Genomic DNA, 66,229 nt, shown 5'->3' with positions numbered 1-66,229 from the left:
CTTTCTCCTCCCACAACCTTAAATGCGGGTTGTCTCCAAAGCCCAGCAGCCTATGGCCTTCCTCTTTTCTAGTTTCAGATATGAGTTATCTGCAGACAATCGGATAATCTCTTCCCCTAAACACCAGCATATATTTCCAATTTCTTGATAGCAGTTTCAGTTGTGGGATATACCACTAGCATCTCAAATGTGATTTGTTTAAAACAGAACGTATCACATTTACCCATATTAACTCCTCTTCTCATCCTCGGTGTTTCTGTAAATGCCTACATCCTTCTAAGCTGAAGATTCTTGGCTATCCTTGGCTTCTCTCCTTGAAACCTCCTCTCACTGACCTTAAATCCTGTTTGTTTGGTTTGGTTTGTTTTGTTTTGTTGCTGTCTTTGATCTTTCACTCCTTCTTTCCAAATCAAGCGAAACCCCAATAGTTATTGACCTATGAAATTTACATTCAATCTGCTGACTGCCCTACTCTGGACACAACAGTTTGTCTATTTTCATTTAAAAATCACCCAGAGATAAACACAAAATTCCTTTGGCCTCCAGACGTGCCACTGCATCAATTCTAAACCCTCCATAATCTAATCCATCTATACTATTCACACTTATCCTCAATTTCTCATCTGTATGGCCAGGACACTCAAGATGGCTGTTGCTCTCTGCACAGACCCTGCCACAAGTCCCTGCTTCACTCACATGACTATCCAATCCTCTTAAGTATAGGGTTAATTAGCCCCTGGTAACTGATGAGCCCCACCTGACGTCAACTCCCCCTCATCAATGGTAGCCTCCTTCTCCCCCCAAGTATCAAAGATTGCTGCTAAGTTCTGTCTGCTGCCCTCGGTGGGGTGTCACTCCAGGACCTTTTGCTTCAGACCTATCCAATAATCCCTTGATGTCTCTGTCGCTGTTTCCAGGCTCGCTCTTCTCTTTGGAGCTGGACCTGTGGGGTGCAGCCCAACATCATCCCAGGTGTTACCTGCCTAAACCACACTCATTCCTCCTCATAATGGAGTTAATGTTTTCTCTGCTCAGTATTCCTCTTTTCCGCATCCCACACGTTTGATCTCAAGTGTCTACATGACTTCCCCATCCCCACGCCCTGACTTCAGCTGACTGGTCCAGTGGTAGAAACCTGGTCAGTACTGGGCCAATCGGTTATTCCCAGGGACTTTCTGAACTAAAACTGGAAAAGAGAGCTTTTAACCCCTGGTGGTTCCGGTGGAGCTCCTGAGCAGCCTGCTGATATTGTGAAGAAAATTGGTTTATGGAAAGAGAAAATAAAATCAAGGTGCTAAGAGAGACAGAAATGGAAGGATAAAAGAAGATGCAGTCAGCACTTATATTGCTAGTTCTAGTTCCTGAGGCCCAGCTGCATGGTTGTTTAGTCTTTTCCTTGATTTCTAAGCACCAATACATTTTTTTACCTAAATTTATCTGAGTTGGGTTTCTATCACTTGCAACCAATAGGTCTTAATTGATACATAGAATCCACCTATTAAGAACACACCTTAAATTCCATGTTCTCCTTAAAAACTTGCCCTAATGCCTCCATCTCAAAATGATTGCTCTCCTTCTAACATCCTATAATATTTATTCTTTATGCTGTAACACTGGCAATTACTTGTGTTCAAGTGAAAACTAGATTACAAACATGACTAAACTGCTTTTTCATTGTTTTATGTATACAAGACTTTTCAACAGAGAGTAAAACCCTTGAAGGTAGTGATTTTTGTCATATACTTTAAAATATATATGACAGTAACCTGCACAAATTTAGACAGAATGGGCACTGCCTCAAGAGGCCAAACAAAAGACAAATTTCATGAAAACCTTTTAGAAGGGCTGTAGTGACACAGTCAAGCAAAGAATATTGTAATAGGGCAAGAGGCAAATATGATTCAGCAATTTCACCTCTTGATGGAGTCCTTTCAGAGTTTAAGGAGGCAAAGGAAATAAATGATTTCAGAAAAGGAGATTACCTGGTGGGAGTTTAATGTCATCTGTAACCCTACAGATCCAGGGTTAGTTCCCTGCTTTGCTAATCCAGGAACTCTGTTTACTCAGAGGATTACTTCATGACAAGCAACTTCATAGGAGGAGAAATGACAAACCAGAATGTCCATTTATTAATTGACAACAGAAAATGGGTCTGATTTGAGACCCAAGACCACCTACCCAGGACAGTCCCTCCTGGTGGGGAAACCCACCCTCCAGGCCAGACACAGACCAGTGGGTGAGGAGGGTCACATAATTAGAAAGAGCTGGCAGTGCTCAAGCAAACTGTCCTTTAAACAACAGGTATTGTCTATTCTTCCTTTGGGGATATTTCTATCTGCTGTGCTGAGACCAGACATTTTATGACGCCACTTTAATCAGTATATAAACACAGACATGTTCTTTTGCTGTGGCTCTTGTCTTAGTTGACTCCAGGTAGGTAAACCCCAATCCATCCCCCACCAATATATGAGCAGCGACAATCCCTTCAGACTGAGGTGATTTTATCCTCCTTTACAATTACAATCACAATCCAGGTGGCTCTATCACTGTCCCTTCCTGACTTGGATTTGGGAAAGATCTGCTGTGTCTGCCACAGCATTACATATCTCCTCAACCTGAATTGCTTTTGCTTAAACCTAGGAGAAAATTTATTCTTCACTTGCCAGGGTGCAAGATTTGGACAGACTTAATAGCTTCAGTTTCTGATTGACATTTCCTAACTGGTAGTTGTTTTCTGGAGTTGAGCCCTAAGGGGGAAACTACTCATTGTTTCCTGATATTTGTTCTTCCTTTGTTTCATTGTAATAGAATATTTAGCTGGGCCCATAAATAAAGTTTACATTTCCCATTTGCAGCTACCAATGGAAGTGGGAATGTTATGTGATAGCGGCTGAGAGCTTTCCTTAAAAAAGTTGACAGGTGTCCTCTCCATCCTTCCCCTTTGCTTTCATATTACTGCTTAGAACCTGTCATGACAGAACCCCATCCTGGACCAGGAGGATGAGGGCAAGCTCCTGCAGAAGTAGTAGAAAGCTAGAAGGAGCCTGGGACCTTGAGGACTTTGTGAATCAGAGCAGCCAGAACAGCCCTGGATCACCTATATCTGGACTCTAACATGAAAAGTAAGCTTTTTTTTTTTTTCCTATTAACACTGCTAATTAGGGTTTATCACCTACAGGTGACTCTAATCCTAAATAATGTATCCCACTTTGTACCACTATCTGTAAGTGTACAGCTTGACCAATTTGGGGTCATGTTCCTTTTTTAGTAAAAATAACACATCCAGATAACTAATAAGGACCTACTGTGTAGCACAGGGAACTCTACTCATTACTCTGGAATGGCCTATATAGGAAAAGAATCTTAAAAAGAGTGGATATATGTATCTGTATAACAGATTCACTTTGCTGTACACCTGAAACTAACACAACATTGTAAATCAATTATACCCCAATAAAGATTAAAAAAAAACCAACACACACACATACCCCCAGGGACTTCCCTGGCCATCCAGCAGTTAGGACTCCACGCTTCCATTGCAGGGGGCACGGGTTCCATCCTTCGTCAGGGAACTAAGATCTCGCACAAGAGTGCGGCCAACAACAACAACAAACAACAACGACAACACATCCAGGTAGACCCAACAGGAAAGATAGACAAATAGGCAGGGACTTCCTAAACTCACTGAACTTTCTGTGATGATGGAAATGTCCCCTATCAACGCTGTCCGATACGGTAGACCTCAACCACATGTGGCTGTTAAATACTTGAAATGAGGAATTGAATTTTTAGTTTTATTTATTTTAATTAAGTTTAAATAGACGCATGTGGCTACTGGCTGAGATATGGGACAGTGTGGTCCTAGATAATGGTGCAAGAACCCTGAATTACTCCTGAATGGGTCAGCATGTGAAAGCCAGAGATTAATAAACATGATATGGGAAATATATAACTCAAGTATAAATTTTGTCACAGATTAAACCATCAGAAGAGTCAGGTAATACTGGCTCGGGTGGTTTCAACCAGTAGGGCATTATTCTGCATTTTCTCTCCCCCATCCCCTAAATGTGGGCTTCCTCAAGATTTAGTACTTAAGCTTTTTTTTTAAAATAAATTTATTTATTTTTGGCTGTGTTGGGTCCTCATTGCTGCACGCGGGCTTTCTCTAGTTGCGGCGAGTGGGGGGCTACACTTCGTTGAGGTGCGCAGGCTTCTTATTGTGGTGGCTTCTCTTGTTGCAGAGCACGGGCTCTAGGTGCACGGGTTTCAGTAGTTGTGGCACACGGGCTCAGTAGTTGTGGCTTGTGGGCTTAGTTGCTCCGTGGCATGTGGGATCCTCCCGGACCAGGGCTCAAAACCATGTCCCCTGCATTGGCAGGCAAGTTCTCAACCACTGTGCCACCAGGGAAGCCCAAAAAGCTAGCTATTATTGTTGAACTCTGGGACAGTGCTCAACAAGTCCACAGTCTAGTGCATGGCATGGTGTCAAATAAAAAATGGCAGCACAGAGTGAGAGGAATTATAGTAGAGGGAGTTACTAGGTACAGGGTGGCCCAAAGAAGGGTGTGATGGGCCAGGCACCGAACCTAACACTTTTGAGGCAATTTCTCTTTTAATTCTCACAACATCCTATGAAGTAGGTACTAATATTATGCCTATTTCACAGGCGAGAAAACCGAATCTAACAGATGTTAAGTAACTTGCTAGTCACAGGCTTGTCATAGCTGGTGAAGTGGTGGAACTGGGATTCAAACTATGTTTGTTGGTTCTCTCCAGGATACATGCTCATTATCCACTACTCTGTATCATATCTGCTCATCTGAGTCAGGGAGTAGTTCCTAGAGGAAACTGAGCTGAGTATTAAAGGATAAAGCACTTAACAGACAGATGAGAAGGGAAAAGGCAATCCAGGTGAGGCAGCATGCATGCCCAAATGCACAGGGTTATGAAAGAGATCATGTATCTGAAAAAAAGAGTTCTGTTTGGCAGAATGCTGACAATTTCCAGGGACTAAATTCACACACAGAGTCAAGCCTAGGGCCAGACATTTACCATACCATGTCTCTCACATCTTACCACAATCTTACAAGACAAATGTTATTTCTCTGATACCTCTGAGGAGAATGAAGCTCAGAGAGGTTAGGTGACTTGAACAAGTTCACAGAAGCAGGGAAGTGGTAGAACTGGCCTCTGAATGTAGGTCCTATATCTCTATGCACTCCTTTGGATCATAGGGTATAGTGAGGGCAGAGGGAAAAGGAAGCAATAGAGCAGTTTCTCAAGTATTTTTTTCACTGTGACCCACAGTAAGAAATGTAATTTATTATGACCCGATACATACATACATATTAATATGGTGGAATCTTCCAGGGCCCACCAACATCCAGTTCTTCTATCCCTCTGGGCATATTGGAGGATTATATTTCTCTGCCTCCTGGCAATTAGGCAGTCATATGACTACTTCCGGCTAATGAATTATGAGCAGAAGTGACATTTACCAATTTCTGGCCCAAACATTTCATTTCCGGTTCAAGACCATCCAATGTTCTCTTCCCCGCCACAGTGATTGTGAAAGCATGTACTGAGCTGGATGTACCACAGAATTGAAACATCCTGCATTGCTCTTTTGTTTTGTTTTTTTTGACTGCACTGCACAGCATGTGGGATCTTAGTTCCCCAACCAGGGATCGAACCTGTGACCCCTGCAGTGGAAGCACGGAGTCCTAACCACTGGACCGCCAGGGAATTCCCCACCCTGCATTGCTAATCCAACAAGAAGAGGACAGCTGCCCTAGAGCATTTCTGAGATTCACAGTAGACTTCGCATAAGTGAAAAATAAGCTTTGCTGTGTTAAGCCACAGAGATTTGGGTGTTATTTGTTACTGCAGCAAAAGCTATCCTATCCTCACTTACGTAATATATAAATGAAACGTAATACTTGATTAATCTAAGTAATATACTCTCATAGTTTCAATTCTATATATTACACTTCTTTAAATGTTACATGTGACCCACTAAATTGATTTCATGACTTACAAACAGGTCACCACTCATAGTATGAAAAACATTTTTGAAGAGTGGTCTGGGCCAGACAGCATCACAAATCATATTTCACACCAAGCCCAAGAGTTTGAACTCTATCCTGTAGACAAAGGGGTGCTCATTGACAGGAGAAATACAAATAAGATATGACTTTTAAAAATGTTCTCTAAGAACAAGTCATAATGGCTTTAAGAGATGGATGATGGTGTAGAGGCTGAGGAAAAGGTAAGGAGACTAACGTAACGTAAATCAGGGCGGTAGCAGTGGGCATGGATGAAGAAGATAGTGAGATGTACTAAGGAGGTAGAGTCAGAAGGCTTAGGAAGTGTTTGAGGGAGGTATGAGGAAAGATACCGGGAAGCAGTTTTGGATAACTGGGTGGACAGTGACCCCATCAATTAGTAGAGTGAGTAAAAGAGGAGGAACAGGTTTATAGATAAGGATGAGGAGGGTAGTTTACACACGTTAATCCGAGGCACTTGTGGGTCATCTGGTAGGGGGTGTGCAGTAAGCCTGTTGACATATATGGAGACCTGGAGAGCAGAATCAGCTGATTATACAGTCTTGGGAATTATATTAGCAGAGTGGAGTTCAAGCTTAAGTGAATACCCATTCATTCATTTGTTCATTTGTTTAGTATATTGTTTGAGTGCTAATATGTGCCAGACATCATGCTGGGCAATGGGCCAGATACAACAGAGTTTGCAGATCGACAAGAGAAAAGGGCCTAAAATGGAAAACCAACACTTAAGGGACGAAGGCCGAGAAAGAGTGGTCAGAGAAGCAAGAGTAGAACCTAGACAAAACGGCATCACATAAGCCAAGGGAGTCAAGAGAGGAGTCATCAATAGTGTCAAATGATACAGAGAAGTCAAACAAGGTAAGAACCTAGAAGGAACAATGGATTTGGTAGTATTTAATGATGTGGGCATGGGGAGCAATTTTTTTCCCAGGATCAGGGCTAAAGAATAGACAGAAGGGGACTTCCCTGGCGGTCCAGTGGTTAAGACTCTGAGCTTCCAACAAAGGGAGCAGGGGTTTGATCCCTGGTCGGGGAACTAAGATCCTGCATGCCACACGGAGCGGCCTATATAAATAAATAAATAAATAGTCATCCCTGTAAATTTATTTTTTAAAAAAAGAATAGATGGAAGATGAGAGCATTCGACTATGACCGTGGCCTATATTTTCAGAAGCATGGCTCTTATAGTGAGTCTCTGTTATTGATTGCTAAGCAGCATTTCCTGTCCTTCCAGTACTGTGTCCCCAAATATTGTTTGGAAAACCACTCCTCCTCCATTCTCAGCCACATGATTTGGGTGAGATTAACTCCAAATCCAGCTCCAAGGGTTGCCCTAACTGGCTCAATCCAATCAGCACAGCCCGACCCTTGGTCCCAGGGATTGGTTCAGAAATTGACAACTAATCCAGTCAGTGCCAAGGAGTACTGTGGCCTTCTAGGAAGAAACAGCTTCCTCTCTCTTCCCTGGAGGTTCCTCAGTGAGATCCTCTATCTTTCCCTGGGTAAGGTGGTGGGAGGATTTGAGCTATTTTGCAGCCATGAGGAGAGAACTTAAAACTGCCAGGGGTGAATGGGATGGGACACCAAGGATTAAAGTAGAACACAAAGGGACTAGGCTCCTTCAGACATCATTTGAGCTACTGCATCAAGTGTTGCTTAAAGCCAGACATGCTTCTGGACTTTTCAGTCACATGAGCCAATAGATGCTTTTGTTTAAGTCAATGTGTGTTGAGTTTTCTGTCACTTGCAGCCAAAAGCATCCTAAGTGATGGGGTTGTGAGGAAGAAAATAGAACATAATTATAACTAGAGGAGACACAAGGTCAAAGAATTTTTACTTTTCAGACAAAAGAGATGTGTTAAAAGGAAGGATCCAGCAGAAAAAGAGAGCTTGAAGACACAGGAAAGGGCAATAATAAATAGAAAAATGGTTCAGAGAAACAGAAGTAGCACAAAATAAGGCATAGGAGGAGATTTAGACAGAAGGGAATGCCCACCAGTACCTGGGACAAACTAGGCACTCAATATTTGTCAGTGAGGATGTTAATCATTTGGAATCTTCCGAAAACTCCTACATATTGACAGACAACTTGTTTATATAAGTCTGCATTCTTCTGCATTTAAATCTTCCTGAGTCATTGTCAGAGGGTCACTCTAACTTCAGCACATGATAATATGCATGTGCTGCTTATTTCAGGAAATATCAGGGATAAAAATAGTCCCTGATCCTGAACCCCTAATGTAATTTTTGGGCTTCTCTGTGTCCAGACCAGTGTTTTTCAAAATGAGACCATCCCAGGACTTTCCTGGTGGTCCACTGTCTAAGACTCCACGCTCCCAGTGCAGGGGGCCCAGGTTCGATCCCTGGTCAGGAAACTAGCTCGCACATGCTGCAACTAAAGATCCCGTGCGCCTCAACGAAGGTCCCGCATGCTGCAACTAAGACCCGGTGCAGCCAAATAAATAAATAAACAAATAAATAAATAAAATGAGACCATCCCATACTCTTGAGGAAATCACCATGGGTATCTGTTAAAAATGCAAATTCCTTGGTCTCACCTACAGAAACAGACTCTGCATTTTAATAAACTCCTAGTTGCTTCTCAGTAAAGTTCAAGAACTGCTGTACTAGATTGGAAGTAGTGATGGTGTCTTGTTCACCTTTGTTTCCTCAGCACCTGGATCAGTGCCTGGCACAGAGCAGGTGCTCAGTTGAATGTTTTTTGTTGTTGTTTTTGTTTCTGTTTCTGTTTTTAACCGAGCAGCTTCGGGATCTTAGTTCCCTGACCAGAAATTTAACCCACACCCCCTGCAGTGGAAGTGCAGAGTCCCAAACACTGGACTGCCAGCGAAGTCCCTTATAAAAGTAATTTTAAAGATATAAGGTTATCCCTGTGGCAGCATCTCTTTCACTTCCTGGCATTCTGACATGCTTTTCCTGAGTGCTTTTTTGAGTACAGAGGACACTTCAGGGTATGTGTGTATCAAGTGCACACAGCATCTGTTATGTGTGCTGAGGTAGGAAAAGGTTATGAACCATGGAGCTATACTGAGAGAGGCCAGAGAGAGGGCTGACTTTCAACATCTTAAGATCAATTCTCACTCACCAGGAGGGAACAATTAAATACAAAAAAACCCCAGGTTTCCCATTTAATAAGTGTTCAACATGTACAGCATATACAACTTAGTCATGGAGCTCAGGCCTATGGGGATAGACATTACCTTGTAGTTACACGCAGCATTTTCTCAGACTCCTTTGTGCCACCTTGGCCTGGCAGTCAAGCCAGTCTAACACTACTGGGAGAGGTCACGTTACAAGATAATACATGTTGCCCAATCCTGTTTTTGGGGTGTGTTTACATGTGTTCCCCCAAAGGTCTGGAAGAATACACACCAAACTGGTCTTAAGAGTTAAGGAGAGGGGGCTTCCCTGTGGCGCAGTGGTTAAGCATCCACCTGCCAATGCAGGGGACAGGGGTTCGATCCGTGGTCCGGGAAGATCCCACATGCCGTGGAGCAACCAAGCCCGTGCGCCACAACTTCTGAGCCTGCGCTCTAGAGCCCGCGAGCCACAACTACTGAAGCCCGCGCGCCTAGAGCCCGTGCTCTGCAACAAGAGAAGCCACCGCAATGAGAAGCCTGCGCACTGCAATGAAGAGTAGCCCCCGCTCGCCGCAACTAGAGTAAAGCCTGTGAGCAGCAACAAAGACCCAACACAGCCAAAAATAAATAAATAAATAAATTTTTTGAAAAAAAGAGTTAAGGAGAGGGACTTCCCTGGTGGTCCAGTGGTTAAGAATCTGCCTTCCAATGCAGGGGAGGCAGGTTCGATCCCTGGTCAGGGAACTAAGATCCCACATGCCGTGGGGCAACTAAGCCTCACACCACAACTACTGAGCCCACGTGCTCTGGAGCCCATTCACCACAACTAGAGCGAAGCCCACGCACCACAACTAAGACCCAACACAGGCAAATCAATCAATGAATCAATCAATATTTTTAAAAAAAGAGTTAAGGAGAGAAGGAGAATGAGGATGAGGGCTACCTTTTTACTTTATACACCTCGGTATTTGGATTTCTTATTTACAACAGGCATATATTAATTTTGCACTTGAAAAATAAATTCAAAATATCTGAGAGTGACTGAAACACACCCCACATTCCCCCCAACTAATTAAATTACACTTTACTCAAAGGATTAACTTAGAAATGTGTGTCACTTGGTGTTGCAAAAACATTTTTTGAATGAATAAAGAACCTCGAGGAGACACTGAAAGAAACTGTGGCTTTAAGCTCTGTCCTCAACACACCAGGGGTTTGCCTTCTTCCTTTCCTTTTGATTTCATCTATTCCTCTTTTTTCCCCCTTCTCCCTTTCTCCCTTCTTCTCCTTCTTCTTCCTCTTCCAAAAAAAAATAGCACCTGCATGAGAGCAGTCAGTAGGAAGATATGATTCTATTCACACATTGGGGCATTAGGGCATGATTTGGGGCTGAAAGAGAAAGTCATCCAGTCTAAGGCAAAGTAAGAAAAACAGGGAGAAAGAGGAAGGGCCATGCATGAAAAGCATGGTGTTATGCTGAGGGAACACAGCTCAGAGTCCCCAGGCTGTCATCTCTCCTCTCTCCTTGAAGTCTGGCTGCTCAGTTCATCATTGAAAAGTGCTCAGGCTCTGGTGAACCAGTCCCTGCTAACCAAAGACAGAGAGAATGATTTATAAGATTGATCAACAGTTTACTATGAAAAGTATATTTGTCAAGAATATTTGTGTCTAAAAAGGAAAAGCCTTTTTAGATTAGGGGGCTGCTTGGAGTTCAGGGGCTTCAGAGCAGATGGATATGGAGGGTGTTAAGTGATATTTTCTCCAAACTGGGGAAATCTGGAATGTCACCCACTCTTGGACTCCCAGGAGAGTATGACCAGGCTGATGGACAGGGCATGCTAGCTGCTCAAGGCCCCTCCAGCCTACAGCACTGGAGACGTATTAGAAGACTCTCCTTTCCCTATCCCGCCTCTGGTTACTGTGTTTCTCCCTTCTTGCCCCGTCTTGACCACCTTTACTATCTTGCTCCTCCATATGTTTTACACTAAAATTATTTCCAGTGTGCTGGTCCCTTACTGCTTTGAGTAAACAAGCTGTAGGTGCTTGTCTACCAGACCAGGGAGAGGCACCAAATTACTGACAATGGTTAAGAGTGCTACTCTGGGGCTTCCCTGGTGGCACAGTGGTTAAGAATCCGCCTGCCAATGCAGGAGACATGGGTTCGAGTCCTGGTCCGGGAAGATCCCACATGCCGTGGAGCAACTAAGCCCATGTGCCACAACTACTGAAGCCCGCGCGCCTAGAGCCCGTGCTCCCAACAAGAGAAGCCACCACAATGAGAAGCCTGCACACCACAACGAAGAGCAGCCCCCGCTCGCCGCAACCAGAGAAAAGCCTGCGCGCATCAACGAAGACCCAACGCAGCCAAATATAAAATAAAAATAAAATAAATTAATTTTTTTAAAAAAAGAGTGCCACTCTGGGTTCAGACTGGCTCCATTATTTACCAACTATGTGACCTTGAGAAGCTCTCTGTGCCTCAGTTTCTGGATGGACACAGAGATATATCCTCCAGAAGGAGGGATTTGCTGGCCCAAATGATGGCCTTTAGCTTTCAGATACTTCAGTATCTAGCTAAGCTGCAGAGAGACCCTTTCCCCAAGGTCATGGCCTTCCCATCTAATGAATACATCTAATGAATAATAGAGGCAGGGCATTATAAGTCTGGCCATTTCTGTCCCCAATGTGGGACATCCTCACCATCTATTTTAGCTTCAGCGTGCCTACATGATCAGTTCATTTTGTTGTCAGGTATGCACCACAGTTCAATTTCTCCCCCTTTTCCTCCCTTCCGTGGTTGTCAATCCCAGGAACACTCCCTAATAAACACTCTGTACACTAAACTGGGTCTCAGGGTCTGCCTCTTGGAGAACCCAAACTGCAACAGTTGGTGCTAGGAGAGGTCTGAAAAAGCAGGCAAAAAATTATGTTCAGAAGCTGGGTCACTCACCACACAGCTGGAAATGAAGATCTGGTGGTCCAGTTGTTGAACATTTCATCGATGATGAATGGAGATAGTATGATGATAGAAGGGATGTATCAGGCATTTAAAAAATATGTGGCGGAGGGTTCACATCAGCTTCACACCCAGACTGCCAAAACGAACCAAAAAGCTGCTCCAGGTTCCAGAAGCACCTTCCTCCCAGGGCTCCAGGGAGTTTGCCAACTGAGGCTGCCTCTCCTCCAATCTCCCCACCTGGCACTGCCGCGATTCAGAAGAAACAGGGATGCTTCTGGCTGCCCTGCCAGGCGCACACTGGCTGGAGGCTATCTGTATCTGCCCACATCTACCTGGGCAGAGCTTTTAAAGGTGCCAGAGCCTCCCCATAGTCCACTCTAGGCAGGGGCTCCCCCCACCTTCCCATAGTGCACATCTAAAGGTGCCCACACTTGGTGAGGGGCTGGAGGGGGGAGGGGGGAGGGGGGACCACCTGAACAGCAGCTGCCCACCCCCGAGTGCCTCTGTGTGGTCCGGCCCAGTGGCAACCCTGACCACCACCTGAGCACAGGTGCCCTCTTGGGACCACCCCCCTTATCTTTGTTTCTGTAAGAATAAACAAAAGCATTTAAATGTTTTACCTTCTTTTATGCATACAGACTCCAAAAACAAAAAGCAACACAAATTTTTACTTTTTGACTTAAAAGGTATAATGAAAAATTATGGGGAGAGTATTCATTATGGCAGGTGTCTATCTGTAAGAAAATATGTATATATCTGTATGTCATATATCTTGTTAGCAGGTTTATTTTTTGAATGAAAGGTAACAAAGAAATCGATCTGAAATATGTACCACGAGAAGTCCCATGTCCCATCAAACTTGTCAGTATTTTATAAATAAACTTTTTTTTGGAAAAAAAATATGTGGGGGGGGGCATCAACATCCATTCATGATAAAAACTCTTACCAAAGTGGGTATTGAGGGAATATATCTCAACATAATAAAAGCTGTTTATGACAAACACACAGCCAACATAATAGTCAACAGTGAAAAGCTGAAAGGCTTCTCACTAAAATCTGAAACAAGACAAGGATGCCCACTCTCATTACTTCTATTCAGCATAGTATTGGAAGTCCTAGCCACAGCAATCAGACAAGAAAAAGAAATAAAATGTATCTAAATTGGAAAGGAAGAGGTAAAATTATATGCAGATGACATGATACTATATATAGAAAACCCTAAAGACTCCACACAAAAACTACTAGAACTGATAAACAAATCCAGCAAGGTAGTAAGATACAATATTAACATCCTGAAATCCATTGCATTCCTTTACACTAACAATGAAATATCAGAAAGGGAAAGTAAAAAAAAAAAAAAAAAAATCCCTTTTAAAATTGCATCAAAAGGGACTTCCCTGGTGGCACGGTGGTTAAGAATCCCCCTGCCAATGCAGGGGACGTGGGTTCAATTCCCTGGTCCGGGAAGATCCCACATGCCATGGAGCAACTAAGCCCGTGTGCCACAACTACTGAGCCTGTGCTCTAGAGCCCACGAGCCACAACTACTGAGCCTCCATGCCACAACTACTGAAGCCCGTGTGCCTCGAGCCCATGCTCCACAACAAGAGAAGCCACTGCAGTGAGAAGCCCGTGCACCACAATGAAGAGTAGCCCCTGCTCAACACAACTAGAGAAAGCCTGCGTGCAGCAATGAAGACCCAATGTAGCCAAAAATAAATAAATAAATAAAATTTTAAAAATAAAGTAAAATAAAATACAATTGCATCAAAAAAATAAATACTTATGAATAAACCTGGTCAACGAGGAGAAAGACTTATATGCTGAGAACTATAAAACCTTGATAAAGGAAATTGAAGATGATTCAAAGAAATGGAAAGCTATCCCATGCTCTTGGATTGGAAGAATTAATATTGTTAACATGGCCACACTAAAAAAAAAAAAAAAAAAAAAGGCCATACTACCCAAAGCAATCTACAGATTTAATGTGACCCCTACCAAATTACCCATGACATTTTTCACAGAAGTAGAACAAGTAGTCCTAAAATTTACATGGAACCATAAAAGACCCATAACTGCCAAAGAAATCCTGAGGAAAAAGAACAAAGCTGGAGGCATAACCCTCCCAGACTTCAGACAATATTACAAAGCTACAATAATCAAAACAGTGTGGTACTGGCACAAAACCAGACATATGGATCAATGGAACAGAATAGAGGGTCCAGAAATAAATCCACACATCTATGATCAATTAATCTTTGACAAAGGAGGCAAGAACATACAATGGAGAAAAGACGGTTTCTTCAGCAGGTGGTGTTGGGAAAGCTGGACAGCCACATGCAAATCAATGACGTTAGAACACTCCCTCACACCATACACAAAAATAAACTCAAAATGGCTTAAAGACTTAACTATAAGACATGATACCATAAAACTCCTAGAAGAGAACATAGGCAAAACATTCTCTGACATAAATCTCACCAATGCTTTTTTTAGGTCAGTCTCCCAAGGCAATAGAAATAAAAGCAAAACTAAATAAATGGGACCTAATCAAACTTATAAGCTTTTGCACAGCAAAGGAAACCATGAACAAAATGAAAAGACAACCTATGGAATGGGAGAAAATATTTGCAAATAATGCAACTGACAAGGGCTTAATTTCCAAAATATAAAAAACAGCTCATACAACTCAATAACAAAAAACAAACGACCCAATCAAAAAATGGGCAGGGGCTTCCCTCATGGCGCAGTGGTTGAGAATCTGCCTGCTAATGCAGGGGACACGGGTTCGAGCCCTGGTCTGGGAAGATCCCACATACCGCGGAGCAACTAAGCCCGTGAGCCACAATTACTGAGCCTGCGCTCCGCAACAAGAGAGGCCACGATAATGAGAGGCCCGCGCACCGCGATGAAGAGTGGCCCCCACTTGCCACAACTAGAGAAAGCCCTCGCATAGAAACGAAGACCCAACACAGCCATAAATAAATAAATAAATAAATAAATAAACCCAAAGTTAAAAAAAAAAAAAAGGCAGAAGACGTAAATAGACAATCCTCCAAAGAACACACACAGATGGCCAATAGGCACATGAAAAGATGCTCAACGTTGCTAATTATTAGAGAAATGCAAATCAAAACTACAGTGAGGTATCACCTCTCACCGGTTAGAATGGCCATCATTAAAAAGTCTACAAATAATGGGGAATTCCCTTGCAGACCAGTGGTTGGGACTCGGTGCTCTCACTTCCGGGCCCCAGGTTCAAACCCTCGTCAGTGAACTAAGATTCTGCAAGCTGCGTGGCACAGCAAAAAAAAAAAAATTAAAAATTAAAAAAAATAACAGGGTTTCCCTGGTGGCGCAGTGGTTAGTAATCCGCCTGCCAACGCAGGGGACACAGGTTTGAGCCCTGGTCCGGGAGGATCCCACATGTCGTGGAGCAACTAAGCCCATGAGCCACAACTGCTGAGCCTGCACTCTAGAGCCCACGAGCCACAACTGCTGAGCCCGCATGCTGCAACTACTGAGGCCCGTGTGCCTAGAGCCTGTGCTCCGAAACACGAGAAGCCACTGCAATGGAAAGCCCGTGCCCTGCAACGAAGAGTAGCCCCCACTCACTGCAACTAGAGAAAGCCCACACACAGTAACAAAGACCCAACGCAGCCAAAAATATATATATATTTTAAAAAATAACAAATGCTGGAGAGGGGGGCAGAGAAAAGGGAACCCTCCTACACTGTTGGTGAGAATGTAAGTTGGTGCAACCACTATGAAGAACAGTCTGGAGGTTCCTCAACAAACTAAAAATATTGCCATATGATCCAGCAATCCCAATCCTGGGCATATATCTGGACAAAACTCTAATTTGAAAAGATACATGCACCCCTATGTTCACAGCAGCACTGTTCACAATAGCCAAGACATGGAAACAACTTAAATGTCCATCAACAGATGAATGGATAAAGAAGATGTGGTATGAAGATGTGGTAATATTCCATCGTATATGAATACAATGGAATATTACTCAGCCATAAAAAAGAATGAAATAATGCCATTTGCAGCAACATGGACCTAGAGATTATCATACTAAGTGAAGTAAGTCTGAAAGAGAAAGACAAATACCATATGATATCACTTATATGTGGAATCTAAAATATGATACAATTGAACTTATTTACGAAACAGAAATAGACTCACAGACATAGAAGACAAACTTATGGTTACCAAAGAGGAAAGGGGGTGGGGGAGGGATAAATTAAGAGTTTGGGAGTAGCAGACACAAACTACTATATATCAAATAAATAAACAAGGTCCTACTGTATGGCACAGGGAACTATATTCAATATCCTTAATAAACTATAATGTAAAACAATATGAAAAAATATATATATTTAAAACTCAATCAATTTGCTATATACCAGAAACTAACACAACATTATAAGTCAACTATATTTCAAAAAATATAAATGGGAGGCATAATAATTATAAGGATAGTGAAGTTGGGTTCTGTTACTGAAAGCCAAGTGTGAAAGCCAGAGGGCCTCCTTAACAGCATATGAAGAGGTCTTCAACACCTGCAGTGGGATGGCAGGGAAAGCTGAGGTCCCAGATAATCATCAGAATAGTTTAAGCTCCAATAAGGTTAAACTCCCAAGCAATGCAGGTCAGCTAAGGGCCCTAGTTAGGAAATAATGAGATCATGACACATGGAATGGGGATATCTGATTGATGCTCTTGAAGATCTTGAATTTCCAGATTCTCCTGAACCCTCTGAACCTAAAGAAATGGCCCACCATCCCACACTTTCCTCTTTCTTGTAGACAGTACAGAAGCCTGTACCCTGTAAGACTGCATGTACCCTCCTCGAAGTCTGCCTGTATCTCCCTCCTGGATACTCGGCCAATAACCAGGGTTAAAGCACCATATAACCTAGTAGAGGACATATTGGGACTGCTAAAGGAGGAAAGGGACTATACCTAAAGGAGCTGCAAGAACTAGCCAAGCATGTACGGGCAGGAACTGGGAGAGAAGCAAGGGACTGGATTCTGAGGGCGCTTGATCAGGCGACCAGGTTGTAAAATTGGGTTAGGGAGAGTTTATTGATTTGGGAGCACTCTCCTAAGATACAGAATTTATCACTCTGCCAAGGACCCCAGGAAATGGTACAAATTTGTTACTAGAATGGCTCTTAGAAGCACAGAAAACTTTACAGCCCACATGAGGTAAAAAATGCCAGAGTTGCTAAGACAGATGGTGTAGGAGGAGATTTTAAAAACTCAGAGAAGTCAGCATGAAGTGGATGTACTATACAAGGTCAGAAATCCCACAGACTGATTATTTTCTGTGGGAAGACCAAAGAGGATACTGCATTCACCAAGGCCATAAGGAATATGACGGTAAGAGGTGCACCAGCATCACTAAAAGTTCAGTGGTGGTTTTCCTATTTGGGCCAGGACTGAGTATGAGAGGCTGTTAGAAAACTGGGCTAACTAACAGCAAGGGGGCAATAGGGTCTTGAAACAAGAGGCCAGGTAGCAACACTTAACTGCCAGAAGCCAGGTAGATGCAATTATTATAATGAGTGGAAAGGTCAGAATGACAGCCACAGAAGCCTGAGCCTCAGAGAATTATGGAGATGTTTAACAGAATATAACATCCCCAAGAGCAAAACAGATAGGCAGACAACAAGGGTACTCCTCAATTTTCAATCAGAAGAAATTAAGGTTGGGTGATCAGGGGGCTAAGGGCAGTTACCCCAATGGAAAGTGATCATCCTTTGCCCACTTTCAGATCTGGGTCAATTTTCAGACCCTGAATTCATTAAGAGATGGTCAGGTCACCAAAAGGAGGACCCTGCAACACCATGGCAAATACACACAGTAATGATTTCCGTGTCCTTCTCTCAAAGTTCACATACATACGTGTATTACTATTTCCAAATATATTTTTAGATATAGTTGTAAGGAACAGAATACAAGTTCATTTAAAATGGTTAATGAATACATAGTAATTTTTTTGGCATATAAACAACAGAAATTTATTTCTCATAGTTTTGAAGGCTGGAAGTCTAAGATCAGGTTGCCAGCATGTTTGGGTTCTGGTGAAGACCCTCTTTGAGTGCAGACTGCTATCTTTTTGCAGTGTCCTCACATGGCAGAAGTGGTGAGAAAGCTCTCTGGGGTCTCTTTGATAGGGCACTAATCTCATTAATGAGGGTTCCACCCTTATAACCTAATCACTTCCCAAAGGCCCCACCTCTTAACACCATCACATTGGGGATTAGGAATGCATAGTAATTTTTGTCATTTTCCATTTTCTCAAAAACAACAGATGTTAAAAATATCTCTTTTGTCCTTTGGGGTGGTCTGCATGAAAAGGGATCCTCACAGCACTTTAAATGTGCATGTCTTTTGCAGTGTTTATGTGTGAATAAATGTAATCTCTTGAGAGCAGGGATCTTGTCTTGGTGACTTATTCATCTTATTCAGCATCTAGCTCAGTGCCTGAGCTCAGGCATATAGTAGGTGCTTGATAAATACATGTTGAACAAATATATACACATGCAAACAATTTTGTTTGTTTTGATAAAGAGTGGATGGATATCTTGGGATGGGAGAATTTTACATAGTTTTTTTTATTCCTTTATGTTCTGCCCTTAAATTTATTTATAATAAGTAGGAATCGTTTTTATAATTTAAAAATTATTCTATTACCCCAAAAAACATTTTAAAATTATGAAAAATTCATACTCAGTGTAATAAGTTCACACAACACCAACGTGCACAAATTAAAAACTAAAAATCTCCCATCTCCAACACTCTTCCTCCAGCCCCTTCCCACTCTACTGTAATCTGCCTCTCCAATTATAACAATGATACCTGACATTTACTGAGTGCTTACTCTTTACCAGGAAGTATTCTAAGCACTTTTTTTACCTGTGTTAACTAATTTATACCTTATTATAACCCAAAGAGGCAGATATTATCATTATCCTCATTTTGCAAGGGGAAACTTTCACAGGTTGGGTTCCTTGGGAAACCAACTCAAGAGGAAATTTAGAGTACAGAATGTTAATTCATTCATTTCAGTTTAGTCTCAGTATGGACTAACTCCAGTCCATGATGCATTAGAAGACCCCTTGCAGAAAGATCAAAATCAATAGATTTCACTCAAATAAAGAACCTATCTTTCTTCATTGCAGTCAGGGGTCACTGACTATATTATGACTTTCTTTTATTCACACATTTAGAGAGGGTCCTCAGAGAAGGGCACCAGCCTTTGGGGTAGCTAGAAGCAAGGGAGATGACGTGGTCATTTTGGGTCATCTTGGCCATGGGCTCAGTTCCAAGGGTATGCTGGGGGAGAGAAGTCTAGGGGACTTCTCTTAGGAAAAAATCTTTTGGAGTAAAGAGATAGTTGAGCCTTATTTGGGTTGTCTTCTCTACCTTAATCCTGAACCCTTTTCAAGCTAACTGGCAGCAAACTTGACATGTAGGTATGTGTTTAGTTCCAGGGATTTCTCTGTGTATGTTATATCTTCTTTTATTATTATTTTAAAGCATGCACATTTGTGATACAAATTTGCTGGAGAAAATAAAATATAGACAGTAAAGGGGAAAGGAAAAGGGAAACCAGACAGCAAGAACTCATCAGCCTGCCTCTGCCCAGTAACAGCTCAGGGAAGACTGAAGTCTAGCTCTCAAGTTCACTACCAGAAGAAAGAATTAATGGACTCCAAAAACTTTTGAGAACAGTTTCAAATTATTATTGCTGACGCTCCCTACCTTATATTCCAAATCCCACAAAGAAATCACTTCTGAATTTGTTTTTATCAGCTGACCTCAACAGGCATAAAACTGAACTGATTTCCTGCACCCTCCAGTCTCCCCAGCCTCCCCTCCACTTGTGTTCCTTATCTCCATGAAGGACCCACCAGCTTCCTAAGCCAGAACCTGAGCATCATTTGTATTTGGAACGTCACCTTTTCTCTCTCCCAACTAATCTTCAAGTCCTGGTAATGCTACCTTCCAAATTATCCAGAATCCATCCACTTCTCTCCAATTCCACTGCTTCTTCCTTACTTGAGGGCATAATCATCTTTTGCCAAAATGCAATCAATAGCTTCTGTGGTTTCCCTGCCTTAGTCTCCCTCCTTTTTAACCCATTCGCCACACTGCAGCCACAGTAATTTTTTAAAAACACGAATCTGATAATGCCGTTCTTCAGTTTAGAATCTTTCAATACCAAAGTTCAAACTTCCTAAGAGTTTATTAGGTCTGAATGATTTGGCCGCTGGGTCCCTCCGCAGCCTCATCCCCACACACCATACCCTCTGTTCGGCCATAATGAACTTTCAGTTCCCTGAGCCCAACTTTTTCTATTATCGCTAGGTCTCTGACCAAGAGGTTCTTTGCTTGCAACACCCTTCCCGCTACTCTTTTTTTGGGTAAATCAGATACATCCTCCACGTCCCAGCTCAGTTGTCACTCGCACAGCCCAGGTAGGAAGGCTTCACCCCACGACAGGTGCCCTCAGCGTGGTCCAGCCGATTTGTGTCTCCCAGGCGGACGGCCCTGACGGTGCCCTCGACACTCCATCAGTGTCGGACAGTTGAAAGGCTCCTTAGAGCGGACCCAGATGCTTGCCGCTCCAGTCCACGACAGGTAGGCAGCACATGAACCTTCAGCCCCGCAGCAGAGACACACCCAACTCGTCCAGCGGGCAGCGCCGGTTACGGAACGGCGGTTCAGAGCCCGGAACCCAACCCGGTGCCCCCGCCTCCCACGCTGCGTCGGGGGCGGGGAGGGGCGGGGCTCTGGGCGCCGGCGAACGGCGTGCGACGAGCAGGGGGCGGGGCCAGGGGCGGAGCGGAGCGCGCATGCGCGGTCGCCTTTGTGTGGGTCGAGCAGCGGCGGCGGCGGCGGCAGTGGCGGTCCCACTGGCAGGCGGGCAAGAGGGGAGTCCGGGCGGCGTCCGGCGTGGGAGCCGGGGGACCACGATGGTAAAGAAGCGGAAAGGCCGCGTTGTGATCGACTCAGACACGGAAGACAGCGGCAGCGACGAGAACCTGGATCAGGTGAGGGCAGGCCGCGGAGGCGCGGGCCAGGGGAGCGGGAGAGCTGAGTCCCGGCCACGGTAGTCGGGAGCCGGTCGGGCCCCGGGCCTCCTGGCCGGAGCGCCCGGCCTGCCTTGTGTCCTGAACGCCCGCTGCCGCCCCTTTCTGCTCTCCCCACAGTGCCCGCGGCCCTTGGAGTCTGGCCGGGGCCTGGAGACAGAGCCCCGAGGACTTGGCGCCTTGAGCGGGGAGGCGGGGCAGGGGCCAGGCTGGTGGGCCTCGGGCTCGGGGGACTGGAGGGGTCCTTGGTCTGCCAGGGCCAGATCGGGGCGTCAGGCTGCAGGCCAGGCGATCCGGGCACGGAGAGATAGGAAGTATCGCCCGCCAACTCGGGAGACTGGGAGGTTTTGGAGGAGGTGCAAGGGTGATCGTGGGGCGGTGGGGGGGAGGGAGGCCGAGAAGGTACAAGCTCTGGAAGATGAAGTTTTTCAGACAAGGGTGTGAACAGAGAGAAGGGGAACCTCTGTCGTGCTTGGCGAGGAATACGTAGCTGTGGGCACGAATCTATTTGGCAGCTAGGGTCGTTTGTGTTTGAGAAGGGTCTCTGTTGAGATGTCAGACCCAAGACAGCTCATGGGAGGAGGAAAGAGGGCATAAGTGGAGAAATATCTAGGGCGTCATGGAGAGAGTGTGGCGGGGCCTCTTAGCCCTTTTCATGCAGCATCCCAGAATTCTTTCTACTTGAAAGATGTACAAGAGACATTGAAACTAACTTTTGGTCTCACTGTCTTGGGGTTGCTTGAACTGTTATATACTCTAGAAAATACTGTAGGGAGGAATCTGTCCTTTGTAGCAGTGCTCCAGTGACACCAGAAGATACAAAGAGGGTTTTTCCCCACATTTTGTGAACAAATGATATAAAGAAAGGATGTACAAGAGATAATAGTTCTATAAGTTGAGTAGAGAGAGCACTGAACTTAGAATCTGGAATTTTTGAGTTCTAGGCTGGGCTATGCTGTTTTCTAACTATGTATCTTGGGCCATAACAGTAAAGTCTAGATAAAACATCAGCCTTGTGTATCTGATTGAGTTATTATAAAGGATTAAGTATTTGTAAGAATTAATGTTGGGGGCTTCCCTGGTGGCGCAGTGGTTAAGAATCCGCCTGCCAATGCAGGGGACAGGGGTTCGATCCCTGGTCCGGGAAGATCCCGCATGTCACCTAGCAACGAAGCTCATGCGCCACAACTACTGAGCCTGCGCTCTAGAGCCCGCGAGCCACAACTACTGAAGCCCGCGCGCCTAGAGCCCGTGCTCCGCAACAAGAGAAGCCACCGCAATGAGAAGCCCGCGCACCGTAACGAAGAATAGCCGCTGCTCGCCGCAACTACAGAAAGCCCGCGCACAGCAACGAAGACCCAACGCAACCAAAAATCAATATATAAAATAAATAAATTTATTTTTTAAAAAAAGAATTAATGTTGGTACAAGCACTTAGAAACTAAAGCATTTCTATAAATGACTTCTTGGGAGTCCTTTGTATTAGGTCAGAGGTCTCAGAAATTAAATATTAGGGCATGAAAGAGGAGGACTTTAAGAAAGAGGGACTGAAGATGTGTTGAAGAAAAGAGGGCTGTTTTGAAAATGGTGGTATGGAGGTGGGAGGTGGGGAGTAGTGGGGCTTGTGGAGAAGTATCAAAGGGATAGACACCTTGTTATGGGATAGGAAGTAAAAGGTAAATTGAAAATGTTCTCACCCGAAAGACTCCTGAAATTTATGAAAATATTTTTTTAAATTGTTTTTTAAATTAATTAATTTATTATTTATTTATTTTTGGCTGCGTTGGGTCTTTGTTGCTGTGCGCGGGCTTTTCTCTAGTTGCGGCGAGCGGGAGCTACTCTTTGTTGCGGTGCGTGGGTTTCTCATCACGGTGGCTTCTCTTTGTTGGGGAGCCCGGGCTCTAGGCACGTGGGCTTCAGTAGTTGTGGCTTGCGGGCTCTAGAGCACAGGCTCAGTAGTTGTGGTGCATGGGCTGAGTTGCTCCGCAGCATGTGGGATCTTCCCAGATCAGGGCTGGAACCCGTGTCCCCTGCATTGGCAGGCAGATTCTTAACCACTGCACCACCAGGGAAGTCCTAAAAAATATATCCTTGACTGTAAAAGTTTGTTGATAATTTTAGACTGGCACTTAGGAGGATTAGAACTTTTTTTAAAAAACTATTTTCTAATCTAGAAATATAGATACTTCTGATGATAACATCAGCTACCATTTACATAGGGCCTGGGGTGAACCAGTCACCTCAATTAAGTGCTTTATTTATATTGCCAGGTTTTCAAATTATGGTAAAGTTGGTACCATTTTCCCCATTTTATTTATTTATTTTTTAAATTTATTTTTGGCCGCGTTGGGTCTGTTGCTGCATGCGGGCTTTCTCTAGTTGCGGCGAGCAGGGGCTACTCTTCGTTGTGGTGCGTGGACTTCTCATTGCAATGGCTTCTTTTGTTGCGGAGCACGGGCTCTAGGCGCGCGGGCTTCAGTAGTTGCGGCACGTGGGCTCAGTAGTTGTGGCTTGCGGGCTCTAGAGCACAGGCTCAGTAGTTGTGGCACATGGGCTTAGTTGCTCCGCAGCATGTGGGATCTTCCCGGACCAGGGCTCGAATCCATGTCTCCTGCATCGGCAGATGGATTCTTAACCACTGCGCCACCAGGGAAGCCACTTCCCTATTTTAGATATGAGGAAAATGGAGGTTGAAGATGTAACTTATCTAAATTCACACAACTTGTTAGTGGCATTTCAACCCAAATCTGTACAACTACAAGGCCTATACTCTTTCCACTATACCAACTTAATCTGTTTTTAATATTGCAAAATGAAAATGATGTGTCATAGCCATTTTCTGTGTTGCTAGAATTCATTTTTGTAAAGTATATTGAATAGTTTAGAGAAAATTGATATATCAGTTAAAAAAATTATTTGGGGGACTTCCTTGGTGAAGCACTCTTAAGTCACCTGTTCCGATGATGCATGAACTAAGCTGTAAATTATTCTGTCTTTGGTGATTTTCCACAGAAGATTGACATATGAAATGAGTTGAGAGCTTCCTTTTGTAGTAGAGAGATTTTTCTGATCCACAGAAAGCTTTTCCAAAGTGGGAACTGGAGGGATTGCAACTTTAAACCAAACTTCATCTATTTGTAAAAAGAAATTAGCATAAAATTTGTAAGTAATACCTAATGCATTTTAACAGCAATTTCAACTTCCTTCTTTTCAACTACTCATTGGTGTTCTTTTATCAGATGGGAACCAGATCAAAATTCCGTTTTCCTGCGCATCCTAACAGGCACTAGTGCCTTCTCTATATGTTCAGCACTGTGCGAGGCTCTCAGAGGAATCAAAAAGATCTATGCTCTCTAGAAGTTCTCCCAGAGATCTTTAGCAGAAGTTCAAAGTCAGCCTAGTTTTGGGGTCTTTAGGACTCCTCTGAACAAAATTAATGCATTCTGGGCCTTTCCTCACCAAGATGCCTTGGACTGCTCCATCTAGTTCTGGGTCTTCGTTGGGGGGTATAACATTGTATTTGCTGTCTAGTGGAAAAGAACAAAACCATGACAAATCTCGGAGTGTCAAGTGTGAGAGTGGAGCACAGTTAATAAGGAGATCCTGTCTCTGAGTTTTCCAGGTGGGAATCTAAGCCATTATGTCAGAAATATTACCTCCAAATTAGTCCTTAGCCTTCTACATTGGTTTTTCCTGGTGGTGAGAGGAGGAACATGTGTGTCAGAAACTGCTTGGGTTGCTTGTTTAAGATGTACTTTGCAGGGGCTCCCATCCCAGACCTGCTGAATCAGACTCTCTGGGGACTCTCTCCTCTGCATTTTTACCAGGTACAGCCCAGGTACTTATTTGTGTTAAACACTGAGACCACTGTCTGTATGCAAGTTAATCTTTTAGTAAGACACTGTAAGTAGTTTGGGAGAGAAATAGCTTCCTGTCTCAGCCATAGTGTGTGCACATACAACCAAAAGAACTTAACAGAGATGTTCAAAGTGGCAAAGCTGCTGGTTTTTCTAAATCCCTGAAGGTGTTTGAATTGTTGGGATGATTTTTTTTTTGAGGCCTGTTTCTTTTTTCCCTTCCTTCTTCTTGGTGGGAAGAGGTATGTAGTAACTGAATTGGAGTCCTTTAAAATTTGTTTTAACTTTCAAAGGTTTTAAAAACTCAGACCTTTGAGAATTTGAAGTATTTATTTTAACATATGACCTGATAGTGACCTTATTTTTTTATGTTGGCCACACCGTTTCTTCAACATTTCAGAATTGCAAATCATGGAGATACTTGCTTTTGGTGCTTCTTGGAAAAAAAATAACAGAATTTGAGCCAAACCTAGGCTTTTTTACCCCACCACGTACCTCCACGGAGATAACGTGTGCACTCTTTATGGAATAATACCTATGCAGTGGGTCCTATAACATGAAAAGCATCCAAGATAATGAAGGAATCAGAGTTGTCTATTCAGATCAATACAACTCAGTATTTATAAAAACTTTACTCTGCCGTTTCCAAGGGAAAAAAAGCTACATGCATACTGGGATGCTTTATTTCATAATTTCCATCCTTATTTAAAATGGGGATTGTGTTGTCCTGTCCTCTTTTTCTCTGCTCATTCTACTTGAAGTAACCATAAATTAAAAATTTTTTGAAACAATAGGCCCCTAAGTATTTTCTAGGAGTTATTTTTAGACATTATGTGTTAAAAATAGCATTGTTATAAAGTATCCTTCCATAAACCTTCCCCATAAAAGGTGGGAAATTTAAAAGTTGTGCTTCTCACCTAAGTGTCCATCGACAGATGAATGGATAAAGAAGATGTGGCACATATATACAATGGAATATTACTCGGCCATGAAAAGAAACGAAATTGAGTTATTTGTAGTGAGATGGATGGACCTAGAGACTGTCATCTAAAAAAAAAAGGTTCTGAAGAACCTAGGGGCAGGACAGGAATAAAGACGCAGATGTAGAGAATGGACTTGAGGACACGGGGAAGGGGAAGGGTAAGTTGGGACGAAGTGAGAGAGTGGCATGAACATATATACACTACCAAATGTAAAATAGATAGCTAGTGGGAAGCAGCCGCATAGCACAGGGAGATCAGCTCGGTGCTTTGTGACCACCTAGAGGGGTGGGATACGGAGGGTGGGAGGGAGATGCAAGAGGGAGGAGATATGGGGATATATGTATATGTATAGCTGATTCACTTTGTTATAAAGCAGAAACTAACACACCATTATAGAGCAATTATACTCCAATAAAGATGTTAAAAAATAAATAAATAAATAAAAGTGCTTCTCATTGATAAAGTCTTTTTACATTAGAGCAGAGTTTGAAGTCTAGGATGAACTTGTGAGAAGTGTTGGGGTTAACTTGTGAAGTTTTAAATTTGTGTCATAATGTTGCATCTAGCCTGATGTAACTCATCTGCCAATTTCACTTGATTTTCTTTTAGAAGTAGTGCAGGGAAAATTGAGTCCCATGGGAGCTTTAACAGAGAGGCTTTCAGGAAAAATTCAAAACCTATCTTTCAACACTGGTTCTCTTGGTGTACTTATTTGCTTCCTAGACCATAAGTTCCCCAAGGGCAAAGATTGTTTTTTTGTTTTTTTTAATCTTTCAACAAATGTGTTAGAGGGTGTGAGGCAATAGGGCTATTGGGTGAACAAAATCGAAGCAGTTTCTACCTTCAAGGAGCTTAGGGGATAGGGGCAAAGGGAGGGACAGGGGCAGGCATTGCTCAGAGAGTCATTTCCTTACACTTGCGTTACAGGCTATGAAGGAAGAGCAAGGATGCTGTGAGAGTTTGACCAGGGACTCTATGCTCGCCTGATGGGAGTGACATTTAAACTGAGATCTGGAATATGGGTTAGGGATAAGGAGATAGGAGACTGAAGAGTACAGGGACATGTGAGTGTTCATGGTTGAGGGACCAAAATGTACAAAAGCATTGAGGCAGGAAGGACCTAGCACCCTCATGAAACTGAAAGAAGCAGAGTGACGGGGACATCACTAGTTGGAGGGAGAGTGGTACAAATGAAGCTGCAGAAGTAGTCTGTTTGGACCCTTTGAGGATGGAAAAGCCAGTTTAGTGAATCACAACCAGTGTTAAAAATAAAAACGAAATTGAATCAAATAGAAAAAAAAATCATATGTCAGACCTAGTAAAGATAAGTATTGTTTCATAAAACTTGTGTTTCACATATATGCATGTATGTACATACTGGGTCATAAGGTATAATTTATCTTTCTGTGGGCTGGGGTTAAAAAGACGTTTTAAGCCACTGGCAGGTCCAGGTTGGCAATAGTAAGGACCGTGGACTTTATTCTGAGGGTAATGAGAAACCACTGAAGGATTTTAAGCTGAAAGAGGTGTTCCAACTTGTCTTTTGAAAAGTTTTCCCAGGCTGCTATGTGGAGAGTAATCTGGAGAAGGGACACTAGTTAGATGCCAGATAGAGGAGTCCAGGTGAGAGATGATGGAGAGCATAAGTTCCACTAGAATGGAAGCTCCAAGAGGGCAAGGCTGTTTGTTCAATGTAGTATCCCTGCATCTAGAACAGTGCCTGGCCTGCAGCATATACCTTGTCAGTATTTGTTGAATGAATGCCTGACTTGGACTGTTGTAGTTATAGAGACGACAGAAAGTGGATTAATTGCACATAATATTCATGCCATAAAACTGAGAAGATTTGATGACTGATTGGATGTTGGGGGTGAGGAATAGGAGATTCTGGCATGAGATGGGGAACCCTGGAGGAAGATCAGGTTTAAAGGTGAAGAGCATGTGTTCAGTCTTGTATGTGTAGAGATTAAAGTTGTCTATGAGATACTCAAGTGGAGACATTTAAGTTCGTAGTTGAAAATAATGCCTGCTTGACACAGAGTAGACAATTAATAAATCTTTGTTGAATAAGCAAATGCTGCTTGGCATATCCACGGTAGAAAGTTAGATTCTAACTTTTCTGATTATAGTAGTATTACTTAGAGGTAAAGGGACACTGTCAGATTGGGAGTTCTTGCTTTAGCCCCTCTGCTGTAATACTGATACCTCTTCTATAAGGCATGGAAATGTGCATTAGTTACAAAGTGTATTAGGAGAGGGAACCAAATAGGAACAAGTAACAGTAGTAGAATTTTTTAAAAAAATTTTAATGTACCTTTTATTTTGAATGTGTTGAAAACTGGTTTTATTTTATCAATTCTATGACATTGTGGGCATTTATATAACTCAGTATTTTATCTATAATTATAATCACTTTGCTAGAAATTGGAAAGGGAAGTTGCCACATTTCATGCCAGTCATGTGAAATGTAAAGGAATGTTACACTGTCACTTTGGAATTACTACTTCAGAAGGGTTTTCATGTGTATGTTCATTGTTTTGGTTTGTTTTGTTTTGTTTTAGTGATAAAAATAGTACATGCTTGTTGAAACAGTTCCAGCAAAACAAAAATACCTCCCTGTTCCACAAACGTATATGCACGCAATGGCTCTGTTCCTTACTCCTGAAAAATAACCAGTGTCCACTGTTGGAATGATGTTCTTCAATCAACAATTTTGATATGAAAGAAAAAATAGAAAATAATGTCTCAGATTTAAACCTCTATGAATTACTACTCTTTTCTTAGCATCTCTCAAGTCCTCCCACTTCTCTCTGTCCCTGTGGCTTCTTACCTCGTCCAGGTCACCATCCACTCTGATGACCCTGTTGTGGACTCCTCTCTGCACTTCCTCCCTGGCCCTGTAGTCTGTTCCTCTGTCAGTCAGAGTGCTATTTTAAAAACCCTCAGGGGATGGTTACTTCCCTGCTTAAAACTATTTGATGGCTCCCCACTGCCTTCAAATAAAATTCATTTTTCTGATCCTGCTGTATAAACCTGGGAATGATGTGGTTTCTTCTTACCTTTAACCTGCCTCATTCCATCACCCCCCCCCCACCCCCTGTCCCCTTGCCTATGAAGCTCTAGTCACCCTGGTTCCCTTTTAGTTCTTTGGTTAAGCCAAGCTATTGCCAATTTCAGGGCCTTATCTATTCTTTTTTTTTATATATAAATTTATTTATTTATGTATTTATTTTTGGCTGTGTTGGGTCTTCGTTGCTGCATGAGGGCTTTCTCTAGTTGCGGCGAGCGAGAGCTACTCTTCCTTGCGGTGCGTGGGCTTCTGATTGTGGTGGCTTCTCTTGTGGAGCATGGTCTCTAGGCGCGCGGGCTTCAGTAGCAGCATGCGGGATCAGTAGTTGTGGCTCATGGGCTCTAGAGCGCAGGCTCAGTAGTTGTGGCTCGCGGGCTTAGTTGCTCCACGGCATGTGGGATCTTCCCAGACCAGGGATTGAACCCGTGTCTCCTGCATTGGCAGGCGGACTCTTAACCACTAGGGAAGTCCAGGGCCTTATCTATTCTATCTGAAGACTTCCATCCAGAAGACTGCACCCCTGTGTCTTCCCCCCAAGTTTCTAGTCTCAGCCTAAATACCATTGCCTCAGAGAAGCCTTCCCCCAATCACCCTATTGCAGATAGGTTCCCCACTCACTTGATTCACTTCCTTCTTAGCACTTATCACTAGATATACTTGTTTCTTTACCTGTTTATTATCTGTCTCCCTCACTTGATTTTATTTACTTATTTTAAAATTTTTATTGGAGTATAATTGATTTACAATGTGTTAGTTTCAGGTTAGTACAGCAAAGTGAATCAGTTATACATACACCCCCTCACTTGATTTTAAATTCCGTGAGGTCAAGGACTATGTATCTCTTCTTCCTGACTGTCTACCCACAGCTTGGTATATAGTAGGTGCTGGTAGCAGGGGAACTATCTGTCCCGCTTGCCAGGAACTGAGTTTCCCAGAATTCGGGACTTTCAGTGCTAAAACCAGGACAGTCCTAAGCAAACCAAGATGTTTGGTCACCCTAGATGGTAGTAATCACTTGCATTAGTTGTATTTGTGGAATGAATATGTGAAAAAGAGCTCAGCATGCTAATTAGCTATAAAAAACCTCTGAGGTTTATCCATTTGGGCTTTTATTCTCCTTTTCTGGGGTGCAGAATCTGTATCCCACTTTTGTGTGATCATGGGAGGTTTGATTAAAGAGATGAGATTTAATTTCCTTTAAGTAAGTAATTTCCTTTAAATAAGTTGCTTTATTACAGATTGATCCCAACATGGCATTGCAAAAAGTACACTGTGAATGATGGGGTGGGGGAATTAAATCCTAAGGTTTATGAGTCTTCACATATTGATGGATTAGGATTCTAATTTTAACCAGAATAATACTATTTTAATAAATACTACCTTAGTGCAATTAGACTTGCTTTATTTTAGGGTCTCAGTTTTGGCTGTCTAGTTTATTGTTAAATATGGTTTTCAAGCAATGTTAATGAAACTGCTCTAGAAGCCAGATGTGGCATCCTACACAGTCTTACCTATAGTGTGTTGGGCATTGGCATTACTCTCAGCAGATCTTTAGTTCAGCTTAAGTTTGATAAACCATGTGGGCACCCCACACAGCCATTCCATCCTAGAGCAATGCTGAGATAAGTAGGGGAGGTTTTCACTAGATGTGATGAAATACAGGGAGGATGGTGAGAGAGAACCACTGGACACACAGAAATGTCATCTCAACCAGTGTGGCACAGTGAAGCGGGCTAGCAGGAGAGAGCTGCAGAGGGACCTACCCCTGTGCATGAATCAGTTTTAGATTGGCTTTTTTGAGTATTGGTGTTGGATAAATCAACCCCTACAGGTAACAAATCTGATGATCTCTTCATGTGTGGAGTGTTGGCAAAACCTTTCTGTTGCACATTAGTGTGTCCAGCTGTATTTATGAGCCCTCAGAATATAAAGGACTTGGGCTTCCCTGGTGGCACAGTGGTTAAGAATCCGCCTGCCAATGCAGGGGACACGGGTTCAAGCCCTGGTCCGGGAAGGTCCCACATGCCGTGGAGCAACTAAGCCCGTGCGCCATAGCTACTGAGGCTGTGCTCTAGAGCCCGCGAGCCACAACTACTGAAGCCCGCGCGCCTAGAGCCCATGCTGTGCAACAAGAGAAGCCACTGCAATGAGAAGCCTGTGCACCGCAAAGAAGAGCAGCCCCTGCTCACCGCAGCTAGAGAAAGGTCACCGCAACAACGAAGACCCACTGCAGCCAAAAATAATAAATAAATAAATAAAATAAATTTATTTAGGAAAAAAAAAGAATTTGAAGGACTTAACTGTGAAGAGTAGCCTTGCCATGAGTTCCCCCAGTAACTTCCTATACAATTCTCAGCTTGTGGAAAGGATATCTTTCACACTTTTTAAGAAGAAGGTCTTTGCTGTCTCTGTACTATTGTTAATATGGTATTTAATGTAGTAGAAGAAGAAGGACTGTGCCTATCAGATGCAGTTGTTTGCTGATGGAGAGACATTTGTTAGGTTTTTAGTATAGAGTGAAATCTCTTTAACAGCAGGATGATACTAACACGTTAACACTTTAGTTACAGTAACTTTTTTTTTTTTTAATTTGATGGAGGTTTTATTAAATCTGTGAGAGCCTTAAGAAGACATTTTTTTTAAAAATTTATTTATTTATTTTATTTTTGGCTGTGTTGGGTCTTCGTTTCTGTGCGAGGGCTTTCTCTAGTTGCAGCAAGCGGGGGCCACTCTTCATCGCAGTGCGCGGGCCTCTCACTATCGCGGCCTCTCGTTGCAGAGCACAGGCTCCAGACGCGCAGGCTCAGTAGTTGTGGCTCACGGGCCTAGTTGCTCCACGGCATGTGGGATCTTCCCAGACCAGGGCTCGAACCCGTGTCCCCCGCATTGGTAGGCAGATTCTCAACCACTGCGCCACCAGAGAAGCCCTAGTTACAGTAACTTTTAATGGATATCTACTGCTTGTAATGTATCTACTGCTTGTTTCAGGAAAGGATTTGATTGCTAGCATATCCAAATCCCTGTTATAATGAGTTGGTATTAAAACAGAATTCTAGTGCATTTGTGAACCTCAAAGGGTCAGGAAGTACACTACTTACCAGAAGTCTAATTTTTATAAATTTGCATGAAGGTAATGTGGAAAAGAGATAATAGTAAAGGCCATACACAAATTACCATATAACCCAGCAGTACCACTCCTAGGTATTTATCCAAGTGAAATAAAAACTAATGTTTACACAAAAACCTGTACATGAACAAATAATTGCCCCAAGATGGAAACAACCCAAATGTTTTTCAACTGGCAGATGGATAAAGTGTGGTGTATCCACACAATGGAATACTACTTTGCAATAAAAAGAAACAAACTGCTGATACCTGTCCAATCTAAATGCATTATACTAAGTGAGGAAACCAGATTCAAAAGACTACACACTATATGATTCCATTTTTGTGATATTTTACAATAGGCAGATCTGTAGGGACAGAAAACAGGTATGTGATTGCCAGGGGATGGAGGGAGAGATATGAAGAGCACTTACTTCCTGAAAAGGCTTCAGATCATAAACACTCTACTTTTTCATACCAAAATGGTAACTCCTATTGACCAGTGCAAATTACAGCAAAATTTGGGGGGTGATGGAACTGTCCTATATCTTGATTGTGTGAGTGGTTCAACTGTATGTATTTGTCAAACTCATAGAACCATCCATAAGAAAGGATAAAAGGTACTGTATGTAAATTACACCCTCAAGTTTTTAAAAGACTGTAAACACACAAACATTGCTGTAATTTGCATTTGGTCAATAGGAGTTACCATTTTGGTGTGGAAAAAGTAGAGTGTTCTTATGATCTGAAGTCTTTTCAGGAAGTTAGTATGCTAGCTCTGTCTAAAGAAATGAGAAGAGTAACATTTCGTTACTGCTTATGAAGAAGAGATGGTGTCAGCTGTTAATCTGAGAAGGTCATTTTCTCATTCTGGCCAAGGAGGGTATACTCCTAAAATAGAAGGAGACTGGAAGAAGAAAACATATTTTATAGCAGTCTGTTTTTAAAAAATTTGTCTTGGCACTTAACCTATAATTGTATAGCACCAACATCATCAAGGAATAATACTACTAGTATTTATTAGTTATATTTTTCTCTCTTTTGGCCCAAGGGGAAAATGTAAACCATGATTGAAATAGGAGCTAGGATTTTATCTGCCCTAGTTTGAATCCTGGTTCTGTCCTGTACTAGCTGTATTACCTTGGGTGAGTTACTTAACCTCTCCTGCTCCTTAGTTTCTCTATCTTTAAATGGGGAAGATAACGATACTTACCTTAAGGCGGTTGTGAAGATTAAATGTTAGATGCTTAGAAAAGTACCTGGCATCTAGTAAGTACAATATAATTTTGGGCTGGTATTGATATTAGCAGAAAGCAAGAGAGTAAGTATCCTTTTTTTGTGTTTTTGAGTGACTGGACTGAGTTGGGGAGAAGTAACAGGAGAGAGAAACCATGTGAGAGAGCAAATCCTGGTTGTAACCATGTCTTACTAAATGGCGTATCTCTTCTCCTTTAAGCTCACTTAAATCACCAGGACAAGGCAGAGGTGGTGAATGGGAATATTTGGGTTGTCAAATTAGGATTCCCATGTAGAGGCCAGCATACTTACTGCTTGACCCTGGGTTCAGCACCAGAAATATACTTTTTTTTTTTTCCTGGTTTAGGCATCCAAAATAAAAAATGACCTCAGAAATTTGTAGTTTGTCAGCTTATTCAGAACAGCCCCACAAATGCCAATTTTACCATGAATTATAGATAATAAGAGGGTGCTCAGAGTATTAGCTATACCAATAAGAACAGGGAGCAAATTACCTTTGTAGACATGGTTCTTATCGTATCAATTGCTGAGAATCAGTACTTCTGTAACTTACAGAGGAAATTCGGGGGTAGCCTTCAGTTTAGTTTTCTAGTCACTTTTCCATTTCAGACATACATTTCCCATTAAGAGTGAGGGAACAGATTTTTTTTGGCCGTGCCGTGCAGCTTGTGGGATCCTCGACCAGGGATCAGGGACCAGGGATCGAACCCGGGCCCGCTACAGTGAAAGATCAGAGTCCTAACCATTTAGCACTTAGGAGTGCTGGCAGTCAGTCTGTTCATGTGACCAAAGTTCCCATGATGTCCTTCGATTGAAACCACAAAGAAGTAGAAGAGATCTAGAGAAGGTGGGCATTTTATTATTTTTGGATATATTTTCTCTGTGAACAAAACTCACATGGCTACTTTTGCCCTCTCAGGAGCTCTTGTCCCTGGCAAAGCGGAAACGAAGTGACTCTGAAGAGAAGGAGCCGCCTGTTAGTCAGCCTGCAGCCTCCTCAGACTCGGAGACGTCTAACAGTGATGATGAGGTGGGTGTGGAGGGCTAGGCCTCTGGGACTAATGAGTGTTTGAGGGTCCTGAGTTGGTGACTCCTGGCAGCCTCTTTTCCTTAAACTGAGACCTTCCTGCCTAAGATCTATGAGAACTTCTTGGGGAAAGAAAATTGTGTATGGAAAGCTCTCGCATTGTGATGTTCTTTGTACTGCTAGTTACCTAGTGGGTACCTCTGCAGTGCATTCGTGGCCATTTTTAGTCTTTTATTTTCAGCCCTTTTGCAGAGGGAGCACAACTTGTTAGTCACCATCTCTTTTATTTTTTGTCACCTTTTTATTCCCACTTTTATGTTAGAAAAGAAAGTCTATCAGTAATGCCTGATAAAGTATTAGTGGGAAATACTTTAGCAAGATAAGAAGCTTTCTTTGGGTAGATGGAATCAACATCCCTCAGAGTAGTGGCATTAGCTTTTAATGAGAAACGTCCAGCTGTTCATTGTTTAAGCCAAGGTGACTTTCCCAAACTGCTGCCCACCACCAAACAAGGCCCTGAAAGATCCAGAACTTTAATGGAAGAGAGAGATTAGGGGAAAGGTCTTTGAAGCACTCCTACATGTCCCTCATTTGATTTAAAATACTTTTTTTCCCTTAGTAATTTCCTGGGGGGAGGCCGGATATCATCTTTCTGTTTAATCTCTTACCCTGCAGTCTAGGAAAATATTTTTAACAGTGTACTAACAGTATTTTGTTTTAAAGTTCCTCTAAAGTAAAAAATGTTTTTTATTATAATGAAATTTAGTTAACAGCTAGAACAGTATTTACCAGTGCCCTGCATATGCAAATTAGGAACGATTGCATTCTGATTGACTGTACTGATATTCTCTTAATCTTAAATAATTCAACAGACCTAAAATTGCTTTGATAGCAAGAGGTAGTGAATGTGCAAGTTTTATTCTTTTGTTTCGTTTATTTTTCATGGAGGTACTATAATCCCTCTAAAATTGATAAAGTAACCCAATCTGCTTAGAAAAACAGTGGATTCTATGAAGTAATTTGCTTTGTTTTGTTTTTCTATTTTAAAAAAATGCAAAGATAATACAGGAAAATCTTGAAATAATTCCCTTTCCCACTATTCCTACATCAACTCCTTTCATTTTCCATGTTTCAGAAGTCAGCTGCTGTGGGATATTAAGTTTGAATCTGTGTTGTGTTTGGAATACCCTGTAACATGTTTATTGTCTTTGTACTTCCTTGAGATACAATCAATAACTATCCTTTGAAGCATTTTGTTTTCCATATTCCTGTCATTAAATCACTCCTAAGTATGCAGTTGCTGTAGGGATTCCCTTCATCCTTTTGAGCTGCTTCTACCAGAAGGTCAACGTATGTATCAACTGCACAGCATTAGAGGAGCCCAAAACTTGTGCTAGGGTAGATCCAGCGTCCGTAAAAATATTTACAGCTTAGGATTCCCTTTGTCACTCGCAGCTACTTAACCAAGTCTGAGAGTCTTCCCCTTAGAATGCTACCAGCTACTTATGTACTTATTGGAGAAAAAGCTGACAGGCAAGCTGTACCCTGTCTAGTGGGGATTGAGATTGAGAGTTTGCGTAACTTTCCCCCCAAGGTTCTTAGCTCTTGCTGCTGCCTCCAAGTCCCAGCCCCCTGGCCCACTGGCTTCTGGCAGCTCTACTCTAGTCCCTCCTCACCCTGCACTGGGAATAGCAGTCTCTATATCATGGCCATTCTGAAAAGAGCCTGTTTTTTGGTCTGCATTATCACTTTCTGGCCCAGGCTACTAGCTTAAGCACAGAGCACCCCAAAGTTAGGGTAAATACTTCATTATTTTGGACAATTAAGAAAATCCTTTTTTTAAAAATCCTGCCAACCACTAGAGAACTCAGTGGTATTGTAAACTCAGATTTATGGCTGCCATAGAGATATTTTAGAGTGGGTAGGGGACTTCTGAGAGATCCTTAGAACAGTGTTTGAGACAGAGGCTCTTGTTTTTTTTTCTCTCTCATAATGAATATTCATACATCTTTGTAGGTGAAACCCATATACTGAAATAATTTGCTATGTTTTCTAGTTTCTGCTATGGCTTTAATATCCTTATTATCTACGAACTAACCTTTTAGAAATTTGGTTGTTAAAATGGCAGTTCTCAGTCAGATGGAGCCTGCTTGTACTAGAAGCTACTCTGGAGTTTTTTCAAATACACCTCCCAACCCTTTTCCCCTCCCACATGACTCTTGTTTATTGTCATTAATGATGATGAATACAGGTAGAAAGAAGTATGTTGTTCTCCTCAGATTTGCTAGGACAGAAAACTAGTCAGGAACAACTGATTTAGGAGGTTAATGGCTAGTTTGTTTTAAGGAGAGACATGCACTGACTTTAGAGCAAGAAGATATCTAGCTAATTGATGGGGGTGGGGAGGGGGACACAGAGAAGTTATGAAAGTTTCCTATCCAGAAAAAAGTGGGTACATTGGTTATTAAGTATAAGGCTCAATTAGGGGGAATTCCTTGGTGGTCCAGTGGTTAGGACTCTGCGCTTTAATTGCCAAGGGCCCGGGTTCAATCCTTGGTCAGGGAACTAACATCCACAAGCTGTGCTGCATGGCAAAAAATAAAGCTTCAATTAAGGAGAGAATAGTAGATATCTTGTGTATTATTTTTGATGAGTGAATTATTCTCAGTCATATCTTAGGCACATGAGAAGTAGAACTCTTTCTGTAAGGTTTACATTGACCAAGCCTGGGAAATTGCAAAGCACACCTCAGTGGTAGGTTATAATGCTGTGGTGTGGCATTTTGGTGCTGTCACTTCCTGTCCCTGAAAGCATTTGGTAAGAGAAGCCACCACCAAGGGTGCGGACAGGAGTGGCCGGGAAGAAAAATAACAGGGTTAGGAGGAGGAGAGCTAGCAGTGCTCATTCATGAGATTTAAAGTTTAAAAAAAAATGGCCAAAACAAAAAAGTCCATTTGTTAGGAGGAACAGAGTCCTAAATTGGGTACTTCAGAGTCCTTTTTAGAAACATGGTGAATCTCGTGGAAACAGATAGCTGCACCTAGATAAGAAATAAGAATAAAGCCTAGATTTTCCCTTGTTACCAGTAAAAATCATGTTATCAATAGATAACAAGAAAACCCTTTATCTGTTGTTCAAAATTGAATATAACTACATTAGACAAAGTAAGGAAACAGCTGAATTATGTTCTATTGCCCTGTGTCTGAGCGAGAATGATTATTTTAAAAAGCTTCACGTACAGTCCTGTTTTCAACATTTTTGAGAAATAAAAACATTTGGCCCAGCCCTGTAGTTCAGCACTTGTCACCTGTTTTTTCTTCCCCAGAACTTCCTGGATACATTTTATGCTCCAGCTTACTACCTCTTCAGAGACTCTGGCCTCTTCTTGCTTTTCCCCCATTCCATTTTTTTCTACTTTCTTTCTTTCTGAAGCTTCTTCTCTTTCTCTCTTTTCCCATTTAATCTTTTGAGCGCTCCCACTTTGATCTAGTTGCACTCCTATTCCCACTATGTTATCGCTTGCTGGCTCCAATATTTTTAGTAATAGAACATTTTGAAAAAGATACAACTTTTACTTAAAATTCATTTAGTAATAACTTTTCCAGGAAGTCGGCCTAGATACCCAAGAGCATTTTGTTGTTGCTTTACCATGCAGATAATACATAATCAGCACATACTGATAAAGACCTTCACTGCTAAGCTAATATTTTCCTGTGTGTATATTCATTTAGTAAGGTTTTCATACACACAATACCTCTGGAAAAAGATGTTCCATATAGATGAAATATCCCAATACTAAAACTAAACTCTTGAAAGTTTAAAATATAAAACCACTATATTTGAAAAATTTTTTGATATTATTATATATAGATTTTTAAACTGATTTAGTCATGATTATGAATGACAGTTCTTATACTGTGAAATAATGACTTCCAAAATACCAAGCTCTGTGGTGCTGGTTTTTATCTTTCCTTTCTCCCCCAGTACCGAAGTTAAGCAGTGGCCATTGTTCTCATCTCCTAGTAATCTGCTCTACTTCCACCTTCCTATGTCTCTGATCTGCTCTGGGGTCAGGAAACCAGGGAGCCCCATAGAGTTTAGGTTGGAATACTCTGCTTTAGTACTTGAATTTAACAATAGCTATTTGAATTTCTCATAAGCGTTTTTTTTTTAATAAGTTTATGTATGTATGTATGTATTTATTTATGGCTGTGTTGGGTCTTTGTTGCTGCACGCGGGCTTTCTCTAGTTGTGGCGAACGCGGGCTACTCTTCGTTGCGGTGCACGGGCTTCTCATTGCGGTGGCGTCTCTTGTTGAGGAGCACAGGCTCTAGGCGCCTGGGCTTCAGTAGTTGTGGCACACGGGCTTCAGTAGTTGTGGCTCGCGGGCTCAGTAGTTGTGGCTTGCAGGCTCTAGAGCACAGGCTTAGTAGTTGTGGCGCATGGGCTTAGTTCCTCCATGGCGTGTGGGATCTTCCTGGACCTGGGCTCCAACTCGTGTCCCCTGCATTGGCAGGCAGATTCTTAACCACTGCTCCACCAGGGAAGTCCCCCCCCCCTTTTTTTTTTAGCATGCTTCTCAGTTCTTGGCTATGTAGATTACCATACAGTAGCACCTCATTTATCTAGATACCTAAAATCTCATCACAAGAAAAATAAAGTGATTTTCATGGCCCACTTGCTTAAACTGTGTACAACAAATTCTGACACTTCCTACCAAACAGTGCAGTGGAGTACTGATTATATTTTACATTTTTTTGGTATCATTTGTTTCACTTTTGTTTTTATCTCCATAACCAGACTATAAGTTTTTGTGATTGAGTGTAGGGATTCTCTGTGTTTTCCAGTTATATATAAGTGATTGCTTGATTATAAGATACAGTAGTGCCCTTTGTACTTTGTTTGATTAATTACAAATAATTAATTTCTTTTAAGGGAAAAGAAAACTTAGCTATTCCTCACTGTTCTTCAGGCTGACATTTGCATATACTCTTCAACTTTGCTGACCCTTTTCTATCTTCAGTGTCTTCACAGGGAAAAAATACCTAAATCAGGAACCATGCCCTCTCCACACACCTCTTTGTTGGCTACTGTTAAGATCTAGAATAATGACTACCGAATCCTTTTGACAAACACTTCAATTTAGTGTAACACTCAGTTCATATAGAATCCTACAACTTTAAAACTCCAAGGGGTCGTAGAGATCATTTAGATTCCCTTATTTCAGATAAGAAAACAGGCTCCCAGAAGTTCTGGTTTCCTTTTTCCATCATAAAATAGTACCCTTCATTTATATAGAACTTCATGGTTTCTAATGTGCTCTTAGCGTCTTTTATTCTGTCTCCTTTGAGTCTCACACTACCCTGATAGGTGGTCAAGGTGGTATTATTATTCCTACTTTACAGATAAGGAAACAGTCTCAGGTTGAGGGCTTGGGCCTTTATTCCAGTTCTTTTAACCTCTAGTCCCATAGTTTATCACTAGCCCAGCTGTTCTTCTTGAACCCTACTTACCTCAGAGTATTTCATTTCACTGTAAATTCGTTTCAGGAGTAACTGGGCTGCAATGGTTTCTACTCTGGGTCCTGAGACCTAGAATATGATCTTCCTTGTCCATTAGAGATAACCTCTCTGAAATGTTGAAGTTTCTTTGCTTTTCTGCCTCCAGGATAAAAGTACTCAGCATGTCAATGGCACCCAAGACCAAGGCAACCACTCCCCACCCCATGTTCCTTCCTGTCTTTCAGCTGAATGCCAGGAAGGTCAGCTGCTTCCCAGAGTAGGGACCTGCTTATAACAACCCCTACACTCTCAGTCTGGCACAGGGTTATGTAGTACTTTCTAACCCTCCTTGTATCATTAGATAATTGCCGTCCATTAGAGTATCAGTTACAGCAGTGAGAGTCAAAGTGCTAATCTCTTTTAATTTATTAGTTAAGAAGACATCTTCCTTCTAGTCACTGTTTTAGGTTTTCATCACTGCATTATACGTAATACTTTCCTGGTGTTTTGTGTGAGCCTGCATGCATGTAGAATGCTTGGGAAAAGCAGGGTGTCAGTGTGTATTAGAGTCCTGACTGACAGTGGACCCTTTCCCTTTCCCAGATTGTTTTTAAGCAGCTCTCCTTGGGGGATGCTCTGGCCTCTGTACTCAGATGCAGATCAGCAGGCACTCATTTTCTCATTCTTGCCTTCTGTGTGGTGCATTTTAGAGCACTTTTAAGGTCACAACAGAGCTTGCCTTTCAGTGAAGCCATAGTTCCCAAAACAAATTAAGAAAAGCCAGGTCATTTCTTCTACTCTCTGATGGATGGGCAAAGCCTGAGAGCATCTCTTTAATCCTGTACTGTACTCTTTAGACTCCATTTACTACCACACTCTGGCAATGAAAGAATTAGTTTTCCTTCTGTCTTAGAGTCAACAGAATAAGGCTTTTGCAAGAATAGGTGAGCAATCTCTGGGCTAATGGCTGGGTTAAGATATTTCTATGCCAGTTTTGCCTACCACAAGTCTTGACCATCTCCTTTATGGTTTATTAGATTCTGTGATCTTGAGAGAAGAGGTACTGGGCAAATATTTAAAATATGTGCTCAGACCAAAAAAAACACTCAGGAGCCTCTGGTTTAAAGGAGTAAATGTAAAATATTACAAATACGATCTACTCTGCAGGAAAAAAAATCTTTTGGGAAATTATCAGTACCCATTTGAGTCTCTTTCTCTATATTAAATAGGAGTAATGAGACTGGTCCCCATATTTTAAGTGATTATTTTATTTCCCTAAAACCCTGTCATATATAGTGAGTTTGGTTGTTTGCCATTGGCATGACAGACTCTATTGAGTTAGCCTCATGGGAGGTGAGGCACCTTTGTCATCTCATTTCTTTTGAAAATTGTGTTGGAAGGAAAAAGACCAAGGTTCCCTTCCCACACTCAGGTTCAGCCAGGCAAGCCCTTGTTAAATTGAAACATTTTATTTCTTCTATTTTAACTCTTATCTTTTCTCTCTCCCCTCCAGGGGATAAGCATCATAGGCTATAGATGACAGTTGCTAAGCTTAGGCAATGGCAGATTGCAGCAGATAGACAGTGGAAGGATAAGGAAACCAGATAGCTTTCTAGCACCTCCTGAATTGGATTCACCTGTGTGACTTCACATTTAAGCCTTTTTTTTACTCTCATACACAATCCCCCTTTTCCCCCCACCCTGGAAGTTCAGAATTTGGCTCTGTTGCAGGTGAGAAATCCAAATCTGTAGGTGAAAATAGATCTAGCCACTCTAACACACATGTGACCCTGGTAGCTCACCCTTTATGCTCTCAGCCTCTTCATATTCCCATTAGGTAGAAGTACAAAGGGACTTCTTTGTACAAAGAAGGGATTTCTGTACAAAGAAGTACAGAAAGGTACCCTGTTTAGAAGAGATGGGTCATGCTCATTTTCATAACCAACCAATAAATACTGACTATTATGTGCATAGTTGTGCTATTTCCTGTAAACAAAGCCAATGCAGAAGATGTTTTATACATTATTGCCTCTAGTAATATCTGTATTCTCAGCATAGGAAGTTGATATATTTTAGCGCAGTTAACTATGAAACTGAACATTTTGGCCTCTTTTGGATTCTTTCAAACTGACCTAAAAAGTATCTTTCTTGAATGATTAAGATTTCAAATGGTTGAAAAATAGCTTTTAGAAGAGAAGCATTAGGATTTCTTTCTAAATAGTGATCTAAGTGTTGAATTGTTAAAAGTTTGAGAAGTAAATTCACTTATAAAGAGAAGTGGCTGTTAATGTATATCACTTAATACATAAGTGGTATATTACTTAATATATCATTTATTCACTTAATATATCATTCTAGAACATGGAGCTGTTTTATTTTCACTTGTCCCTTCTTCCTAGCTCCTGAGTACAGAAATAAAGTGGCAATTAAAATAACTAAGAGTAAATTAAAATAAAAAATCAGAAGATTAAAATAGTGCCCTTTCACAATATTTTATCAATGTAAATTAACAGACTGTAGTTCTTAAAAATAGCTCACCTGGAACATTTCTAAGTTGGAAACCTCATCAGAACTATCCTTCCACCCCACACCCCAAAAAAACTCCAAAATAAATTTACTTCTGATCTTGGCTATTGTGAGGTAGGAGGTAGATTTATGATCACATTATAATATGATCACATTATAGAAGGAGCAAAGACTTGGTGCTTTTGTTAAATATTAGATGTAGAATTTTTATGTTAGGGCTTCCCTGGTGGCGCAGTGGTTGAGAGTCTGCCTGCCAATGCAGGGGACACGGGTTCGAGCCCTGGTCTGGGAAGATCCCACATGCCGCAGAGCAGCTGGGCCCGTGAGCCACAGTTACTGAGCCTGCGCGTCTGGAGCCTATGGTCCGCAACAAGTGAGGCCGCGGTGGTGAGAGGCCCGCGCGCTGCGATGAAGAGTGGCCCCCGCTTGCCACAACTAGAGAAAGCCCTCACACAGAAACGAGGACCCAACACAGCCATAAATAAATAAATAAAATAAATTTAAAAAAAAAAGAATTTTTATGTTAATACCAGATTTGTAATTCAATCTGTGATGATGGAAAGATGAATATTATTTTGATTTTTTATCCTCCCCCTCCTTGGTTGGTTGGTTTGTTTATTTAGTATTGTCTCAGTTTGTTTTACAATTTCCGGGTTTTTTTTTTTCAATATTTATTGAAATATAGTTGATTTACAATGTTGTGTTAGTTTCAGGAGTACAGCGAAGTGATTCAGTGTTTTTATATGTACTTTTTAAATAATTTAACTTAATTTAATTTTTTTAAATAAATTTATTCATTTATGGCTGCATTGGGTCTTCGTTGCTGCGCGGGCTTTCTCTAGTTGCGGCGAGAGGGGGCTACTCTTCGTTGTGGTGCATGTGCTTCTCATTGCGGTGGTTTCTCGCGGGCTCTAGAGCACAAGCTCAGCAGTTGTGGTGCATGGGCCTAGTTGCTCCGCAGCATGTGGGAATCTTCCCGGACCAGGGCTCAAACCCATGTCCCCTGCATTGGCAGGCAGATTCTTAACCACTGCGCCACCAGGGAAGTCCTGAATTTTACTTTATTTTATTTTATATATATATTCTTTTTTAGATTCTTTTCCATTATAGGTTATTATTGAGTATAGTTCCCTGTGCTATACAGTAGGCCCTTGCTGGTTATGAATATTATTTTTAGAGTACATAAAATAAAGTTTCTAAGTAAAGTATTTTTCACCTAAAATCATTCTCCTAAATTGACAAGTTAAAATATCAAAGGAGGTATGGTTTAATGTAACTAAATAGTCTCTGTGAATTTAAAAAATGATTTTATGGTCTTTCAGACTTATAATTAAAGTGCTTGATGAAGGTGATTTTTTTGGCCTTGGAGTGATCAATTGTGTATTGCCTGCCTGTTATTTTGATAATACAAGTTGCAGGTTCCTTATATTTAGATGTATGGGATCTCCTATTGCAGATCCAATGTAAACATTATGTTGTAGTGTAATATATGCAGATTTAAAAAAATCTATACACACACACACACACACACACACACACACATATATGTATATATATATATATATTTTAATGATCTGTTATACTTTCTGACTCCTTGGAGTTGGTACCAGTGATACTACCATCCATGCCAAAGAGTGGCCTTCATCATTTTCTCCCTGTGTTTTCTGAAGTTTTCTCTTGCTAAAAAGCTTTATTCCCTGCTTTCCTGGGACCCACTCCAGAACTCAACCATGCACTGTGTACTGAAACCCAGACATACCAATCTCTAGCAATTGCTGACCTCTCTGCCACAGGAAACATTAGAAGCTGTTTCCTGTACCAACTGAGTTTTAGTTAACTCAGTTGACTTGCCATTAAGTTGATATATTTGCTTTTCTATTGATTAAAAGTATACTAATTAAATTTTATGTTTATTATATCAGTTATCTACTGACATTAAGAAATTACAAACCAGAGGTTATGAAGTTTTAACAAAGGTTTCAAGATTCAATATGTTTCATCTTATAAAGTGTATTTGTTTCATATCCAAAGCAGTAGAGACTTGTAATCATTTTGATGAATGTCAGAGACTCTTAACTCTTGAAACTTACAGCTTTTCTCAATAAAATCCCTGGTTCAATTTTCCTTTTTCTTTTTTCCTTGTAGTGGACTTTTGGGAGCAATAAAAATAAGAAGAAAGGAAAAGCCAGAAAAATAGAGAAGAAAGGAACCATGAAGAAACAGGCCAATAAAACTGCTTCCTCAGGCAGTTCGGACAAAGACAGTTCAGCTGAGAGCTCAGCCCCTGAGGAAGGTGAGTCAAGTGGTGCAGACTTGGGAGTGAACTCTTATTTAGTAGAAGCTGCAGAGTCAGAAATGGAGGGAAAAGGTGCCTGCATTACAATTACAGTATGGCCTCTGCCTTTATTGCAGGGGTCTCTAATCTTTTCAGTGGTCATGGTCTGTTTAGAATCTGAATGAAGCAAGAAAAATACATGCATTCCAAAGCGTTAGTGAGGCCCTTGAAACCCATCCAGGAAACCCATGAGGATTCCCTGCGTTAGAGTCTCCATTCACCTTAACTTGAGTGCCTTCTCTTTCCTTTTTCTTGGTTATTCATAGGGGGAAAATCCTTGAACCAGATACAAAACTCAGTAAAAAATGTTGTTTCGAAATGAGAATTTTTACTAACACTAGTTTGAAAGTGAACTTGTTCCAGGACTAAAATGGTAAACTTTATATTTGTTCTGAGTAATAATGTTTATATACAAACTGGCTTGTACAGAATTGGCCTAACCTGCTTTTTAAGCACATGCCTGTGAATGTTAGCTCAAATTGAGTCAAGCACAAAATTGCTAGTTTAACTTAATAAATACTCAGTTACAATATGTAATGCTTTTTTCCATCACCCTTTGTCCTACCAAGATCCAATATCATTAGGAATTCACTAATCAATCTAATGACTTATTAAAACATTGATTTTTTTAAATGCCAACTAATAAATGTAGAAGAAAGTATAGTTAGACAATCACCATTTTCAGCCATCATAGTAATAATTGATTTACTGAAGTGTTATCGATGAGTGTTAAAACCACTGGATGATAGTTTGTTGAGGAACAAGATGTTTACACAGTCTCAAATCATCTCCCTATACTTGTTATGAAAATTGAGTATGGACTATATGTCAGATAATGCTATTTCTTAAATGTTAAATTTCCTGAGTTTGATCATTGTATACGTGGTTATATAAGAGACTGTCCTTTTTACAAGAAGTATTTAGGGGTGAAAGGTCACAATCTCTGCAGCTTACTCTCAGTTCAGCAAAATAAATGATAAAAATGTGTAAATTGTTTTATGTATGTAGACAGAAAGTGAATTGGCGATGTTAACAATGGGTGAACCTAAGTAACAGATGTACGGGAGTTGAATTATTCTTGCAACTTTTTTCTGTAGGTCTGTAATTTTTTCAAAATACAAAAGTCAAATTAAAAAGATCATGCTGGTTTCTTAATCCAGCCTAAGTTTCTGTAACCTGTGTTTGCATTTGCCAAAGGCAGACCAAGGGTTTTCCCAAGGGAGGTGAGATGCCCATGTTCCACTTCACCTAGAAGAGCCAAGGGGTAATGATTATCAACACTGTGGGGCCACCTGTGGCTCTGTCTTCTGCAGCATCACCTAACCTTGTGTTTGGTCCTTTGTTGCAGGTGAAGTGTCAGATTCTGACAGCAACAGCTCCTCCTCCAGTTCAGATTCAGACTCTTCCTCAGAAGATGAGGAATTCCATGATGGCTATGGAGAAGACCTCATGGGAGATGAGGAAGACAGGGCCCGTCTGGAACAGATGACGGAAAAGGAGAGAGAGCAAGAACTGTTCAACCGCATAGAGAAGAGGGAGGTGTTAAAAAAAAGGTAAAGTGGTAGTTCCTTAATGATAAAATAAAATAATAAAGTAATTTCCCAGAGTTCACATTTGGAGCCCTGTCTTCACAGGATTCAAGACTTGAAATTTCTCCTCATTATTTATGAGTTAGGAATCTGACTATCCTCCCAGCATGCTTTTTGTATTTTTTTTTAAACTCAAATGTTAAATTGCTTTTTGATATACAAAGCTGCTTCAGTATTTTGGATTACTTTTGCTATATTTAAATGGCAGAAGTTTTTCCTCATCTCCTAACAGAATTTCAAGGTGAAAATAAACTTGACTTTGTCTCAGGAGATAAAATAGTCCTCACAATTTGGATCCTTCCCTACCTACCTAATATTGCGAAAGAAACAGAAGCATTTTCCTTGGCAGCAGTTAGTCCCATTTCGTCTGGGAGCCTGTCTGTCCCTTCTGGAGACCATATTAAGTCTGGTGAGTTATCCTAGACAAGAATGTTTGGCTTTCAGTCAGCAGCAAGTAATAGACATTTGTTTTGAGTGTGAATGCTTCCACGGTTACCTGTATTGGAACAAACAGGACTTAAGAAACGACCACAGTTGCCAGATGGTTAAGAATGACTTCTGAAATTTGTATTTCTGAATTGTGGAGAGCATAACAAGAGGTTCTCATATAAGGGCAATAGGGCCCTATGATAAAATCACAAAGTAGCTCAAGAGTAGTGGGTGGCTGATCTCAAACTTGGGTTTTTTATTTTTCACCTTATATGAATGAGGCAGTTGACTGACTGATTCAGTGACTTTTTTAGTGATTGGAAGAATGTTTACAGTGATGATAATTAAGACAGAAGTTCAGAGCCATTCACAGAAAATGGAGGTTTTTGTAGTTCATTTGTTTAGCTACAAGGCAGTACAATATGGTAACTAGGAAACTTTCTACATCTTTTTAATGTAAACACCATTAGCATCCTGTTTTATAGCCAGCAACACCAGTAGTGAGGTATCATTTTTGGTTGTTAGATTCTTCACCTATTCTAGAGCTTCCTCTTTTTCTATTTAAATTTTTTTTTTTTTTAAAGGTAAGTGCAGGCAGCATAAAGGTAGCTTGGTTGTGCAAAGAGCACTGACATTTTCCATCAGAAAGTCTAGGCTCGGGACTTCCCTGGTGGTCCAGCGGTTAAGGATCTGCCTTCCAATGCAGGGGATGCGGGTTCGATCCCTGGTCAGGGAACTAAGATCCCACGTGCCGCAGGGCAACTAAGCCTGCGCGCTCTACAGCCTGCACGCTGCAGCTAGAGAGCCCGCTGCCACAGCTACTGAGCCCGTGTGCTCTGGAGCCCGTGCGCCACAAGGAAACATCCCACATGTTACAACGAAGATCCCGTGTGCTGCAACTAAGACCCAATGCAGCCAAATAAATAAATATTTTTTTTAAAAAAGAAGAAGAAGAAAGAAAATCTAGGCTCAAGTCAGACTCACTGGCCAGGTTATCTGAATTAGTCATTTACCCTCCTCCTGCCTCAGCTTCCTCGTTGGGGATTGTTGTAAGTCCTCAGTAAGATAATACGTATAAGAACATAATGTAAATATAAGCTGTTAACTTTTTTAAAATTGAAGTATAGTTGATGTACAATATTATATAAGTTACAGATGCATAATTTAGTGATTCACAGTTTTTAAAGGTTATACTTCACTTATAGTTATTATAAAATATTGACTATATTCCCTGTGTCATACAATATATTGCCCCTCCCTGCTTCCCTCTCCCCACTGGTAAGCACTCGTTTGTTCTCTATATCTATGAATCTGTTTCTTTTTTGTTATATTCACTAGTTTGTTGTATTTTTTAGATTTCACATATAAGTGATAGCATACAGTATTTGTCTTTCTGTGTCTGACTTATTTCACTTAGCATAGTCTCCTCCGAGTTCATCCATGTTGTCGTAAATGGCAAAGTTTCATTCTTTTTTATGACTGAGTAGTTCTATTGTATGTATATACACCACATCTTCTTTATCCATTCATTCCATATTTTGGCAATTGTAAATAATACTGCTATGAACATGGCGGTATATGTATCTTTTCGAATTAGCATTTTTGTGTTCTTCAGGTATATACCCAGGAGTGGAATTGCTGGGTCATATGGTAGTTCTATTTTTAGGTTTTTCTTTTTTTTTTAATATTTTAAAGAATATTTATTTATTATTTTTTTTTTTTGGTTTCTTTTTTTTTTTAACATCTTTATTGGAGTATAATTGCTTTACAATGGTGTGTTAGTTTCTGCTTTGTAACAAATTGAATCAGTTATACATATACATATGTCCCCATATCTCTTCCTTCTTGCGTCTCCCTCCCTCCCACCCTCCCTATCCCACCCCTCTAGGTGGTCACAAAGCACTGAGCTGATCTCCCTGTGCTATGCGTCTGTTTCCCACTAGCTATCTATTTTACGTTTGGTAGTGTATATATGTCCATGCCACTCTCTCACTTCGTCCCAGCTTCCCGTTCCCCATCCCCGTATCCTCAAGTCCATTCTCTAGTAGGTCTGCATCTTTATTCCCATCTTGCCCCTAGGTTCTTCATGACTATTTTTTTTTTTTTTTAGATTCCATATATATGTGTTAGCATACGGTATTTGTTTTTCTCATTCTGACTTACTTCACTCTGTATGACAGTCTCTAGGTCCATCCACCTCACTACAAATAACCCAGTTTCGTTCCTTTTTATGGCTGAGTAATATTCCATTGTATATGTGTGCCACATCTTCTTTATCCATTCATCTGTTGATGGACACTTAGGTTGCTTCCAGGTCCTGGCTATTGTAAATAGAGCTGCAACGAACATTTTGGTACATGACTCTTTTTGAATTATGGTTTTCTCAGGGTATAAGCCCAGTAGTGGGATTGCTGGGTCGTATGGTAGTTCTATTTTTAGTTTTTTAAGGAACCTCCATACTGTTCTCCATAGTGGCTGTATCAATTTACATTCCCACCAAGAGTGCAAGAGGGTTCCCTTTTCTCCACACCCTCTCCAGCATTTATTGTTTGTAGATTTTTTGATCATGGCCATTCTGACTGGTGTGAGATGATATCTCATTGTAGTTTTGATTTGCATTTCTCTAATGGTTAATGATGTTGAGCATTCTTTCATGTGTCTGTTGGCAATCTGTGTATCTTCTTTGGAGAAATGTCTGTTTAGGTCTTCTGCCCATTTTTAGATTGGGTTGTTTGTTTTTTTGATATTGAGCTGCATGAGCTGGTTGTAAATTTTGGAGATTAATCCTTTGTCAGTTGCTTCATTTGCAAATATTTATTATTTATTTATTTATTTAGGCTGCACCGGGCCTTAGTTGCGGCATGCGGGGTTTAGTTGCGGCATGCGAACTCTTAGTTGTGGCATGCATGTGGGATCTAGTTCACTGACCAGGAATTGAACCCAGGCCCCCTGTATTGGGAGCTCAGAGTCGTACCCACTGGACCACCAGGGAAGTCCCTATTCTTAGTTTATTTTATTTTATTTATTTTTGGCTGCATCGGGTCTTAGTTGAGGCACGCTGGATCTTTCATTGTGGCGCGCGGACTCCTCTCTAGTTGTGGCGTGCAGGCTCCAGGGCATGTGGGCTCTGTAGTTTGCGGCACACGGGGTCTAGTTGAGGCGTGCAGGCTCAGTAGTTGTGGCGTGCAGGCTTAGTTGCCCCGCGGCATGTAGGATCTTAGTTCCCTGACCAGGAATCGAACCTGCGTCCCCTGCATTGTAAGGCGGATTCTTTACCACTGGACCACCAGGGAAGTCTCTGTTTTTAGAGAAACCTCTGTACTCTTTTCCACAGTGGCTGCGCCAGTTAATTTTCTCCACATCCTCACCAACATTTGTTATTTATGTTCTTTTTGATGATGGCCATTCTGACAGGTGTGAGGTAATATCTCATTGTGGTTTTGACTTGCATTTCCCTGATGATTAGCAATGTTGAGCATCTTTTCATGTGCCTGTGGGCCATCTGCATTTCCTCTTTGGAAAAATGTCTGTTCAGGTCTTCTGCCCATTTTTTAATCAGGTTGTTTGTTTTTTTGATGTTGGGTTGTATGAGCTGTTTATAGATATATATATATATATATATATTTTTTTTATATATATTAACCGTGTATCGGTCATATCATTTGCAAATATTTTCTCCCATTCAGTAGGTTGTCTTTTTGTTTTGTTGATGGTTTCCTTTGCTATGCAAAAGCTTTTAAGTTTAATTAGGTTCCATTTGTTTATTTTTACTTTTATTTCCTTTGCTTTAGGAGACATCCAAAAAAAATACTGCTGTGATTTATGTCAAAGAGTATTCTGCCTGTGTTTTCCTCTAAGAGGTTTATGGTTTCTGGTCTTACATTTAGGTCTTTAATCCATTTTGAGTTTATTTTTGGATATGGTGTTAGAAAATGTTCTAATTTCATTCTTTTACATGTAGCTGTCCAGTTTTCTCAGCACCTCAGGTATTAACTTTTAAAAATAACTTTATTGAGATGTAGTTTACACACCGTAGAATCTACCCATTGAAAGTGGTTGAAAGTGGTTCAGTGGTTTTTTATATATTCATAAAGTTGTGTAGCCATCACCACAATTAATTTCAGAACATTATCATCACCCCAGGAAAAAACCCTGTACTTATTGGTACTCAGTTCCCTCTACTGCCTCCTAGCCTTAGGAAGCCACTAACTTACTTTCTGTCTCTATAGATTTGCCTATTTCTGGGCATTTTATATAAATGGAATCATAAATATGTAGTCTTTTGTGCCTGGCTTCTTTCACTTAACATATATTTGAAGTTCATTCATGTAGCATGTATCAGTACTTCATTCCTTTTTATGGCTGAATAATATTCCATTATGTGTATAAACCACATTTTGTTTATCTATTAATCTGTTTTGATATCTTTGCTGTTGTGAATAGTGCTACTATGAACATTCATGTACAAATATTTCAGTATCTATTTTCAATTCTTTTGGGTATATACATAGGAGTGGAATTGCTGAGTCATATGGTAATTTTATGTTTAACTTTTTGAGAAACCACCAAACTGTTTTCCATAGCAGCTGTACCATTTTACATTCCCACCAGCAATGTATAAGAGTTCCAGTTTGTCCACATCCTTGCCAACACTTGTTATTTTTTCTTTTTTTGATAATAGCTATCCTGGAGAATGTGAAGTGTCTTATTGTGGTTTTGATTTGCATTTTCCTGTTGACTAATGATGTTTAGAATCTTTTCAAATCCTTGTTGGAGAAATGTCTGTTCAAGTGCTTTGCCCATTTTTTAATTGGGTTATTTGTCTTTTTGTTGTTGAGTTATAAGAGTTCTTTATATATTCTGTTTACTAGACCCTTATCAGATAACATGATTTGCAAATATTTTCTCCCATTCTGTAGGTTGTAAATTTCACTGTCAAGTATTGTTTAATGCACAAAATTTAAAAATTTTTATGCACAATAAATTTTTTATTTTCTTGCTGCAGCTTTTGGTATCTAAGAATCTTGCCAAATCCACGTTCATGAGTATTTACCCATATGTTTTCTTGTAAGAGTTTTATAGTTGTAGGTCTTATGTTTAGATCATTGATCCATTTTTTAAAATTTTATATTGGAGTACAGTTGATTTACAATGTTGTGTTAGTTTCAAGTGTACAGCAAAGTGATTCAGTTATACATGTACATATATCTATTCTTTTTCATATTCTTTTCCCATACAGGTTGTTACAGAGTATTGAGTAGAGTTCCTTGTACTATACAGTAGGCCCTTGTTGATTATCTATTTTATGTATAATAGTGTGTATATGTTAATCCCAACCTCCTAATTTATCCCTCTCCCCCTCATTGATCCATTTTGAGATCATTTTTTGTATATGGTGTGAGGTAAGAGTCCAACTTTATTCTTTGGCATATAGCTATCCAGTTGTCCCAGTACCACTTGTTGAAGAGACTGTTCTTTCCCCAGTCTTGGCACCATTGTTGAAAATCAATTGTTCATGGATATATGGATTTATTTGTTGACTGTATTCTGTTCCATTGATCATTATGTTTATGGTTATGCCAATACCATACTGTTTTGATTACTGTAGCTATGTAGTCAATTTTTAACTTGGGAAGTGTGAAGTGTTAAGAACCTTTGTTCTTCTTCAAAATTGTTTTGGCTATGTGGGGCCCTCTGCATTCCCATAGGAATTTTAGTATCAGCTTATCAATTTCTGCAACAGCAAAAGAAGCAGCTGGGATTTTTATAGGAATTGTGTTGAATCTGTTTATCAAATTTGGAAGTATTGCCATCTAATATTAAGTCTTTTAATCCATGAATGTGATATCTTTCTACTTACTTAGGTATTATTTAATTTCTTTCAACAATCCTTTAGTTTTGGGTGTAAAAGACTAGCACTTGTTTTGTTAAATTTATTACTAAATATTGTATTCTTTTGGATGCTACTGTAAATGGAACTGTTTTCTTTGTTTTGTTTTTGGATTATTCATTGCAAGTATATAGAAATACAGTTAATTTTTGTATATTGACCCTATTAAGAACTAAGTAAAAACTTTCATAATTGGGGTTATTTTAGAATGTTATGAAAAGAGTTTAATATTTATTATATTCCTTTATTCCTTCCATAAAGTTCCTTAAATTCACACACAAAAAAATAGTTTTGTTTCATAAAAGCCTGCTTTTTGTTACAGGGAGAGAGCCTAGATTGCATTTGTTTAAGAGAATAGCATATTTATTCACATGTTTGCTGGGGTGGAGCTGAGGGAGGCATTTTTCCTAATGAAGAAAGATGGAGAGTGGTGTTTTTAACATACAGCCTGTGTCTTGACCACCTTAAAAATGTGACAGTGGCTTTCTGTGGCTTCATTATGTTTCTAATCGGACACCATTGGAGCTGATCCAAGAATCAACTATTTTCTTCCATTATGTGAAGTTGAGGAAGAGCAGTGGGTTACCAACAGGATACAACAGTATCCTCGGTATTCTCTCATTTTAAGTCTATTCCACCTTAATGCTTTCAAGTACTTTTGGTGTATTTATATTCAATATTTCTAATGTACTTATAAGATACATTGGAGTTTCCTACAGGAAACCAAAACATTTATTAACTCCTCCCCCGCACTTACTTCCTTTCTTCTATCTAATAGAAATCAGTCTACAAATATTTCATTGCCACTTAAAAACCAAACAAATATATTTTAAACAGATTTGAAATCAGGAAAAAACTGAAAACAGCCAAAAAGAAAGAAAAGAAAGAAAAAAAGAAAAAGCAAGAAGAGGAGCAGGAAAAGAAGAAACTGACACAGATTCAAGAATCTCAGGTAGGAGATTCAATAGTCCTCGTTATCCAAAGAATAAAACCTCCATTTTGAGTGTGTATGTGTGTTTATATAAAAGATGGGTTTATATTAGTCAGCCTAGGTCAGTTAGTGCAAGACTATTTATGTACTGTCTTCATCTTATAGGTTTCATTAATCTCTTGACATATCATTTCACCATTAGCTGTGCTGTTTAACTCCATGGGAATTCTACTCAAGTCTGCATGTAAAAAGCAGCTCATTGGTGTGTGAGCACTCCTTAAGGGAAAGTTTGTAAACTTCCTGTCCCGGGTAGCTGAATTGGTTATGATGTTTACTCAGATGTATGTCATCCTGGACTTGGTAATTAATGTAGCTGGGAAAATTAGTCATCTCTGCATTTATCACAAAAAGCTTTGTTGACAGTACTAACATATATTAGCTGTGATCTAGGGAGTCCTTCCAGAAAGTGTTTATTCTTATACTTCTTAGGCTTTCTGTTTATTAGGCAGGTAAGACAGGGACTGACTTTACTGCTCTATCCTCTTTGTCCACAAGAGGATGCTCTCTCCTCTTAAGCAAATTTCAATTTCTGCAGCCAATATAGATTCACATTGGAGAACTGAATAATTTTTAGGTATAGAGAATGTTATCATCAGCTGTTGGTAAAAAGAGCCATCCTACATATTTTTCCCTCCCCAGGTAACATCCCATAACAAGGAACGACGTTCCAAACGGGATGAGAAACTAGATAAGAAATCTCAAGCCATGGAGGAGCTAAAAGCAGAGCGAGAAAAACGGAAGAACAGAACAGGTAAGTGGGGAAAATGTGATGGCTACTTTGTGTCTTTGATCATATGATTTAACTTCCTGATGCCAATTTTTATTTTTCCCCCTTTTTAGCTCTCTAGTATAGGCAGTTCCAAACACATACAGAGAATAGTATAATGAAACTCCATGAACCCATCCTCCAACTTCAGCAGTCAACTCATAGCCAATCTTATTAAATCTACACTGCCCTCTTCCTTTGGGTTATTTTGAAGTAAATCCCAGCATCATCATATTTCAACCATAAATATTTCAATATGTGTCTCTAAAAGATAAGGACTCCTATTTTAAACATAACTACAGTACCATTACTACACCTAAAAAATAGTAACAAATATTTTCTCCCAGTCTGTAGGTTGTCTTTTCATTTTATTTATGGTTTCCTTGGCTGTGCAAAAGCTTATAAGTCTGATTAGGTCCCATGTGTTTATTTTTGCTTTTATTTCTTCCCTGATCAGGGGAATGAGATCTTGCAAGCCCCACAGTCAAAAAAAAAACCAACACAAAACACTTGTTATAGTTGTTTTTTGTGTGGTTGTGCCATCAAATGAGTACTTTGCTTTATTTTGCTTGTGATCTGTAGAGATGACTTGTTGTTCTGTTCTATGATTATACACGATGCAAGGTTCCAAAGTCAAATCTACTAAGCAAGGTATATTCAGAGAAATTTAGCATCTATAGCCTTCTCTTTCACCCCTTGCCTTCCTCCCATAGTAGACGACCACTTAAAAAAAATTTTTTTATATCCTTCCTTTTTATTTTTTAAACAAAAGGACACAGATTCACCTTTCATCTTAGATTGTTAGTGCATTATACACACTTCTCTCTACCTTACTTTTTTCACTTAACCATATATTCTAAAGATAACTCCATAGTTTTTATGTTGAGCAATGGTTAGTAGACTACCTGTTTTTGTAAATAATTTTATTGGAATACAATGATGCCCATTTTTTCATAATTGTGACTACTTTCTGTCTACAGTAACAAAGTTGAGTAGTTGATACAGTGACCATATAAAGCCTATCCTAAAAATATTTGTGTGTTCATTTAAAACATTTTCTGACTCAGGATGCAGTGTAAGGCTCGGCTCTTTCCTTTTTTACAACTGCAGCATAGTTCATTGGGTGGATGTGCTAGAGGTGATTCAGCCACTCCCCTTTGTGGACACTTGGGTTGTTTTCAGTCTCCTGCTATTACAAATAGTACTGTAAACTCAAAGTAAGTTTTTCCTGAAAGACTCTCTGAAGACATCTTAAGTTTTTCCCCAATTTTCCTGCCAATCTTCAAGTGCCTTGAGAGAAATAAAAGACAACTGTCAGTAGAGTTGGTGACCCTTTTTGCCCACTTAGTGACAGTCTTCCAGCCCTTTTTTCTGTCTACTGCGGCTTGACATTTGGTGCGACTTAAACTTTCTGGTTAACGCACTTGTTAACACAAGTAATCACAAACCAGGCCAGAGAGGATGGAGCTGTCTATTGAGTCCTTTTCCATGTTCCAGTTCTTTTTCAGGGATGAAAGATGTTTCAGCTTCTTATTGAGAGAATCTAGGTAAACATTTCCTCTTTTTTTAAGCTGAGCTCCTCGCCAAGAAACAGCCATTAAAAACCAGTGAGGTGTACTCTGACGATGAGGAGGAGGAGGAAGATGACAAGTCCAGTGAAAAGTCAGACCGCTCATCCCGAACATCGTCATCTGATGAAGAAGAGGAGTAAGCTGTGTACATTTTGGTCTAGTAGTCAGGATAGGTGGGTTCTTCGGGGAAAGGCTTAGTGTAGCTTCCAAATTTCCCCTGTTCGGGTGACGAACTTTGGTTTGGTTCCATACCCTGAATTGCCGAGCTGGGTTCCCCAGCACATCAGCCCAAACGTATACTTCTGCCGTTGACTCTTAGCCTGTACCCCTGAACATTTCATCAGGGCCAGGCGGGTAGGAGCTGCCTTCGTGTCACCCTCAGATTGGCCAGGAGCTTCCATTAGTTTTCCTAGTCTGGTAGGTTATCTGGGATGGCAGCCTCATTTGAGACAGTTCACACTGCTGGTTAGGAATAGGATTCTATTCCCACTTTCCTGTTGCTTCATTTATTTCTCCTACTGTGTGAAATCACACATACTTCGGTTAAGTTTTAAGAAGTTGATATTATTTATTTACCTTGATCTGTTTTTATGATGCACATTTTTCCCAGTGTCCTTTGTTCCTCACAGGAAAGAAGAGATCCCTCCAAAATCACAACCGGTCTCCTTACCGGAGGAATTGAATCGGGTTCGATTATCACGGCATAAGCTGGAACGTTGGTGTCACATGCCCTTCTTTGCTAAAACTGTCACAGGATGTTTTGTACGGATTGGCATTGGAAACCACAACAGCAAACCAGTTTACCGGGTTAGTGTTTCTTTCCTTGGACAATTGTCCATGTTTTAAATATAATGATTCTTAGCTAGAAGTAGGAACTACTGAACAAATCTGTCACTTTTCCCATTTGATGAGAAAATAGACTCCAATTGAGATGCCCTTAGAACAGTGACAGTCTGAGCCAACCAGAGATCAGTTGTGACCTGCTTGCTGCCAGGAGGAGTACTTGGAGCCCAAGGGTCTAGATTTAGAACAATTTTCTCTATCCTTCTTCCATGTAGATGTGAGAAGGCAGACACTTATGAAGTATTTTTCAAGAGTTATGTAATCTGGAAGATTTGTTCATTTGAAAAATAAATAAATGAAAAATTTCCATGTTACATACTAAGTGACTTCTGGAACAGGGAGTTATATTGAGGTTTGAAAAATGACAAACAGGGACTTCCCTGGTTACACAGTGGTTAAGAATCCGCCTGCCAGCACAGGGGACGTGGGTTCGAGCCCTGGTCCGGGAAGATTCCGCATGCCATGGAGCAACTAAGCCCGTGTGCTGCAACTACTGAGCTTGCACTCTAGAGCCTGCAAGCCACAACTACAGAAGCCCGTGCGCCTAGAGCCCGTGCTCCACTACAAGAGAAGCCACCGCAGTGAGAAGCCTGCACACCACAACGAAGAGTAGCCCCCGCTCTCCGCAACTATAGAAAAGCCCATGTGCAGCAACGAAGACCCAATGCAGCCAAAAATTAATTAATTAATTTAAAAAAAAAAAAAAAAGAATCTGCCTGCCAATAGAGGGGACACAGGTTCGAGCCCTAGGCCGGGAAGATCCCACATGCTGCGGAGCAACTAAGCCTGTGCACCACCACAACTACTGAAGCCCGTGCTCCGCAACAAAGAGAAGCCATCGCAGTGAGAAGCCCTCGCACCTCAACGAAGAGTAGCCCCCACTCGCTGCAACTAGGAAAAGACTGTGCACAGCAGCAAAGACCTGACGCAGCCAAAAATAAATAAATAATTTATTTTTTTTAAAAAAAAACCTCCAACCTAATAGAGATTATTTTGTGAGTTCCAGCTCTGCTTCTGTGGTCTAGATGACTAGAACATAGCTGTTTGATTTTTTTTCTTTTTGTTTTCGTTTGTTTTGTTCTGGGTTGTTTGTTTTTAACATGTGTTTACCTCCTTATGTGAGGACCAGGGGCCATGCCATGTCCCAGAAACCTTGGCAACAGAAACAGACCTCATGGTCTTCACACTTGATTGATAAAACTAACCTCTGAAATCCAGGTGCACCCCTTAGTAAGGTAGAATTAAGTTGGAGGGGAAGCTTCCAACGCCCCACCAGGCTAACTGCCTCCTCGCCTGGCGCTTGCTTAACTCTGGGCACAGGTGCCTGGCCGTCTGAGTCCTAAGCCCGAGAAAGGTGCCCAGAACACCTGGCAGCTGTGGGCTTCTCTCAGTGCAGGGTCACTCATCTGCACTCATGCAGATGGAGCCAGAGGGTGGGGTGGAGAGCTCTGAAAGAGTCTGTTGTGATTGGTGTCTCTGTCGTCCCTTAGGTTGCTGAGATCACGGGCGTAGTGGAAACTGCCAAAGTTTACCAGCTTGGTGGCACCAGAACAAACAAAGGGCTACAGCTACGGTAGGAGAGGTGCTTCCGTGGCAGCTTCTGCTCCCGCTGCACACAGGCACTGCCTGTTGGGGCTGTTATTCACTCCCAGTGTGATGTTTCTTGTTACAGTAATACTGTTTGTGTTATCCCCGCAGGGGACTTGGAGGGAAACTTGTATTCTGCCTTTGCCTATAGGGAAAGTAGGATATATCTCTCTCATAGGGGGAAGTCAGGGATATGGAGTGGTGGGACACATAGAAGGAAAATGTCAGATTATGAGACCCCCCTCCTCCCAGAATCCTTCAGGCATTCCTCAGTGAGCATGGTCAGGAGGCTTGCTTCTGGTCCTGGCTCCATCACTAACTAACTTGATCTTTCACAAGCCAGGTTACCTTTTTGGACTTGGTTTCTGCTTCAATAACATGATATTGACTGAATGCTGGCTACATGCCACAGTTCTAGGCATCAGGATAGAAGCGAGAACAAAATACACACACAAATCCCTATCCTCTTGGAGCCTGAAAATTCTAAAGGCCCTATATGGGAAGGAATAGAAGTAGCTTGCCAGGTGACTGCAAATAGTGGGTCATAGACAAGGCTCTGCCATGGCCTTATTTGGCCTCTCTGGTCTCTCTGTTCCCTTCTCCCATTCCCATCATTTCTCCTGGACTGTTTGAAAAGAGCCAGTTGGGGTGGGCAGCAGCCATGACGTGCCGAGAGTGACTATCTCTGGGAGGATGGCACTGACGTGGCCAGCACAGGAATCAGTAGAACGGCAGTGTTCTTTCTCTCTAGGGACAGAGCTTCCTTGTCATTCAGATATCTATGTAATATTTCATATTCTTGATGCCAGTTGACTGATGGATTTTATTGTAAATGGACTTTTGAAGTACTGGCCAAATCCACTTGTTTCCAGGGCTCACTTTGATTCTTAATCCCTGCTGCCCGTTAGAACAACCTGGGAGGGGTTTTTTGTGTGTGCAATTTCAGTGCCTGGTTCGTACTCCCAGAGATTCTGATTCAGTTGATCTAGAGTGGTGCTTTGGCACTAGAAGTTTTGTAAATATTCCTAGATGATTCTAAAGGGTAGCTAGGATGGAAACCCACAGAGACAGGTGGTGTACAGTCTGGTGGGGTTGCTCTTCTGGCGCTGCAGTCAACATACCCATTCCTGAAGCTGCTCTTTTTCGTGTAGGCACGGCAGTGACCAGCGAGTGTTCCGCCTAGAGTTTGTCTCAAACCAGGAGTTCACTGAAAGCGAATTCATGAAGTGGAAAGAAGCGGTAAGTGGACAGACAGCACCTCCCTAGCAGTTGTTGATGAAAACACTGAGAGAGCCTCTTTCCAAAATAACCTTTTATCATGTTTTGGTCCAGATGTTCTCTGCTGGCATGCAGTTGCCCACTCTGGATGAAATCAATAAGAAGGAATTATCTATTAAAGAAGCTCTTAATTATAAATTCAATGACCAGGACATTGAAGAGGTAAGAAACCTGGTACCCCAGAGTCTGGAGGCTCATCAAGAACCAGTGTTAGAGAAGATCATGCCTTTCTTTTCTTTCCTGTATCTTGACATTTTTGGCTCTGCTACTGTTGCATGAGGAAGAGGGAATACTGATATCGCTACCTTATTATTTATAGTTCATCAAGATTTTCTCCATACATTCTCACTTGAAGTCATAGACTAAGGAAGTGTATTCAGGGTTCAGGGATCTGTATTCTTCTTCTAGACTTGGTCCTTCAAGAGTTTTCTTTTTCCAAAACATTTTGGTAAAATTCTTTGATCTCTGTTCTCTTGGACAGTGGCTAGCCTGACAGTACAAGGTCCTTGGGCTGCTGCTGTTTATTGGTGCATGTTTCTTCCCACTATCCCAGAAGAATCTCCGTGACCCCGGAAGCAGCATAGTATCCCTTGGAATGAACTCGCTCTCTCTGTGGGGCATGGCACTGCTATAGGAAGAGCAGCCCCCGTTTAACTAGCTGCTTACCTCCAAAATGGGCTCACCTATCCTGCCTACAAAACTAGTTTAGAAATACCTCACTCTGGTATCTCCTCTCTGGTACAGATTGTAAAAGAGAAAGAAAGATTCAGGAAAGCTCCACCCAACTATGCTATGAAGAAAACGCAGCTCCTAAAGGAAAAGGTGAGGACTTGTGGTTGAACCTCTCTCCCTGTCCTGTAAGGAGATGTGGAAATCAAACTTGTTCACCGTCTGTCAAGTTAGTAGTGGCAGGATTGGGAGAAAATGCTGGGCTCAAATGTAAGCCATCTTGGCATCTGGGCAGCATCCTTTGGCTGTTTTCCTTTCTGTAAATTGAAACTGATCTTGCTTGTTCCATTTTCCTCACTTTCTAGTCACTTTAGTTTCATGTGTAATAAGATAGACCCCAGGGTAGTATCAGCACTGGGTCTGAACAGACGAATGATACTGCCAAGCCCAGCTGCTGTGGGTGGTTTTCCATTCTTCACATCAGGGTGGGGTGAGCCTTGTTAGGCTGAGTTAGCCATGTGGGGCCTGGGTTCTACGGTGTTTGTTTTCAGTACTCTTTCACGCCTCCTGTCATTTGTTCATCATGTGAGGTATCTTGCCTGTGCTGGAAGTAATGGGACACTTAATATAGAGCCAGTCATAGCCAAAATCTCACGTGTCTCTCTATGTGCAGGCCATGGCCGAGGACCTGGGGGATCAGGACAAGGCCAAACAAATCCAAGACCAGCTGAACGAGCTGGAGGAACGAGCAGAGGCCCTGGACCGCCAGCGGACCAAGAACATATCTGCTATCAGGTGTGTTACAGATCCTTGGTCCACAATTATCAGACGAGCCTGTGGCCTTGTACGCACTGTGCTCCAGTGGCTCCACTTATCTCCAGGGTGAGGACTCAGTGGTCCCCTCCCTCCTTTCACAGCCCACTGACTCATGCCTCTTACTCACCCCACAGTTACATCAACCAGCGGAACCGGGAGTGGAACATTGTGGAGTCTGAGAAGGCCCTTGTGGTGAGTAAGACAACTTTATCTGGATCACTGAAAATAAATTAATAAAACAATATGTAATCTTTTCTGTATCTTGCTTGAGTTTTTCTTTCAATTATTGAAGTAACGTGTACACTTAACACACAAATAGTTCCTCTGTAGGCACACATACAAGTTATTAATTTATAATAAAAAGCAGCAGTCTTCTGCCCTGTCTTACCCCTCCCCATCTTTAGATTCTACTCCATGCGTATTCATTTTTATCAATTTCCAGTCTTTTTCTTTTGGTTGTTGCCCCCGTAATCTGCTCTGGTGTCCTTAAAGGGAAAAGGATGATAGACAGCCTTTGACTCTTTTCAGGCCCTTGCAGACTGTTATTTATATGTAAGCTTATGATGAATGAGAGGCGGGGGGCAGGAGATACAGTTCTGTAATACATGCTCTCTGTTTCAGGCTGAAAGTCACAACATGAAAAACCAACAGATGGATCCTTTTACCCGGCGACAGTGTAAACCTACCATCGTTTCTAATGTGAGTGCCTAAAGAGAACGTTTTTAGTCAGGACCTAGATTCGAGGGCAGAAAATGAATTCCATTAGGAGATTAATAAAGAAGTTAAAAATAATGTTGTCTTAGTGGGATTTGCTTGCCTCAAACTCTTGGGTCTGGATACTTCCTTTTTTTATCTTACTGTAGGACATACAGGTAGTGAAAACCTGGCATGGATTTGTAGAAACCTATGGACTAACCGCCTATGCCAGGGCAGGTTTACCAGTGCAGCAGAGGTGAGGAATGTGTAGGCTGAAGCGCCTAGCTAAGGCCCGTCTGGGCTGGGCTTCAAAGCTTTTAATTGCCCCTTTTTGCAGCCTGGAGGAAAACCCCACTGATCTGCTGATGGGCCCACTGTGGTGCCTGTGATGTTAGTGGTGGTAGGTGGGACAGAAGCTGGTGGTAGGACTGTGTGAGTGTTGAACAATCTGTAAAATAACTTGCATCCTCTCTCAGTCCAGAGACCCAGCTGTTCAAGCTGCCATATTGGCCCAGCTGAACGCAAAATACGGTTCTGGAGTGTTACCAGATGCTCCAAAGGAAATGAGCAAGGCAAGTATACTACTGGAGCTTGGCCGCTGGCCCGGACACCAGAGCAGGCACTTCCTGGGTCGGGTTTGATGGTCCCCACCTGGAGGAACATGGCGTCCCACTTGCAGTCCTTTCTCCATCCTCATTATTTACAAATGTGATAAACAACTACTGAATTCTGGTCAGATGACCTAAATTCTAAACCCAACACCACTACTTAATGAAGGCCTTGACTACGGCTTTAGGCAACTGACCTCTAGCCCTCTAATCCACATGTTCTCATATGTAAAGTGGGGGTAGTATTACATACCCTGCTTATTTAACTCATAGGACAATTAGAAGGAGTAGTTGACGTGTAAGGATGAGGCAGTTGTAAAAGTGAAAGCTCTTTGAGAACTAAAATGTTAAACCAAGAGAAACTGCCCGTTTAGAAGCCATTTTCTGCTTTTTCCTGAGGAGCCCAAACCGTTCCAGGAATTCCTAAAATCTTGGGTCCGAGGTGGCTTGTTGTCTTAAGCCCACCCTTTCTCCCTCACACCACAGACATGAGCCTTCCCTTCCCTCTCCTCTTTTAGGCTCAGAAAAGAAACCTCTTTGTGGCCTCTTCTGTCCTCCCTCTGAGAGAAGGAATCAGAAAAGGGCCTTAGTAGGAAGATCTAATGAGCTTGAGCAGGAGCCTTTACCTTAGTGGTTGCTGCTTCTTGAAGTCCACTTGCATTTATGCTTTTGTAATTACTTTTTCTCTTCACATTGCAGGGTCAGGGAAAGGATAAAGATTTGAATTCTAAGTCAGCCAGTGACCTCTCAGAAGACTTGTTCAAAGTACATGATTTCGACGTGAAGATTGATTTACAAGTTCCCAGCTCAGGTAGGTGAAGGTGCAGATTGGTGATGAGCAAGGACCACGTGGCTCCATGGCTCTCAGCCAGCAAGGAGGCCTGATTTTAGGGAAGAAATGGGGGTGTCTGCTTACCAGTATTTATGGAGACCAGAGTGAGACAGGCTGCAGGTCTGTTTTGAGAGGGAACAGGGACAGTAAAGAAGGCTACCTGAAGGAGTGAAGCACGAGACCAAAGGACCTCAGATGCCGATTTGCCTCTTCTTTCCCATAGAGTCAAAGGCTTTGGCCATCACCTCCAAGGCTCCGCCAGCCAAGGATGGAGCTCCAAGGAGATCTCTGAACTTGGAAGACTACAAAAAACGACGAGGGCTTATTTGAGCGCACCCAGCCTGCTGCTTCTGACCCTGCATGCCCCATCACGGTGTCCCGCCTTTCCTCTTTTCCTTTGATTTGCCCTCACTGGGCTGGAGCAGCAGTAGAACTGGGAAGAGACTCCAAACTGCCAGTCACCTGTAACATACACCATGTGCTGTATAGACTTCCCTTGTCTGCACCGTCTCCCACCAACCCCCCAGGCCCCACCCAGTGTGAACCTGGGCTGTCTTGGGCTTTGTCCATGTCTTTAGATTTGTGTTTGCCTTTTCTTTTTTTTAAAAAAAACCAGCACAGTTCATTGGCCACTCTGCACGCATTCAGTGTTACCGTGGAGCTGGGATTCTTGCTGGAGCCCCTGGCGGTGATAGCAGCAGCACTGGGCAGCCTCCTCTATGGACTGCCTCGGACCCAACCATTGAACATTTGGCACCTGACCCTGTGGAGGGAGTGGGGACTGGGCACCTGCAGTCCTCCTTCCTCTCTCCTCATCTTTCTCTTCTTCCCATCTCTGCGGAAGAAGGGTTTTCAAAATCAATTTAGTTTCCAAAAAGTGTACATTTGTGGGGAGGGAGGGGGGTCTATTTGAGAGAGAGTGTGTATGTGTGTATGTGCCTGTAAGTGTGTGGATTTTTTTATCATTTTTTAAAAATGCAGTACTCTTTGTATCAGTCTGTCATGGGTCTATAGCTGTTTCAGATTTTTTTCAGCTGTACTTGAGCATCTGAAACTGCAAGAAAGAAACTCATTAAATGTGATTCTTCTTACTAAACAGGCCTGACTGCTGTAGCTGTGTAACTTCCCCTCCCCCACCTCCTCTTCCCCATCACCTCCCCACCTTGGAGAAATCTCCCCAGTTTGGCCCCTACCCTGTCGGCTGTGTCCTGGCAGGTGGGAGGGAAGCCCATAGCCAGGTACCAGGGAGGGCAGTGCAGGTGTCTTGCTCAGCCCATGTGTACAGCCCACAGCTTCCTGGCTGAATGTAGAGTGTGTCTATTCCCCACCCCATGCACTTGTCTCTTCCTAGTGATTCTGTTTTGCCATTTCAGCAAGAATAATATTTTGTTCTGTTTTTTAAGAGAAAGTATTCAACATGAATGTGGAGAGAACGAACACAAAGATGTAGGTTGCAAATGTTACAAGCATGTGCAGTTTTGTGTGTGTGTATACATATATATATGGTAAGCATATATATTGTTGTGCAGCTAGGGTGAAGCCAGCAAAGAAGTATGTATGTCTTTATGAAATGTTTGCAAAGAGATAAGCTGACTGCTTGATAATCATTCTCAGGTGTAAAGCTCCAAGTGTAAATAAAAGTGGCATTTAACAGATCTTTTCAGAACAAAGTACAGCTGACTATATAAAACAAGAACTAAGATAAAGGAACAGCTGAGAGCTGCTGATTCCCACAAGAGGGAGAGGCATCTCAAAGCCCTGCTTTGTATTTCTTCACCCCACTTTCTATAAGAAAGTGGGATGATGGGAAATCATGGAGTTGTTTTTAAACATGAAAATGAACTTGGTAACTCTTCCGGGTTTAGTAGAGCCTCAGTGTTGCTTTAACTTAGTTTATACTTTTTTTATTTAAGAAAAAGAAAAAAGCAGCAATCGATGGTTTTTAAAAAAGAATTGTGTCTGTAAAATTGATAAATATGACTGTAACACAGCTATGTGGTGGCTGTGACACAGTTTGGTTGGGCAAAGGAGTGGTGATGGACTCATTAAAATCATATATACTTGAATAGTCCATTGACCGAAACTCTTTATAGACTATTGTGTAAATGTGGAATCACAGACTGTTAAACATTGCCTGGACTCCAGCAGAGTCCTGGAAGCTGCTGGGACCTCTCCTATAGTGACAAACTTGGACTTTTTTTTCTTTCTGGTTTTAAAAGACATGAAATTATAGAATCCATATAATTTGCTGGAGTCATTCTGATCCAACATGTAGATCTGTATTTAGTATCATTTGGATTTGGAGAAGTGTCGGTTACATTATGGCTGTGTAATAAAATTTTTATTAAAACTACATCACACTGTAGCCATTTTGCCACTACCTCCCCACATGCAGCTAATGGAACTTTCATTCTGAGACACCAAAACACAGCAGGGAGCAAAGCCAACCAAAGAAGACCGAATGTTAACTTGTCACCTGAGTAGCCTACTTGGTGATTGGAGTCAAGACTGAGGACTTGTCTGCAGTCTCAGCTGAGGCAGGGCCTCTGACCTGAGATCTGGTCCAGGCATTGGCTTTATCCCACCAGCTGGGCTTCTTGGTGGTTCAGGGTATTTCCTGCGCTGGGGAATCGCAGCAGCAGACCACTGCTCCACCCCGACCCCACATGTGGTTTCAGTATTGAAGGGTGCGGCACCTAAGGCTGCTTTCTACATTTTTCACTTCCAAGAAGCAAAAAGGCCAATATCCATATGCCTAGCTCATGA

At 41.5% G+C, this 66,229-nt stretch overlaps 1 protein-coding gene across 1 annotated transcript; it reads left to right on the top strand.

Annotated features, from left to right (window-relative positions):
* Nucleotides 1-21,000: 21,000 nt before the first annotated feature.
* On the top strand, nt 21,001-65,804 carry RTF1 (RTF1 homolog, Paf1/RNA polymerase II complex component). The gene is made up of 18 exons (XM_061180474.1): nt 21,001-21,198; nt 34,429-34,539; nt 44,709-44,856; nt 46,247-46,451; nt 53,644-53,758; nt 54,437-54,548; nt 56,135-56,270; nt 56,764-56,941; nt 58,468-58,550; nt 59,716-59,803; nt 59,897-60,004; nt 60,587-60,664; nt 61,185-61,306; nt 61,462-61,519; nt 61,949-62,026; nt 62,500-62,595; nt 63,331-63,442; nt 63,687-65,804. Exons 1-18 carry the CDS (start codon nt 21,001-21,003, stop codon nt 63,791-63,793), a joined length of 2,133 nt encoding a protein of 710 aa, XP_061036457.1. The 3' UTR covers nt 63,794-65,804.
* The last annotated feature ends 425 nt before the right edge of the window (nt 65,805-66,229 follow it).

This window comes from Eubalaena glacialis, chromosome 2, assembly GCF_028564815.1.
Source record: "Eubalaena glacialis isolate mEubGla1 chromosome 2, mEubGla1.1.hap2.+ XY, whole genome shotgun sequence".
Classification (NCBI taxonomy): Eukaryota; Metazoa; Chordata; class Mammalia; order Artiodactyla; family Balaenidae; genus Eubalaena; species Eubalaena glacialis.
The sequence above is the reverse complement of the archived record's forward strand: the minus strand, read 5'-3'. Positions and strand labels throughout refer to the sequence as shown.

What these genes read in the sequence shown, in the direction of transcription:
- RTF1 (XM_061180474.1), top strand. Translation starts at nt 21,001, where the DNA reads ATGCGCGGTCGCCTTTGTGTGGGTCGAGCAGCGGCGGCGGCGGCGGCA. An exon ending in ACAGCAAACCAGTTTACCGG is followed by an intron (nt 56,942 to 58,467) that starts GTTAGTGTTTCT and finishes GTCGTCCCTTAG; the next exon opens with GTTGCTGAGATCACGGGCGT. An exon ending in TCATGAAGTGGAAAGAAGCG is followed by an intron (nt 59,804 to 59,896) that starts GTAAGTGGACAG and finishes GTTTTGGTCCAG; the next exon opens with ATGTTCTCTGCTGGCATGCA.